This window comes from Rattus norvegicus, chromosome 8 (genome assembly GCF_036323735.1).
Source record: "Rattus norvegicus strain BN/NHsdMcwi chromosome 8, GRCr8, whole genome shotgun sequence".
Lineage (NCBI taxonomy): Eukaryota > Metazoa > Chordata > Mammalia > Rodentia > Muridae > Rattus > Rattus norvegicus.
In genome coordinates this window covers 84,455,760-84,527,365 of record NC_086026.1, presented here as the reverse complement: position 1 = coordinate 84,527,365, position 71,606 = coordinate 84,455,760, and the positions used below count along the sequence as shown (strand labels likewise).

Here is a 71,606-nt window from a genome sequence, read left to right as displayed (position 1 = left end):
CACACATACACACACCACACACACACTCACACATACACACACACTCACACATACACACACACTCACACATACACACACACTCATACATATACACACATACATGCACACTCTCACACACACATACACACACGCACACACACTCACACACACTCATACATACACACACATATACACACACACGCACACTCACACACTCACACATATACACACACACTCATACATACACACACTCATACATATACACACTCATACATACACACACTCACACACACACTCATACATACACACACATACATGTACACACACACATGCACACTCACACACACACTCACACACACACACACTTGACACAGCACTCCTGTGCTGCCTCTGTGAGTGGCTGAGTTCTGTTCAGTCAGCTGGCCTAGGCAGGGCCTGCTTTATATGAGGTCAGGCTTCTTGCTCTACAGTTTGGAGAGCCCTCTGACCCACATCCTATCACGGTCACCCGAGCTGTGGCAAGGCACTCTGAAACAGCAAGAGACAGCCACACCCTTGCTTGCATCATGTGCTCTAGGTCTCCCGAGTTCAGGGACCCACTTCAGAGGTAACAGGAAGCTCTGTGTGAATATTACCAGAGGACTCACACGAAGGTGGGAAGGCAGGGGAAGAAGTCTCTCTCTAGAGTCTTTAGTTCCTCCAGCCACACAGACCTCAGAGCTATGCCCTCTAACCCCTAAGGAATACCTCAGGAAGGAGAATGTCTAAACTTGGCTTTGGCTTCTTGGATTGTGCAGTTTGGAACGAACCTTGAGATTCACAGACAGACGGTGGCCTTGGATGTTCTCAACAGGAACCAGGAAACGCCTGATTAAAACAAATCCAAAAAGTCCATCTGTGCTCGGCTGAGGTAGAGCACACCTGAAATCCTAGCATTCACTGAGAGGCCAAGGTAGGAAAAGCCAGAATTGGAAGCCAACTCGGGCTGCATAGTTAAGTTCCATTAGTTTACACAGTGAGGCTGCCTCAAACAAAAACAGTACAAGCTAAAAGAAACCCCTAATCTGTCCCCACATCGCCTATGCTTGAGCCGCAGATACTCTGGGTTCTGTTAATACAGAGGCCAGGCTGAGAGGGTTGGGTGTTTCACACCGCTAGGAAGTGGGTGAGAAATGGCTGGGTATTCCAGTGTTGCTCTCTGAGCAGGCAGGGATGCTCCTCTGCCAGTTAGCAGCGGGCTGTGGATTAGGAGTGGCAGAAAGGATGTCTTTAAATAGATTTCCTTTTCTGTTTGTTTGGTTTGAGGCTTGGTGATCGAGGTCACTCTGGGAGAAGCTTGGAACAGAGCAGAAGGCTTTGGGCTTCCATTTCGGCACCGTCTCCCTTCCACTTCGGCAAGGGGAGAGAACAAGGTTGGCTGGGCAGGGTAGAAAAAACAAGAATCAGAAGTGATGGGAGCAGTGACGTCAGCACCTGTAATGGTGTTAAAATGCATCTCGGGACTGACTGTGTAGGTCAGTGGTGGGGACACTTGCTCAGCATGTGCGAGGGAGGCCCGGGGCTCCATTTCGAGCACCATAAACCAAACCAATAGGAATGACAAAGCTATGGCTTAGTTGTCCCAGGAGTTCAGCACAACCCAACTTGACAAGGACTCTTTAATGCTCAGTGTTGGAAAACATGGGTCCTAATCTGTAGTTAAACGGGTTCTTGCTTTGTGAGCAAAAAGTGCTTATTCAAGGTCCTAGCTAGTTTAAGGTTAAGTCCTTCATCTGACATTTGGTTACTTGCTTGTTTGCTTTTGGTGTGTGTGGTGGGGCATTTAAGACAGTGTTTTGCCACGCATCCCAGCCTAGCCTTGAACTCACAGCCATCTCGATGCCTCGCTCTCCATTGTTAGGATACAGGGGTGTATCCTCATACCCAGATAGCCTTGGTGTTTTAAACAAACTGCTTGGCTTCCCAGGGCTCCGAAACTAACAAAGAGCTGAGCTCACCAGGGTAGGGTGCTGACTTGAACAGCTTCATGCTGAAGTGAGCAGATTTGAGGTTTGTGAGAAAATTGAGTGAGCCCATCCCATGTGTACAATTATAGGGAAGAAATGTAGTGTGTATGTGTGTGTGTGTGTGTGTGTGTGTGTGTGTGTGTGTGTGTACATGTAGGGCACTTATCTATAATACAGATGTAAACTTACATAAATTTGTTTATAATTTTGTTTTTAAAAGTGACTTAAGGAAAAATAAGAAAAAGTGGTGTGGTATATAGTTTCTTGGACTTAAACACTGAGGAGTACCTCTTGCTACTTTTCAACAGTGTGACTTTGAGCACCTGGGGAGTCCTCCACGAGCACCAGACAAGCCCTGACTGGGCTCCTTCAGGGCAGCGCAGGCTGCAGGAGAAGGAAGGGTGTGGATGGGTGGGTGGGGTGGATAATTTAGTCTCGGAACTCTACCTCACTGTTTATTGCTTCATTCTTTTGTACCTCGTCACTTAAATGTCTATAAAAACTGCATCTCCCTATAGAGAGTATACATCACACAGTGATGTCGCTTGCCCTAATGTGAGCAGAAGTTATCTCATCATTTTAAAGCCCTCCCTCTTTTTTTATTGGATATTTTATGTATTTACATTTCAAATGTTATCCCCTTTCCCGGGTTTCCCCTCCAGAAACTCACTATCCCATCCCCCCCACCCCCTGCTTCTATGAGGATGCTCTCCTCCCACCCACCCACTCCCCCACCCTGGCACTCCCCTACACTGGGGAATTGAACCTTCACGGGACCAAGGGAGTCTCCTCCTACTGATGCCAGACAATGCCGTCTTCTGCTACATATGTGGCTAGAGTCATGGGTCCCTTCATGTGTACTCTTTGGTTGGTGGTTTAGTTCTTGGGAGCTCTGGTGGGGTCTGGTTGGTTGACAATGTTGTTCTTCCTATGGATTGCAAACCCCTTCAGTTCCTTCAGTTCTTTCTGTAACTCCTCCTTTGGGGACCCTGTGCTCAGTCCAATGTGTTTGTCAGGCTCTAGCAAAGCCTCTCAGGAATCAGGATCAGATAAACCACTTAAACAATCCCATAACTCCTAAAGAAATAGAAGCAGTCATTAAAAGTCTCCCAATCAAAAAAAAAAAAAAAAAAAAAAAAAAACAACAACAACAAAAAACAAGGACCAGATGAGTTTAGTGCAGAATTCTATCAGACCTTCAAAGAAGACCTAATACGAGTACTCTTCAAACTATTCCACAAAATAGAAACAGAAGGAACACTACCCAATTTGCTCTATGAAGCCACAATTCCACTCATACCTAAACCACACAAAGAACCAACAAAGGAAACTTCAGACCAATTTCCCTTAGGAATATCGATGCAAAAATACTCAATAAAATTCTCACAAACCAAACACAAGAACACATCAAAATGATCATTCACCATGATCAAGTAGGCTTCATCTCAGGGATACAGGGATGGTTCAATATATGAAAATCCATCAACATAATCTGTATATAAACAAACTCAAAGAAAAAAACACATGATCATCTCATTAGATGCTGAAAAAACAAAATTCAACACCCCTTCATGCTAAAAGTCTTGGAAAGATCAGGAATTCAAGGCCCATACCTAAACATAGTAAAAGCCATATACAGCAAACCAATAGCTAACATCAAACTAAATGGAGAGAAACTTGAAGCAATCCCACTAAAATCAGGGACTAGACAAGGCTGCCCACTCTCTCCCTACTTATTCAATATAGTTCTCGAAGTCCTAGTCAGAGCAATCAGACAATGAAAGGAGGTCAAAGGGATACAGATTGGAAAGGAGGAAGATGAAATGATAGTATACTTAAGTGACCCCAAAAATTCTCCCGTGAACTCCTAAGACTGATAAACAACTTCAGGAAAGAGACAGGGTATAAAGTTAACTCAAACAAACCAGTAGCCTAACTCTACTCAAAGGATAAGCAGACTGAGCAAGAAATTAGGGAAATGACACCCTTTGCAATAGTCACAAATAATATAAAATACTCGGTGTGACTCTAACCAAGAAAGTGAAAGATCTATATGATAAGACCTTCAAGTCTCTGAAAAAAGAAATGGAAAATCTCAAAAAAATGGAAAGACCTCCCATGCTCATGGATTGGCAGGATTAATATAGTAAAAATGGCCATCTTGCTGAAAGCAATCTACAGATCCAATGCAATTCCCATCAAAATTCTCACTCAATTCTTCATAGAGTTAGAAAGGACAATTTGCAAATTCATTTGGAATAACCAAAAACCCAGGATAGTGAAAACTATCCTCAACAATAAAAGAACTTCTGGGGGACTCACCATTCCTGACCTCAAGCTGAATTACAGAGCAATCGTGATAAAAAAAACTGTATGATATTGTTACAGAGACAGGCAGGTACATCAGTGGAACAGAATTGAAGACCCAAAAATTAACCCATACACCTATGGTCACTTGATCTTTGACAAAGGAGCTAAGACCATTCAGTGGAAAGTAGACAGCATTTTCAATGAATGGTGCTGGTTCAATTGGAGGTCAGCATGTAGAAGACAAACCGATCCATTATTATCTCCTTGTACAAAGCTCAAGTTCAAGTGGATCAGGGACCTCCACATAAAACCAGATATACTCAAACTAGTAGAAGAGAAAGTGGGGAAGAGCCTCAAACAGATGGGCACAGGGTAAATTTTCCTGAACAGAACAGAACATCAATGGCTTGTGCTGTAAGATCAAGAATTGACAAATGGGACCTTATGAAACTGCCAAGCTTCTATAAGGCAAAGGACACTGTTATTAGGACAAAATGGCAACCAACAGATGGGGAAAAGATCTTTACCAATCCTACATCTGGTAGAGGGCTAATATCCAACATATTCAAAGAATTCAAGAAGTTAGACTCCAGAGAACCAAATAACCCTATTAAAAATGGGGTACAGAACTAAACAGAATTCTCAACTGAGGAATATCGAATGGCTGAGAAGCACCTAAAGAAATGTTCAACATCCTTAGTCATCAGGGAAATGCAAATCAAAACAACCCTGAGATTCCACCTCACACCAGTCAGGATGGCTAACATTAAAATCTCTGGCGACAGCAGATGCTGGCAAGGATGTGGAGAAAGAGGAACACTCCTCCATTGTTGGTGGGATTGCAGACTGGTACAACCTCAGTGTGACTCTAACTTCATGAAATTCTTAGGCAAGTGGATGAAACTAGAAAATGTCATCCTGAGTGAGACAACCCAGTCACAAAAGAACACACATGGTATGCACTCATTGATAAGTGGATATTAGCCCAAAACTCAGAAAACCCAAGATACAATTCACAGACTATATGAAGCTCTAGAAGAAGGAAGTCTAAAATGTGGGTGCTCCAGACCTTCATAGAAGGGGAAACAAAATACTCACGGGAGGTAGAGAGGAAGAAAGAGGGACAGGATCAGGTATTAGAGGAGACGGGATGATATGGAGAAGTTCAGGAAATTGAACAGAGGTGTATAGCAATGGGTGATGGGGAACTGGGGGTAGCCACCAGCAAGTCCCAGATGCCAGGAAAGCAAGAGGCCCCCAGGACTCAACATGGATGAGATTAGCTGAAATGCCCAACAAAGGAGAGGGGGAACCTGTAGAGACCATATCCAGAGGTTAGGCAAGGCCCCTAGTTGGAGCATGGGGACACCCACTCATCTCCAAATGTTTAACCCAGTATGGCTCCTGACTAAAGGAAATACAGGGACAAAGAGTGGCGCAGAACCTGAAGGAAAGGCCATTCAGAGACTGCCCCACCTGGGGATCCATCCCATATATAGACCAAACCCAGACAATATTGTAGATGCCAAGAAGGGCTTGCTGACAGGAACCTGTTACAGCCCTCCCTCCTTTTGATCTCTGGTTCTTCAGAGGTTTGCTGACAACCATGTAGTCACGTGCTGCCATCTAGTGGCCACCGTCTATATAACTAAGACACAGTTCTGGGAAAGATTCAGTAAGGGCCCAAGCCCGTCTAGTCATTTGACCTTGGGCACATGGTCATTTACAAAGTTTAAGACTACCCACTTGAGTTACACACACACACACACACACACACACACACACACACACACACACACACACACACACACACGCACGCACGCACACACTGAACTCATAATGTTTTAACTATGTTTGCTATCTTGGGCTTACTTCCTCTTATTGATTTTTATAACCAATTTTATAATGTCAATCATTTGTGTGCATGCTTCATTGTGATCAGTCCTTTTTTGTTTTTTTAGTTAGGAGCACAAATAGAAACTGTATGAAGAACTTTATGAGAAACCTTCAGGTTGGTCTGTAAGATTCCTGAACCTTTTTACACTCCTGTCAGTGACACAAATGAAAGATAAACTTCTTTAGGGACTCTCCAATGTTAGTTAAGGCCTTACTTATTTATTTTTTTGTTTATTCACTTGCGATGATCCTTCCTCCACATTCTGTTCTCCCAGGGCTATGTGACAGGCCTATGCCACAGGCTTGGGTTTAAAAAGAAAATGCTATCCTAACTGCCAGAAAGTGATGTTTTGTGATGGTTTTGATCTTCATTTCCCTAGCGACTTAATAAGTTAAGCATATTTTATGTGCTTGTCGGCCATTTGTGTGCCTTGTTATGAGAAATACCTACCCAGGTTGTCTGGCCACTTATTAGCTAATATTTGTATTTCTAAGTTATTTTCTATATATGTTGTGTGTCCCATGTTTCATCTGGGCAACCCTTAATTCCAATTGGCCAGGCCTCATGGCCATATTTTTATGACTTACTTATCCCATGGAGTCTTCTTCTCTCCCAACCTTCTCTCTCCCTCCTCCTTGTCATTTCCTCAGATCCCCAACCTGGGATGCAAAACTTCACTTGTCTCTCTTCTGTCCAGTTATAATCTGTAGGCATCTTAATTCATCAGTTGGGCATAACTTAGTAGCAAGATTACATAGCATCACTTTACGTGAGCATCTCCTCATCCCTGGGGGTCACTAGGGCCAGTTTTTAGCATTACAATGCACAGCAACACACCAAACTTCAACAATCCCAGGACTACCCTAGTATATGGCACCATTCATATTTAAGATGGGTACACACAGATATGCCCAGAGACTTGTATCCTAAGTTCTATTAAATTCACAATAAAGTTTACAGGTATTAACTGTAGGCATAAATTGTCTTGCAACCTACTTTTAATAAGGGTTCAACCTCTCCTCTAGCCTCCACGCAGCAGACGCAGTGGAAGAGAAAAGTTACTAGGATATGGGGGAGCGGGGAGTGGACCTGTTCAGCAATACTTCTTTGGGGGCGAGCTTGATCTTTCTTCTCAGCACTTCAGTCCCACAGCAAACACCACCTATGATTCAGCAGCTACAGTCCAGTCCTTTGAGCTTGCAGACATCTCGCACGGACTAGCAGCTATAGTTCAATCCTGAAGGAACCGCAAGGCTCGCCAACCAGCCTGAGGTGAGGCCTTGGAGGCTGCAAACTGTTGCAGGAACCTCATGAGCAGTTCTTTGGCAAGTATCTCTCAATGGCGGCGTTATCGCAGGTTGAGCTCAACAACGCTATGTAAAGTGAACCAATATGTGTGTATCGTTAACGAAGAATAGCGAGGCAGAGCAAATATACATACATACATACATACATACATACATACATACATACATACATACATTCATTCCTTCATCACAGGTTCTCTCACATGTTTGCTATATCAAAACATCCTTTCACCTGTGTTTGCTTCAGGAAAGCATTCTTTCCCGTGTCTGCTTTAGCAAGACATCCTTTCACCTGTGTGCCCCAGCAAAACATTATTTTGCATCACTAACGTTCCAAAGAAACTGGAAGTTTCCACTCCAATTAACAGTCACCAGTAGGTAGGAAGGTGTTTGATTTTGCTAAAGCTGAATTCTCAAAGCTCAGCTCCCAGCTATTCAGCCAAGCATTCATGTAGGAGCTGGTGTTTTGTCAATGTGGTGGTTGTTCATAATCTGTGAACACCAGCAAGCGAGGTTATTCTGTGTAGATGTATGTGTCTGTCCGGATTCCCAGCAGTGTCCTGGAAGTTTCCAAAAGCGTGTTATGAATGTCATAGCTGCCTTTTCCTTTTCATTTTTAACCTAGCTTTATGGGTTTTCCATGTGGCCGGTGCCTCCGGCAGCTGCGATATTAAACTCTTACTTTTCACTGTTCTTGACAAGTGCCCCCAGGGCATCAGGGTGAGCTCTAAGTTGGGCCAAATAAATACAAATCCCGTGAATAGTGATCTCTGGGGAGTTTCCAGAGAGGTCAGATATGGCATTTCACAGAGATCTGCACTTTGGGAGAGACCCATAGCCTACTGCCCTTCCGCCATGGCTAGGACATTGGTTTTCACTGACTGGGAAGCTATTGGTTCTTAAGGCTACTGGAGAGCCAGGGTGGGGAAATTAGGTGGCTCATTACACATTAAAACATCACAGACCTGATTATTGAGCCAGTTCTCTTCATGCACTCGTGTATGTATATGATGGGTGCATGTGCATGTATAACAGTTGCATGTGAAGTTCAAAAAAAAAAAAAACAGCCTTGGGTGTCATGCCTTAGGTGCTGTCTCCCTTTTTCCGAGACTGGCTTAGAATTCTCTGATTAGGCATGACAGTCTGTCCAGGGAGTCAGAGGGACATCTTGTCTCTGCTTCCCTAGCACTGAGGAGATAAACACACACACCATCATGCCCAGCATGTAGACACTGCTCTGGGAATCAAGCTTGGGTTCTGTGTCTCCCTAGCCCTCTGGTTTTCTTAAACACTCACTACTCAGATGGTGGCAAACCCATGACTAATTCCTACGGCTGACTAAGCCGTTTCTGCCAGTGTCCTTGTTCGTTTTGTGGGAGACACACTTTGGGGAGATCTCTCCTTCTCCTGGTATACTCAGAGTCCCCTTCAAGCCATAGGTCAGTGGAGTCTGGCTTCGGAGAACAGAGGTTCTTCTGAAACTCTGCCACTTGTCCCTGGCTATCTTCCTCATTCAGAGACTGTCTGCTGGAACAGGTCACGAGTGTCTTCATGTGATCATGATGCCCAACAGTGTGTTGGGGAAGGGATTTCATATACTCTTTCCTGAGTTCACTTCTCGAGAGCATCATGGTTCTCTGTGGGTCTGGAGAGGGCTAACTGAGCATTGAGACTCTGACATCTTCTGGTCCATTCATTCTAGATGAAGTCTTATTGTCAGTGTCAGGTCTAAGACACAGCAAAGTGAAGGCGATGGCAGGTCTCTTGTAAAGAGTGACCTCACTCTTTGTCTCCGTCTGGGCAACACAACGTGCTGATCCATTAAAGGGTGCCATGTGGAGGTGTGTGGAGGAAGAGTATTCACCTGTGTGTCTGTGTGTGTGCATACATGTGTGTGTTATATAAGGGGTCAGACGGAAGCCCATATGGAGATGAGGGGTAGGAGGCTGTGCTGGACACTCACAGGGAGGAATGGGGAAATTCCAGCAGTCAAGATGCCTTAAGGGCGGGGCATTGGCGCCTGACAGTTTTGCAGGCGATGACAGCTGAAGGGTAGGTGGGTTAGTATTCCAGGCAGGAACCTTCAAAGGCTGAGGCAGGGAGAGCAGAGAGAACAAACTCGGAGTGGCTCAAGCTGGGGAGGTTAGGAGCAGGACAGTTCTTATAGTGCCCCTTGTGACCATCTTGATGTACCTGGTATAGGGTTTAGATAATGCAATGATTAGTATGGCAATCAATATGAATATAAGGAACATGAACTCTATCCTAAATGCCCTAGACAACCAAGGGCTTTTCTGCCAGCTTATTACCAAGATATATATATATATATAATATATATATATATATCTTGTATTTGTCTTATATATGTATAATACACATGTATATATGTATGTATGTGTGTATGTGTGTGTATATATGTGTATCTATATGTTGTATAACCTAATGTTGGTTGTTGTTTTGAAACAAGGCTTCTTCTGTGTAACCTAAGCTGACCTTGACTTCTTAACTATCCTCCTTCAACCTTCTTAGTCTAGGACAGCAGCTTGAGAAACCTGTGGGTCTCAACCAGTTTGAGGGGGTTGCACATCAGGTATCGTGCATATCACATATTTACATTAGGATTCACAGCAGTAGCAAAATGACAATTATGAAGTAGCAATGAGAGTGATTTTATAGTTGGGATCCTCACCACATGAGGAGATGTATTAAAGGGTGACCACATTAGCAAGGCTGAGGGCCACTGCTCAGAACCACAGGTGTGCTGTGTCCTGCCTTCCTTAGGGTGGCCAGTTCTTAAAGGCTCTTTCCTCAGAGTGCTGGTTAGGAAAGGGTGCCCTCCATCGCTTATAGCCAGAATTCTTGTCTTGGAGAGAGAACTTTTGAGGCCTTTCTCTTTCTCCTAAACAAAAATCTTTAAAAGGGAGGCCAAATGCAAAATTCTCCTACTTCACATTTCCTTACGGGTCTGGCTGATACCACAAACACTCTGTTTATGAACTCAGCAATCGCATTGGGATTAGAGGAGAAGGCTGAAGGTCGGGTGACTCCTTAAACACCCGGAAAGACAGAAGGGTGAGGCCTCCCTCCCTGCATGCGCTCAATGGCCCTGACCAGGGTGGAAACAGGAAGGCCCGCCACAGAAAAACTGGTCTCTGTTGTCGGAACTCACACTCAGTTCAGGGCCGCCAAAACTGAAGGGACTCGGGTCAACTCAAGCCTGGTGAGTGTGACTTTGGCAGGCCTCGTCCTTCTGCCCAATTCCCTCTGCCTCGGCAAAAAGTCAACACATAGCAGTCCTAAAGCAACCCCACGGCCCATCCCCTTATTTGGCTGCTTCCTCCTCCCGAGTTGACTATCAAGTTCCAGCTACCAAAGTTCTGAGGTCCAGCAATCAAAAGCCCCCATTGGCTCCCCTAATGAACACACCCAATTAAAGTCAAGCACCTCAGCCTAACATGGGGCTTCTCCTTGTACCTTTTAAACTCCACTCTCCTATGGACTGCATCTGTCTCCTCTCTAGAGGCAGTCCTTTGCTCTGGGACAAACACCCCTCCTCCCTCTCCCTTGTTCCCTTCCTTTTTCTCCCTCCTCCTCTATCTCCTGTCTTTGTCTCTTATTCCCTGCCCTCTGTCCCTCTGGGGCAAATAATCTCATTTGTGCTGAGAACTTGGTCTTGGGGTCCTAAGCCAATACCTTTTTTCAGGGAGCCCTGTAATGGAGGGAGAAAAATCAATTCCTGTAAGGTATTGTCTTCTAACCTCCGCAAGTTCTCTCTCTCTCTCTCTCTCTCTCTCTCTCTCTCTCTCTCTCTCTTTCCCTTCCGCACTCCCTCCCTCCCTCTCTCTCTCCCCCCTCTGTCTATCTTCTGTCTATCTCTATCTCTGTCTCTATCTCTGTCTCTCTCTCTCACAGACACACACACACACACACACACACACACACACACACACCACAATGTAACTTTAAAAAAAAAAGAAAGATAGGAGATACTGACCACTCCTGGAGGGTTTCTATTTTTCTTCTCACTTTTTTTTTTTTAATTTTTTTTATTTTTTTTTTATTTTTTTTATTTTTTTTATTTTTTTTTATATTTTTTTTTTAATTTTTTTTAAATCACTTTTTTTTTTTTTTTAAGACAGGGTCTCACTATGTAGCCCTGGCTGATCTAGAACTTTCCTCTGTAGAGCAGGCTGGTTTTGAACTCATAGGGATCTGCCTGTCTCGGGCTTCCCAAGTGCTGGAGCACATCCGATACTTACATTGCAATTCAAAACAGTAGCAAAGTTGCAGTTAGGAAGTAGCATTGGAAATAATGTTACGGCTGGGGGGATACAACATGAGGAACGGTATTAAAGGGTCACAACTTTTGGAAGGTCGAGGACAACTACTCTATGTGGGTCTTACTTCTAATCTCCATAACAATGCAGTGATGCAGGCAGGTCCATTTTACAGAGAGGAAATGAGACTGGGGGAGTCATTTGCCCAAGCTCACATCCATAGTGATCAAGTACAACAGGAAATCCAAACCCACTTTCCATTTCCCCTGAGTCCTTCCCCCGTTGTTACTGGTGTGTTGTCACTGTTGAGAGAGAGGTTTTTAATGTTTCCCAGGCTGGCCCCAAACTCTTAGGCTTAAGCCATCCTTCTGTTTCAGCCCCACCCCTCATTGCTGGGGTGACAGGTCCAGTCCCTATATCCACTTCTTATGTCTTGGTCATTATTAAATAAAAGACAGCTCTAAGCAGGGCATGCATGGTTCAGGGCTATATAGCAGTTCCCTGTCTCAAAATAAAATAAAAGTAAGACTCTAATTCTCCAGCCATCTAGCAGGCCCAGAGATACACACATTCATTTGATATAATCTTATTGTGGAAACCTGGAGGAACTTCAAGTGCCAGCCTCTCTCTAATCATTTTTACTTCTTTTGCAAGACCATCTGGTTGTTAGAAATGGCTCACCTGTAGAAACAGAAGGCCCTACTTTCATTTAAAAAGATATCCTCCTGCCAGGCAGGCAGTGGTGGCAAACTCCTTCAATCCCTGTCCTAGGGAAACAGAGGAAGACGAATGTCTGTGACTGTGAGGCCACCCTGGTCATATGTCCGGGGGTGAGCATGGGAAGAAGATATCTCTTGCTTCACTAAGCAACATCTGTTTTAAAAAGATTGTGTTTATTTCCCCAACTTCCCCCAGGGCTCAGGGAACATGGAGGAAGAGGGGGCAGAAACTTTGTAAGAGCCAGGGGTTGGGGAGGACTACTGTAGAGCCATATCTTCGGGACGCGATTGAAACACTGCACTCAAACTCACAGTAGCTGTGGTTGCCTAAGACCTGGACAATACCAAGCCAATCAACATTAGGGCATGGACAGGGGAGGGGCTTACAAGCCCCACCCCTAGCTGAGGACCTAGGGACCACTGAGGGCTACTGGAGGAGGAAGGATCAGTTTTCTTTAAGGCTTTGGCTCTTGGCAGGTTGGCCAGGTTCCAGTAGATGGCCCCACACCGGTGAGTATATGGGCAGCACAAATTAGACGCAGTGGGTTAGTAATAAAAATACATTTAAAATTTTGTTTTCTTAATCTTTAAGCGCAGCTCTGGCATGGATTCTTAGGCACGGGGTCCTCTCACCTTTGCTCTTCTTCCAGAGAAAATCCAGAGACCGCTCACTCAACACCGCAAGTGGAACGAAACGAAAGAAGGCAAAGGAGTGTCTAAATTTAAAGTGCTGGAAAATCCAACATTTTATTCACTACATTTCGGTGACTACACAAATGCGGAAACATCGTAACACTGGGAGCGTGATGACATCACCACTTGCTTTTTTTTTTTTTTTTGTCTTTTTCTTTTTCTTTAGCAAACACAGCAGATGATATTGCACGGCATAAAGTGAGAACAGTATCGAAGCTCAAAAAAGGAAAAGAAAAAAGGAAAAAAAAAAAAGGAAGAGGAAAGAAAGAAACGTTAACGCAGTACAAACCAGAAGAATGCCTAACACACGACACATTTTTGTCGCTACGCACGAAAAATACAGAAGAAGCATCGACAGAGAAAGACGGGGTATCGGCAAACGACCATACTGGGTACAATAATAATTTCATCTGATGTGTTGATGCAGTGTAGAAACTACCACCATTTTCTAATTGACAAAGAAAAGGATAGTAACGTTTGTCTCTTATCAGAAATCTTCTAAGCCCCTCATGGTTAGGTGTGTAGTTAATGAATCATGTATTTACCTTTTCGTTGATTTCTTTATTTGTTGCTACGGAAGAACTCCCCCTGCCCTTGGAAGGTTTTCTATCCTACAGATCTTTTCTTTAATTTTTTTTTTTTTACCTGATGATTGTCTTAGGCATCCTCCTTACATAACGAATCATCAAGCTAACTTGAACAGGGAAACTGAGTCACACTCTTACAATAGCTGAGCTCAAAAAATGTGCTGAAAACAGAAAGGGGGTGGGGAGGGACAGGTCTTAGTGAGTGACAGACGGGCTGGTTCTGACTGGACAGCAAAAGAGGAGGGGAAGGCATAGGACAACAACTAGCAAAACAAGTGGAAGGTGATGTTTTAAAGTTTATTATTACTTTTTTAAACTGTCAGTTGGTTCAGATGGCAAATCTAAAATGAGCCCACAATGATTATGTAATAAATGCAGAACATACTATATATATATTTTAAAAAAACCTTTCAACACTAACACAGAAGTAGAAAATGTGACCTTGTAAAGAATTCTGCTTTGAGCTTCATTGCCAATCGTTTCTCTCAAAGCCTTTCCTCAGCTCCCTGACTCGGCTCAGGGCAGACTTATTACCTTATTCCCATATATAATCAGTATAAAATTGTTCCTGTTGACCCAAAACCTACACCCCCCTCCCTTCTCCTTTCCCACCCCAAACATGCCTGTAAAAGTGTAGAAGGGCAAATGCCTGTGTTGAGAGGAATGGTGTATACATTGATGGGTCTATGCAGCTTAGGCCAGTAAAGCTGAGAGGTGGCTCCTGGAAGGTGGCCCTGGTCCTTGAGGGTCCTGTGTGTGCTGATCAAGAACCAGACCTGCCTGGCCAAGGCTCATGTCTGTTTGTGAGGTGGAGAGTGAGAAGACACACATTCAAATAGCTCTGGGATACACTATTTCTCCCCAAGACCATTAGAGTCCTTCCCATTTGGGTAAGGCAAGGATGGGGCAGCTATGGGGAGCAGAGGTGTGCTGTTCTTAAGCGTATTTCCAGGGTGATCATTGAGCTAAGTGAATTTCTTTTGCTTCTTGCCCGTGCTGCTGGGGACTGGTGGGAGCGTCCAGTCCCGTCTTTCTTTCAGAGAGAGCTTGGTGGATAGGCTGCCTTCCACCCGGAAGTGCAGAAACAAGGACGGTTGAGAAGTGTTTCCAGATTCAAGTTAGCTTGTCTCTTTGGGTTTTTAGACTTTGACTTCTACCCATGCTTGGGGAGTTAAAAAACAAACAAATAAAAGCAGTGGTGGAACAAAGTATCCCACAAACACAGGTGCAGTGAGACACTTGGGAAAAGGTCTTAACCAGTTTGAAATGTCAGGTCTTACCTGCAAAGTGATATTTTTTTTCCCTAAAAAAACCCCACATAATAATAAATGAAAGGAAAACCACAGGTAATGCCTTCTGTCTTCCTATCTTGGTACTCATTTGGCATGTACGAGTTTTTGAGGGGGAGCTGGCAGTGTTCGGAGCACATGCAGATGTGCCCACAAAGAACAAACTAAAGACAACACCCGGAAGGCAAAGCTCCTGCCTTCAGCTTAGCATCAAGAACAAAAGAGATAGTAACGTAAAGTGTTGGCCATTTCAACTGTACTATATACACTGTAAAAACTACACAGTCATAAATTAACAAAGTGATTAAATTAGTTCATATAAAATGTAATTAAATTAAAACAAATCACAGCACATTATAGAGAAAAATAGGAACCAGTTTCACAAAAGATTATATATATATATATATATATAATTTTTTTTACCCTGTAGAAACAAATTTTCTACAAAACACAAAACTTTCATAAGTAACCATCAAAATGAAAATCTTTGTTATTCCATTCTTGCATTTTTATACAACCCTTAACATTCCCAGAAATTAACTCTTCCTTGAGCAACTGAGGAGTTCAGGTAAGAAAACAAACCCCAAACCAAAGGGGGGGAGGAAGGGAACACCGGAACGCACAGCTACAAAATAAATAAGAATTATAAAGGTTTTTTTGTTTTCTTTAAAGTAACCTTAATAATTAACAAACTAGTAAGTTCTGCCTTATCACATAGATTCTCTATACAACATAACCCTAAAACTTTATTACTATGAGGTATTTGGAGGAATTGGTAAAAGTGATACACGGCCTGCCTGGGGAAGGGACTCCATGAAGGGATGGGGAGGGCCTCAGGACAGAAAAAGAGGAGGAGCTTTGGTTTATCAGCGAGAATTGGGGTGGGGGAAGTCATCCTTTGGTATCAAAGAAAGTTTCATTGCATGGTTGCACAGAAAAAGCACCACGGTGAATAATTATTCCTTTTTTTTTTTTTCATTAGTGGCCTTTCTAAGAGGCTGAGGTATTCAAAGAGTATAAGGTGAGAGAGGTTAACAGCGGTTTAACACTTTGGTTCAAGCAAGGCACTCGTCCTAGGAGTTCACAAACTTTGCAACGTGTTTGCCTAGAGATTTACAAGAAGTAGCAGTAATAAGAAGCAGCGTTCCTAACGCCGTTGTTATCGGTATCGTATTGTTATTAAGAATGAAGACAACTTTACACACTGAGTGACGAGGGAGGGAGAAGGTGGGGAAGGGAAAGGGTGGAGTTCCCTCTGCAGACCATGGCCGTGCATGAAAATATCTTTGGTATTCTTTGGTATATCAATGTGATTAAAATCACCAATGGAAATTGAGTGAGGTAGAGTCTTTGGTTCGCACTATAAATAGTAGATCTTTACACTTTTTTTTCTGTTTTTCTTTTTTCTTTTTTTTTTCCTTTTTTTTTTTAATTTTTTTTAAACACATGGAAGTAGCTATTTCTTACCTTCTTTGTTCACACTTTGCTTCTTTGTTCACACTATTTGGGAAATAGTTACCAAATTCATTGTAAAGCAAACCCACACCACCGTTGTAACCCAGAAGGCCAAGTGCATCCCCCAACAGCCTCTGGTATTTGAATGCGCCCTAAACAACCAGATAGAAAAAGGAGACGTGCTTTCTCTTTGTTTGCTGAATGCATAGTTTCATCCTGTATGTACAAAGGAGGGAGGACGGACCATAGGGGACATGTCCTTAGACTCTTTGGTTTAGCAAAGCTGCATTTAACCTGCAAAGATGGGTTCTTCACCTGGGTTAGCAACGGGAGTGGGGCGGGTCCAAATATAGCGAGCACTTTTATGTTGTTCTGGAAAAATAATTATGTCTTTCTGAGGGACTGAGGGGCATGGTGAGTGTCAAGTTCTGTCAGAACTTGTAGATCTCCCCATACATTTTCTTTGGTTTTTGGAATCAATTCCCAAGGTGCCCAGGGACTTAGTCCCCAGGACCCAGAATTCCTCTATCTGGACAGTTACTGAAATCTGAGTTTTACAATCTCTAGACTCCTCCAAACATTATTCTGGATGGCTTTCTGCTAAAGCTTCCAGTTATCTGAGGACCTGAATGACTTACGTCCAAAACCACTCTAATATATATATATATATGTGTGTGTGTGTGTGTGTGTGTGTGTGTGTGTGTGTGTATGTGTGTGTGTGTGTAAAAGTAAAATAAAAATAAAATAAAAAGGAAGAAACAAAGAGAAGTATTTGAAGCCTGACTGTGTGATGGGCATAGCGATAAGAAATAAACTCTTGGAGTGAATGGTTTGAAAGGACCGAGAAATGATAAATGACAAGTGACATGTGACCTACTCTGCAGGTCATGGCGGGAGCCATCAGTTAGCACTACATAAACAAGGACGGAAGTGTGTCCTCTGAATGCTGGTTCCAAAGCAAAGAAAGGGTCGCTCCTCTAGGGTGTGAGAAGGTATTGCTTATGGAAGGCGGAGTCTATCTGCTACTATTTCTAAGAAGCAAAAGTTTGGAGGAAGAATTGCTTTGCGGCTCTGCCTTGTGCCTCTGCTTATGAGAAAATATATCTCTAGGACCTGAAATTGTATAATGGGTGCAAATTTAACGCTGGTATGGAATTATCTTTGGTATCAGCAAGTAGGGTAACTGGTAATTTCTCAGAAATCTATCGTAGTGGACTTTTAAAATGTAGACTTTTTTTTTTTTTGAAGACTGCCTCCACAGGACCAATATGATTGGCTTGAAAAAATGCAAAATGGAGTTGGGTTAATCGTGAAAGGAACATGGTAAAAGCAAAGTCAAGACATGAGGCTGACTGAATCCTTTTTTTTTTTTTCTTTTTGACTTTTCTTGGAGTATTTAAAGTTGGTAAGATTGTGTGTAGACACAGCTGGGTTTCCCCTGAAATTTTAATTCCCTTGTTTTAAGTAAATAAGGCTATCCTTTGTCTTACATTATAAATGCACCTGTATTCCCCAGTTCCCTCCACTATGAAGAGAGAAGATATATTTCCGTTTTTCCCATTTGCTACTGAAAACTACAGCAAAACCCGAAGGGCAGTGATCTACTGGATCTCATGATTGAACTAGAATTGTGCCATATTCGGAAGGAAAATTTTTTAGGTTGGAATCTTGGGTGAACTTTTAAGAATACTAAGACTAAGCATGTCAAGATGTTCCCTTCGCTCACTCGACAGTGAGGAGGTAGGGGACGGGTGGTCCAATGGTCAGCTTAGGTTCCTGTCACTGGGTCCTGAGATTTGACCCCAAGAAGTGAGATTTTGTGTTATAAATCTTTAATTTTTTTTCATCTGGCATTGTAGGGAATCCCAGTGGAGAACTTACTATCAACATAGCTTTCAGCGTTCTCTCTCTACCGAGGTGCAATATCGACTGAGGGTCTCCCATTCCTGACTTCCCTGTTTAGCAGGTGTCTGTCCACATTCAGCTGAGTTCAGACAGAGTATTTCTGGGAGTCAAATGATCTCTAGAACCTTGTTTTCTTTTTCCTGCCTTGGTCTGTTCATCTCCAGTTAAATGATTTGGGAAAAAAAGTCAAGATTTAAAATTCTGATTGGGAAGCTTGGGACTCATTTTTCTCCTGTTCTCCATTAGAGAGTAGAAACCATGTGATAGAGTTAATTACCAGGTCTGTGGATAGCAAGAAGGAATGTAAGTAACATGCTTTGGAAGCTACGCTTAGTAAAACGAGTCCTTTAATTCTGAGAGAAAGAAGCATCTTAAAGTGAGGCTAGAACTCTGGCTTCTTCTATGTGGCTCTGCTATTCTGCTGTTTCTCAGTGGCATCCGCTGAGTTCCCGGCAGCTACACTGTAAAACCCCTGAAATTGCCAACAAGCCGGTTCAAGTGCTTTTTAGGATGGTTACAAAATATGGAATAACGGATGTGATTAATGTTGGGTCTGCTTGTTTCATCAGTGTTTGGGAAGAATTTTTAAAAGATATTTGGTGCCAAGTGCATAAAGTAAATTTAAGCAAAATTAATCTAAGTTTGTTTTTTTCAAACAGGGGAAATCACTTTGGACAATTTTCCTAATTTAGTTATATCTGCCATGTTAAGTTCAGTTTTGTAGTGTTTCTACAGGGACCTACTCTGAAAGGGTCCTCGCATCTTCTTGGCTGTGAGTAGATTATGCATTATGTCTTTTTTGTGTGTAAGTGGCATTTATGGGTCCTGTGTGCATCGAATCAAACTCTTTGTCATGGTGGTAACTGCTTCCCTGAAGCCACATTCTTCCTTGCCAGTTCTGAAAACTCCTATTTCAAACGCTTCAAGAGTCATAAATAATAGTCCTGAATCTACGTGGCATGTGGATTACAGCTAGATCAGTTCATACGTATAACTTTACATAGTATCTTGTGTAAAAATAGCTTTGGTTATTAAAATCATTGCAATAAAATACCTGTACTATAATACTGTGTCTTTGGTACCTAGGTGATTCTTTTTTTTTTTTAATGGATGGACTCTTGTTTCATTTTTTTTTTAAAAATATCTGAACATTTCTTAACAAACAAAGAGAGCGTACTGGTTTAGGTGCCATTCAAATTTTCTTTGCTGGGTTTGAATCTGCATTTAGGTTGTGGGCCTGGCAGGTTCAAACGCTAGGCTTAGATGAGAAAACTCACATCTCAGATCCAATGAACTTAGAAATCCCACACCAGCTTGGTCATGTCATATGGTGCAACCCTTCCTGAAGACCAGCCGTGCCTGAGTCCCTAAACACTGGTGTTGCTGTGTGTTTACGTGTGCACGCATGCACACACATACTCACACGTGATATTGAGACACTACACACCTTTGCAGTGTGGTGGAACAGATAAGAACGTCTGATCTTAAAAGATGTCCACTCGATGGCTCAAACATTACTGTGCTTAGAGCCACTGAGCAGCCGAGCACAGTGAGGTGCAGGGGTTGAAGGCGCGAGATCCGACGTTTTCTCCATCATCTTTCTTGCCGAGTCTTGCCCCGCTGAAGTATGTGTCTCTGAACAAAGTCAGAATGCAGGTGAGCTTTTTAGTCTTTGGTTTCTTTGGACTATAAATACCACTTGTTTTCCTTCAAATATTTCTAAGTATAAACCTGCTATCTTGAGGTCCTGGTCTTTAAAAACTTTTTTTTATTTAATTTAAAGCTTTTCCACCGAGGTTCTAGTCCGTGGTTCTTCCTTCATGCTTTGGTACAAGTGCTTGATGAAGACGAAGAGTTGCCTGAATTGGAGCTGCCCTCGTCCTGCCATTTGTCCAGACTCCTCCTTCTCGCATTCATGAAGAAGTTGCTGACAGTGCTCAGCTCCAACCCCAGCTGCTGGGAAATGGTGATTTGTAATTCTTTGGACGGACGCTTATTTTCCTTGAATATTGCATGTAGAGTCCGACGTTGGACGTCTGTGAAGACCAGCCTGGGCTTTTTGGGGGTGTTGCCTCTGTCCTTCCCGTGTTCTTGCTCTTTCCTTTTGCAGGCTGCAAAGAGATATGGAAGATGTTTAGAAAAATTCCCTGCCGGGGATTGGTCAGTCATTCCTCACAGCCTTCTTCCTGTCTGCTGACCCCTGACTTAAAGCACCGAGAATGGCTGGGAGGAAAACTTTTCAGCACAGAGGGCTGAAATACAGGTGGCACTTTGTGCACTGTGGGTGGGTCCTGGCTTTGACCAGTTTCTGCAGTCTGTCAGGTAGCTCCACCAAGCCTCCAGCTAAATGAGTTGTTTGTGTTTCTCTTCTAGAAGGACATTTAATTCTCTCTCTCCCTCTCTCTCTCTCTCTCTCTCCCTCTCTCTCTTTCCCTCCCTCCCTCTCTCTCTCTCTCTCTATATATATATATATATATATATATATATATGTGTGTGTGTGTGTGTGTGTGTGTGTGTGTGTGTGGTGTGCACATGAATGCAGGTGTCAATGGAGGTAAGGAGAGGTTATTAGATCTTTTGGATCTGTAGTTACAGACATTTGTGAACCACTTGAGTTGGTTCTAGGACCCAAACTTGGGTGCTCTGGAAGACCAGCAAGTGCTCTCAACCACTAAGCCATTTTTCTAGTTCCTAATTTGAACTTTAGGGTTTTTTTTAACTTTTAAAATTATATTTCTTTATTCGTGTGTGTCTGTGGTCTATGTGTATAACTCCATCATATTCTAACCTTACACTTCCCCCACAGAAGGTGTTTTCTAAAGCACCACCATCTTCTCCCAGCATGCACATCTCTGTCTCCCAGAAACCATGAGTAAAGACAGAAGCCAGTTGGCAGTGGGGAAGACCCAGAGTTCGACAGAGGCAACCGAGGAGTGGGATATGCTTCTCAGGAGGTGGAATCCAGAGAGCCTGATAACCTGGCTTAGGGGCCCGGGTGGAAAGAGTTCAGAATACTTTTAGGTTTCTTGTTAGATGATGGCACATGGAAAAAATAAATTTTTATGAGGGTGTAATTACTTGTATATAGGACAAAGTGCATTGGAAGTGCTGGGTTGGCATTCTGTTAAAGATCTCCGATAGGTAGTTGTCCAGAAGACAGCAGGATGTATGGAGCCTGGAGCTCAGGGGACAGGTCTGAGCTAGAAATACAGCCTTGGAAGTCATTAGGGCTCTGGATGATAAATTATACAACGCATACTTATAGAGAAGTAAATAACAGTATTGGGCGAAGCCTCAACTTATCTATCATTCAAAAGGCAGAGCTAGGGGAAATCTCTGCAGAGACGTCCATTTCCCAGCTAACCAGGGAGCACATTTGAAGGGCTTGAAGCAGGTCCTGGGTACTTGGCAGGATTCCGTGGACTGAAGCCACCCATAGCCATCAGTCTCCACCTGGCATCAGAGCAGAGAGACTCTCTCTTCCACAGGGGTCTTTGAAGGGAGGATTTACAGGCCAATGGCACCTGGAGAAACCTTACCAGACAGCCTCTTCTTCAAGATTCATATATCACACCTGTTTCTCAAATCCACTCAACCCCAAGTCCTTTGTGGTAGGGTGTGCATAGTCATAAATCATACAATACTCATATCGGGGAAATGTAGGTCACTATATTTTTCTGGTCAAGGTCTCAAGTGCTGTAGATACTGCAGGGTCAGAAAGCTGGGAGGTGAAACTCTATTGGAACAAGGACTTGGCTAGCCTCCTCCTCCAGACTCCCAGTTAGGGTGTCCTGAACAATGCAGGCTGGAAGGGGAGTGCAGACCCTATGGGGCTATTGGAGATGGTATTTCCATGCTACATTTGGAGAGAAACCTGAGTTGCCAAATACGAAGGCTGTGGTGTCAATAGAAGAGAGAACAGACAAGCTCATTTAGGCCATGAGGTGACCAGAGGAGAAGAGGAATAGCATGCAAAAACAAAGCCATACTTCTGGAAGCGTCCATAAGGTATAACTGTTAGAGTTCCTAAGAGACCAGACAAATGAGAGAAATGCTTTGGGATGTCTATGGGATACATTACCAGATAGAGGTGACCCACACCAAGATAGAAAAGCTCAAGCTAGAGGTCTGAGTCTCCACACATGTATGTGCGAGCTTGGGGATGCATGCACAAGGAATGGGGACCAGAGGCACTGCAGTGCAGGGAAGTGCTCACAGACAAAGGCACACACAAGATATACATAGGAGTGGGTCCATAGGAGGGAGGCAGAACTGGATTTGGGGATACTGCAGACACATGAAGCCCCAATGAGTCCCCTCCAGGAAGGAGGCAAGTCAACGTGCTTTCAGGATCCTGTGGCGAATTGTGAGAGATGCCTCAGCCAGATGAGTAGCTTCAATCTGCAAGGTGTGGGCATTCATAGTCCCATGCAGGAGGCAGAAGGATTGTGCACATCAGGAAGGAGGGAAGGAGAGAAAAGAGCCAGGTGCAGGTGGCAAGCATCTGTAATTACAGCAGGTAGGGGAATGGAGGCAGAAGGATGGTGAGCTCACAGTAGGGAAAGGGCAGAAGTATAATGTCTGGGAACTGGCTTTGCCTATAATATGCAAAGCAGAGCCAAATGTGCTTTGGAAACTGAGTCTTCAGGGTGTTAAAAGATTAACATGGGTTGGGGCTTTAGCTCAGTGGTAGAGCGCTTGCCTAGCATGCGCAAGGCCCTGAGTTCGGTCCCCAGCTCTGGAAAGAAAAAAAAAAAAAAGATACTCCGTGAACAGAGTTTTGAGGTCAAGTCAGTTTGGAAATGCTAATTGATGAAGCCTAGCTATTTAATTCAGATACCCCCTCCCCTCCCCGACCTTCGTACACAACTCATCCTGGAATGTGGGAATGTGCCCCAGCTCATGCTATCAGAGACTTTTAGGGTTTGCTTCCATTGGAGGAGTGTTTCTTAATGTGTGGTTGGCTGGCCTCAGGCTTGCCTTGTGAGCTGTCACTGACCTACAACAGGATCACTGTAGGAAACTAAGAGTGAGTAGGGAGAACTGTCAGAGATGCTGACATCGCTGGAATACCCATGCACGAGTATAGTCCTATCAGGACATTTTCCCCACATTACAGGACTACATGTCCAAGACACATGTAGATTAAAAATACACCAATAAACAAGCAGTGCTCAACTACCTAGATTTTAAGAAGCTTTGGCACTGGAACACACTTTAAAAGTGTGGTGCATAGTGATACCCTAGAACCGACTCTGAGCCAAGGATCTGAACATCACCTTGTCAAATTTCCTTCCACAATGACTCAAAGATCTTTCCAGCACTGAAAAGTGTTGACTGATGGGGCCGGAGAGATGGCTCAGCAATTAATGGCTCTTGCTGCTCTCCAAGGGGCTGGGAGTTTGGCTCCTAGCACTCACATCAGGTAGCTCATGGATGCCTCTAACTCTGGCTCCAGGTGATCTGACACCCTTTTTTGGCCCCTTTAGGCACTGTACTTGAGTGTACATACCTACATAAGACACACATGCATACACATAAATTAAGAATAAAATAAGTCCAAGTGTTGACTGAGAAGTGCCAGGAATCTGTCTGGGAAAGTGTGGGCATGGATATCATGGTCTGGGGGGAACATTTACAAGGATGAATAAGGATACAGATACAGACCATAGTCTGTAAAGAGAATTCTGTGCAAGTTCCTCGCTATTTTTGAGCTTGATGTCTTCAGTTACAGTGTGCTTCTTGTTTCCCAGGTTGGTAATAAATTGTAAGCAAGATTACATTCCTAGATGTGATTAAAACCATAAGTTCCTAAGAAGTATCGCAGAAGTTTGCAAATTAGAGGCTGGAGGTGAAACTTAGTGGCAAGCACAAAGCCCCGAGTTCAATTCCCATCACTGTACATTTTTTTTGCATATAAATTTACCAAGCTTCCCTTCCTTCTTAAGTCAGTATGCAAGTCAGACACTGGGTTCAAGTCTTTGCTGACTCTAACTTGTGTTCTGAGGTTGTCAGATCCTGGAGACCTCTTTAACTGAGCAAATATCAGCGGAAGGCCTCTGAGGACTCTGAAACCACCATTCAGGGCTGAAGCACCTCTTCTGGTTTCCAAAGTCTACTATGACCTTAATCAAATAGTATTTGAAGCAAACCTCCGTCTCTCTGTCTCAGTGTGTAGCTGCTGCACTGACTTCCATTGTACCACCTCTGATCTTTATGGGTTTTTATTTCTATTCTTATTGTTTGTTTGGGACAGTATTTGATTTCTCAAGCCAACTTGGACCGTGATGTGTAACAGAATGAGGGTCTGAGGACCCCTCAAGAATGGGGTTGTAGGCAAAAGTGCCATCACATCTCATTTAGACTGAACCAAGCTTCATGCAAGCTACCCCATCCCTCTACGTATTCTACATCCCCAGACTCCTTCACTGCTTTAGAAAAAGAGCAAATAAGACACGAGTTGTGTGATAGACTCCTGTAATCTATCCCAGGCCATAAGGATACAAAGGGAGATCCTGTCTCCCTCCAAGGGACAGATGACAAGAACAACAACAAAATGAAGGAGCGGTGGCTCTGTAATCAGCAAGTCCAGACTCAATCTCATTTAGATGGAGGCGGAAAAACAAATCCATGCCCCTCACAATTGCTCAAATCATCGATATAAGAGCTCAAAGCCATGACAAGCACCACAGACTCCACAAACGGTTTAATGCTGTAACTTCCGAGACCCCTGAATCACTAGAAAGAAATAGAGGCTAGAGAAATAGCTCAGCAGCTAAGGGCACATACTGCAGTGTAGAGGACTTGGGTTTGAGTCCCAGAGCCCAAGTCAGGTGGCTCGCACTATGTATAGCTTTAGGGCATCTGTCAAAATCCTTCCTGCCTCTGCAGGCAATTACACTCATATACACACGGGCATACACATAAACTTAATTAAAAATCATAAAGATACACCTTAAAATATGTGCATGCGCACATGTGTAACAGGAATATGTGTGTGCATGCTTTTGAAGCTGAGTTTCTAGTCTTCCATTACAGGTGTAGGAACAGTTGTTTGAATGCACTTGCTTGTGTTTCAAGTGTCTGTCTTAGGGCTGGCTGTTTCACACAGGTGGAATTGTGGCTGGAGAGAAGGTCTTTCTCAGTGTGTAAGTGCTGTGTGCTCAAAGGGGCCTAAGAGATCATGCCATGGGAAAAGCACTCATTCTGTCACAAGCTTGGTTTCTGCTGTGGAGCTAATCAAATCCTTATGCCAACCTGGGCCAGGTTCCTCAAGAAGTAAAAAGAAAAACAACTTCATGGCTTGACAATGCCAGCAACCACCATGATCTCTGAACAGACCTTAGCCTGTTAGCCTCTGTGGAAGTTATGGACAGCGTAAGCCAGGCCTGGAATTCCAGCACAGCACGTGGGAGGCTGGGGGATGGGGATGGTTGGGGGAGGCAAACCTGGGCTACATTACAAGATCCTGTCTCAACCCACTCCCCAACCCAAAAATGAAATGGACTCCTCAGAAAGCCTGGGTTGAACTGTATGATGGTCTCTTGGTTCAGCTGGGCAGACACTCCGTTCCACATCCGTTTGTCTCACTATGCTCGTAAGTCAATGTCAGTCCTTGGTCTTGTAAGCAGGGATGAGCATGAGGTGGGGGCAGACTAGGATGAGGCCCTTTTAGCCTCCATGTGGAAGAGGAGAGACGGGGAGCTGAGGGCATCATGTACACATACCCAAACACATTCACATAATCAAAAAATATTTTAGAAGCCCTTCGATCATTTGGAGCCCAGTAACTGGTATGGTTCTTGCAGTGATGATGTGTGTTCCACAAGCCAGTCGAGATATATAGCTGACTTGATGAACTACATGCTTAGTTTGCATTTTAACTCATGTATGCCTATTGTGAATTATAAAATTTATTGATCTGATTTATAATTAGCATCTATACATTTTATAGAATTCATAACAACTAAAAGTTATTAAAAACAAAACCAAAAACAAAACCAGAACTATAAAAACCAGTTTCCAGGGACAGGAGATGATGACTCAGCAGGTAAGATCTCTTGCTCTTGGGTACCTGAGTTTGGGTCCCCAGCACTCACATCGAAAGATGGGCGGGGCTGCATGGGCCTGTTACTCCAGTGCCTGTGTCTGGAGAATTGCTGGGGCTTACTGGTTGCCAGTCTAGCTCCAGGTCCAGTGAGAGACTATCTCAAGGGAATAAAGAGTGACAGAGAGGGATACTTGTGCACAGTCAAATTAAACTAATTTCCTATAGTTGATTTCAAATGAGTGAAGCATCTGCCTCGTTTGGATTTCTGGAAAGATTCTGTATAACCATACTATAAATTTCCATAATATGCCAATAATATACCCTGAAAAATGAACTTTACAGGGGTCTCCTGAAGCCCAAGAAGAAAGCTCTGCTCTACCTCAGTACTCAAGGATCTTGATACTATGACCTCCGCCACCCTGCATTCTCCTGACTGCCCACGCCCTGCCTGTCACTCGTACCACACTGCTCAGTTGTACCCAAACGCACCAACCACGTTCATGCTTCTACAGCTTCACCTAAGCTATTCCCTCCACTCAGAATGCCATGTCTTCCTTCTTTCCATACAAAGGATTCCTTACAGAGTAAGGCCAGGTTCCAGAGTTTCCTTTTCTCTATGCTTCCTCTGTCCCAGGGAAAAATTGTTGGTTCCCATGACAACAGAACAGCCCTGCCCCCATCACTCCACCCCCCATCCCACTCCCTATCCCCACCCCCAATTTAGTTCATTCCTCATCAATCTCTCCCAGTGGAGTGGAGACAATCTTCTTACATGGTTAACAAAAAGGCTAGACCACAGATCCTCCCTTACGCTCCCCCCAGCAAACTAGCATTCTTGTTATATAAATAGACTAAATGTGGGCCTGTAGAAATTAGAGATAATAAAGACTAAAATTTAATATCGAATTTCAAAAATACTGTTCCTGAATGGCTACTCTTGAAACAGGGCAACTCTATTGAGTAGATTATTTCTAAAGTGACATTAGAAATCAGCGGCGGCTGGAGAATTAGCCCAGTGGTTAAGAACACTTGTTGCTTTTTGCGGAGGACCTGAGTTTGAATTCCAGCACCCTCTCGATGACTTACAACTGTCTGTAACTCCAGTGTCCGTGAATTTGACACTCTCTCCTGGCCTCTGCAGGCACCAAGCACACATGTGGTGCATATACACGCATGCAGATAAAACATTCACACACATAAAGTAATAAAATAAAATCTAAAAAGGAATAAAGGAGAAAGACAGTCAGCTGAGTCCTTGGTGAAGGAAGCTGTGATTCCCTGAATCAGAAGGTGGTTCAAGGTCAGGCAGGGAACAGGTTGGAAAGATGGAGATGGAGAAGCAGAAGGTGCAGGGGAATTAAGTTTGTCTGAGACCCTGAAATGAGTAGAGTGACTGACCATGCCTCTCACAAGCAATTGGTGGGCAAGTGCAGGCTCTGTGCTCCAGAAGGTCAAGGTACACTGTGATCTTCCTTGCTAAATCTGGAGTATATCAATATATCCCTAGTTCAGGGTACAGGAGAAAATAATTGGAATTTTTTTCCTCCTAAGACAGGGTCTTGCGTAGGTCAGCCTGACCTCAATCTTGCTATGTATCTGAGAATGACTCTGAACTTCTGATCTTTCCGCCTCTGCCTCCCAAGTGCTAGAATCGCCATGCCTGGTTTATGCATGCTGGGGAGAAAGCTAGCACTCTTGTGTCTGAGTCATATCTTTAGTCCAAGAGTTGGATGTAAGGGTGTGAACAGCACAGATCTACCTCCCTTGTAGTGGGAAATCATAACAATAAATTCATGAAATGGCCCATAGAAAGGAGTCTTGGGAAAACCCAGTCTCTGGGGCTGAAGCACCCACATGGATAATGTGTTGGAAACACACAAAGATGTCATTTTGCTTCTTTTCTGGAGACTGCATGTTTCTGAACATCTTGCCATTTGGATCCCTCTGGCTACTGGTTCCCCACCTCCATAGGTGATGGCATCATGCTTTTCTCCTGGGCTCCAGGGCTAGCCTACACTCTGCAGTGCAAAAGGCTAGAAGAGCCTTTGGGAGTTCTTAGTGGTGCGTAGACACTGGAACCAACTGGGAAGCATTAGAAGCTGGTACCTGGGACCCAGATCTAGATGTGCAGTGTGCACAGCAGCCCCAGGTGATTCAGTCACATAGCTAGAGCTGAGGTATTGTGGGTCAGTATTCCTTAGACTTGCGCCATGTGAAGATTCTGCCTGAGCCGAATAAGGGGAACTGAGATTATAAATGCCACCCTGAATCAGGCGCTTCTGATGAGAGTGGACGTTAGGCTGCTCAGATCCATGGCGTTTGGTGCTGGGAATCGAACACAAGGTTTACCATGCTGACGACATTCTGTACCCCTGACCAACAGTGCGGCCCCTGGCTGTAAGGGTTTTGAGCACTAACTAATGGAGCCCCTCTCATTTTGCAAAGCACCTAATGAGGAGAGTTCAGGGAGACTGGAAAGCAGCTTGTTGGGTGGGTACACATTTCAGGACCAGAGGGAGGAAGAGAAGTTTTTGGTGTGCCCATCACTTAACAGATGAACAGGACAAACCTATGGTACAATGGTGAGCGGAGTCTCAGAGTTTAGTGTATGTTACAAACACTTTGGAGCTTGTTAAGATATGACTGATGAGCGTCTGTCTCAGCGCTTCTGATCCAGCGGGGTTTCTGAGAAGCTCCCGAGTGATTCGGGGACATGTATTTGAAGGAAGAGCTGGGAGTTATCCCTATCGAAAATTGGTTGAGCAGGTTTGTTTCCAGACATGCTACAGGACTAGCAAGTGTGTGTGTGTGTGTGTGTGTGTGTGTGTGTGTGTGTGTCTGTCTGTCTGTCTGTCTGTCTGTCTGTATATATGTCTGGGTCTCTGTGTATATCTCTCTGTATGTGTCGTCTGTCTGTGTCTCTGTGTTTTTATGTCTGTGTGCGTATCTCTGTGTATTTGTCTGTCTGTGCCTCTGTGTGTATATATGTCTGTGTGTGTATCTATGTGTGTCTGTGTGTATGTCTCTCTCTGCTCTGTGTGTATGTGTCTTTCTGTGTGTATTTGTGTGTGTGTGTGAAAGACAGAGGAGGAAGAGAGACAGGATGATAATTGATTATTGAATGTCAGGTTTCTGACTGTAGACTGAAGAAGGATATACAAATAGGGCATAAGGAAAGGCAAAAAAAAATCCATAGGATCATTTAACAATTGTGTGGGTGCAGGAATTGACACGCACACGCACACACACACACACACACACACACACACACACACACACAAAATGGCCCAAAGGGTAAAGGAGCTTGTCATCAAGCCTGAAAATATAGTTTCATCTTCAGGACCCACATGATAGAAGGAGAGAACTGATTACTGTAACTTTTCCTGACACCTACACATGCTGTATCACGTATGGATTCATATATATATATATATATATATGTATATGACTATAGACATGCCCACTAATATAAATGCAATATGAATATAAATACTAAGCATGTATAAATGTGTTTATTGTTTATGTTTATCTCTGTGTAAATATATGTATATAGTTCCCAGCTTTATCTGAGAGAATGGAGAAACAAAGCCATGCTAACAGTGCATACACAGATAGTACCCAGCTCTTCTTTGTCTCTAATGCCTTCCTTATCCACCAGGATAAGCCATGGCTCATCAAGGAAGGGGTAAACCCAAGGCTTAGGGCAGGGAGGGTACCAAACAAACTTGGAATATCACTGTATGGTGAAAAGTTTAAAAAATAGTAATACCATGTCACAGGACATAAGAGGGGCTCCCATTAGCCAAGTATGAGAAAACTTGAGCACCAAGATATTTAAAAGCAAGCAATATTTTGCAAATTGTTGATAAAAAAAAGGAATTGTGTGAGTTCACACCAATAGTAAATGGGAGAGAGAGAGAGAGAGAGAGAGAGAGAGAGAGAGAGAGAGAGAGCGCTGAGAACTGCCTGTCTGGCGTGCACAGTGCTGAGGGTGGAGTCAGAGCAGGCAAAGATAAACAGGTGCTAAATAGGGACTTTTGAGGAGAAGTAGAACATTTCCACTGCCTTTTAGTTGCAAGGAAGGGAGGAAATGCCCAGAGATTATACAGTGTAGAAATTAGACAACACTTTGGTTAAACAAAACTCACTCACCAGGTAAGGGAGGAACAGACAGTTGGGGGCCTCCAGATGTGATCCTCAGAGAAGGCACACTGCCACCCATGGCGCTTTCTGGGTAAGAGAGCAGAAGCTCAATGGAAACACGAGGAAACAACAGAAGCACACACAGGAGAACGAGCGCATTCTACAGGGGCTGGAAATAAAGAACACTTGACTGGAGTTCAATTTCTGGGACCCCCCACAGTGGGGGAGAGATTGAACTTCTGCATATAGTTCTCTGGCCTCCATATAGGTGCCCTGGCATGCTGGCACACACACACAAACACACATGCACGCACCCATAGACACATGCACACACGCCTTCAAACAAACGAATGAATAGACATAAAAAACAAATACAAATTTTAAAGAGAATAGCATTTTCTTCAAACATACCAGCTCTGTAAAAGAGAAAGGGTGGAAGAGGACTATTGCACTTAAAATTCGGAAGCACAATCGAGACAGAATTCTGGGTGGGAGAACCTTGCTCTAAGGATACCACTGAGTCACCTGGCAATGCTGAACAAGAAAATATCCCTGTGCTTAGGAAGACACTCAAGTATTTTGAGGTGAGGGGTGGGCCGCAGTGAGTGTACATGGCTTCAAAGAAAATAAACTCCCATGCGAAGAGAACAAACATAAAGCAAGTAAGTAAAACACTAGCCCTGGCCAGTGCTCACAGCAGAGGGAGTTCCCGATGGCCTTTGCCCTATTGATCCCTGAAGATTTTCATAATTTTAAATGAGTTCCAAATGAAAATGTAAACAGCTTTCTGCACTTCTGAATGGTATTTAACAACATGGAGGCATGTTTGATTGAACATGCTCTATCAACCTAATTGTGTAATAGAATAAAAACTTACAGTATAGCTTATACATGCACTTTAAATTTTATTGCATTATTTATTTATTTGTGTGTATGTGTGTGCCTATGTGTGTAAGTGTGTGTATGCATGTATGTGCATGTGTATATGTGTGCATGTGTATGTGCATGTATGTATGTGTGTATGCGTGTATGTGCATGTGTGTTTGCATGTGTGTGTGTGTGTGTGTGTGTGTGTGTGTGTGTGTGCAGATGGGGGCCAGAGGACAACTTGGGGAATTGATTTTCTGTGCCCACCACGAGGGTCCAGGAGGTTGAACTCAGGTCACCAGGCTCATGGCAAATATCTCACGTATATACGTGCCATTCAAAAGCTAGAAGGAAAGATTATGGGGTCCAGAGGTCAGGGGGGACTGGAGCAAAGCAGTATCTTCTGGACACGACAGGACCTCTGCACTTGTGAGTTCATGACCACTATGGTTACCAAGGGGGGCCTGCACAAGATCAACAAATGAGAATTCCAGTATGAGGTGGGAGAGGTTCCTAGGCCTCCACACTTAGCTGAGGAACTACTAATTGTTGATGGCTTCTGGGGGAGGGAGGGTTAGTTTTCTTTAAATATGGGGTCCTTCATTGGTTCAGTATGTTCCAGTGGATGGTTTCACACCCATGAGTGTGTGTGTGTGTGTGTGTGTGTGTGTGTGTATCTGTGTAAAATTTTAATCCCACAATTTATGCAACATAAACTGGACTTAGTGGGTTGATTTTTTTTTTTTTTTAAATAGAGGCCTCGTAGTCGGGAGAGCAGGAAGGTGGAGAGAATCTGGGAGGAGTTACAGGGAAGTGTGTGTGGGGTGGTTATGAGAAAAATACTGTTCATGAAACTCTCAAAGAATTAACAATATTATAGGGTCTTTTTTTCAAGCAAGTAGGAAATAAACCAATATTTAGAAAGGTGTCATCTCTTGGTCATAGAGTAATGAGCAATTTTGTTGTTTCCTTGCTATAACCTCATATTTTCAAAAGTCTCCATATAGGCATATAATACCATCTTTGAAAGAGGAAGCCAAATCTTTATTAAAATTCCAGCATTTATTAAACGCTGCAGGCGGCCAGGTCATTTAACGATAGCAAAATCAAGCAAAATCCCTGAATATGGTAAAATATTCAAGGATAGGGATGGTTGTCAGAGAGGACATGTGAATTATGATACTTCTAAAATATAAAACCATAAAACTTTATTTCCCTGAGTAGTTTATAGACCAATGTAAGTGTCTAAAAATAGGAGATTGATTAAATAAATTATAGCACAACTATAAAATAGGAGATTCATAAATGTTTTCTGGCATTAAGTGCTCTGAGAGCAAAGGCAGTGTGCGTGCTTCATTTGCTGTACTGCAGATTGTGACCATCCTGTCTCCACATAGATTTGGAATGAATGAATGAGTGAATGAATGCTACTCATAGTTTGGGCAGGAGGAATGATGGATCACTATGGCCTCTGCTATTTTTATGTGTTTTCAAATATTCCACTATGAATGTAATAACACAAAACATTTTTATTCAAAATTTTTATTTTTAATCATGTATCTTTTTACGTACCTGTGTGTGTGTGTGTGTGTGTGTGTGTGTGTGTGTGCATGTGGATGTGGATGCAGTGCCCATATAGGCCAGAAGAGGGCATTAGAGTCCCTGCAGCAGAGCTTCAGGTGACTGTGAGTCAGCTGGCATCAGTGCTGAAAGTTCAATCCCTCTGCAGGAGCAGTAGGGTCTTACCCTGTGAGCCATCTCGCCAGCCCCCGAGATACTTTTCAAACATGAACCACATTGAAGTTGGGACCACTTTCCGCCTCCCTAGAACATGGCCACCCTGTACTGATTCTCTACTCTGTCACTCAGCCCGCCACAATGGCACACTGCCGAATGTGGAAATAAGCATTTCTAGAGCAGCAACTGTTGGCCAAAAAATTAAAGCAAGAAGCACTCTCCATTTCCCCTAGGAAGCATTCTCCATTTTCCCTAGGAATTTTCAGTTTGGGAAATGAAAAGGCCTTTCTTTATTTACAACCTGGACCATCCACCCTACACACACACACACACACACACACACACACACACACACACACACACACACGTTTACATGCTTTTAAAGCCATAGGTTATCTTTGGAGAGTACAGAAGAATCGGGCCTTTCCCCAAGCTTCAGCCCCACCCCCTCAATCCCTATACAGATAACCAACCCTTTTGTGCGTGAATTTCCTTCCAACCTATTCCTGATGGAATGGTAATATTGAACAATATTGAATATTGAATATTGTATTGTTAAATTTAGTATAGAGTACTTGAAAACACATGAAAGTATCTTGACAAACTTAGTAACAGGAGAATGGTTTGGGAAGAGAACTTTGTGTGCCTACTGATCGCTTAACTTTTTAAAAATTATGCTCATACGACACATATTAAAAATAAATATTTATTAATTGGAAATGACTCTTCTTTCAGTTTGGGGGCTCATGGGACCACCACTTAAATAACTAGTGTGCTGGGTAGTTTTGTGAACTAGACACAAACTAGGACCATCTAGGAAAAAGAGTATCAGTTGGGAAAATTTCTCCACTAGATAAGCCTGTAGAAAGTTCTCTTGATTAACAATTGATGTGGGAGGGCCCAGACCATTGTGAGCGCCCACAGCCGGGTGATCCTGGGCTCTGTAAGGAAGTAGGCTAAGGAATCTGTAAGCAATTAGCAGCACATGTCCATGGTCTATTTCTGTTTCTGCCTCTGGTTCCTCCCTTTGATCTTTCATGATGGACTATAAGCCATTTTCTCCCCGAAGGTTTTTTGTTTGTTTGTTTGTGTCTTTGTTTTTTAATATAATCTGGGCTGGCCTGGAACTCACAGAGGTCCGACTGCCTCTGCCGCAAGGGTGCTGGGATTAAAGGCTTGTGCCATCCTGCCTGGTTTCCAAGTTGGTTTTGGTCAGTGTTTTATCATAGCAATCGAAAGCAAACTAAGACAACTAGATTAAAGAAAAGCAGGATTCTCTTTCTGATAAAACGACATGTGTTTCTAGAGTGCTGTTCCCACCACCACAGGCTGACCCATGACTCAACCAAGATGAGCTAACACTTGTCTGCTATGCACAGGCCCTGCGCTTAGTCTCCTCTCTCAGAATCATTGCAGACAGATTGGAGCCCTGTGCTTGGGGTTACTTTTGTTCCTCTAACACCAGGGATGGGTGTGTTCGACCCCTTACATTGGTTCTTTACGGGGTCTGGTGGCTCAAGGTATACCCAAGTGTTCAACTTCCCAAGACAGGGTCACAGCCTTTAGTCCCCACGCCCCCTCCCAGGATGCCTGCTTCATTTTATTTTTAAAGTAGCTTTTACGCCCCCCTGGTTTGCAGACCAACTCTCTGAGCTGCTACACAACTGTTCATCTGCTCCCCACCATCCCGGCATGCTTTCAAAAGCACGAATCTGGTCATTTCATTTCACAATTGGCCACAACTGCCTTTAGCCCCTGCTGCCAGAGGCCCTTTAGCCTGTACAGACACACGAGGTCTCTGCCAGTACTTTTAAGGTTCCTCTTTTGTGTCTGTGTACTTAGCCCAGCAGCCTGGTGCATGAGGGTCTCCAGCCGGTCAGTGTTTGTACGAATGAAGGAATAGGGCCATGCTGAAGGATTGGCTAAAGTCTTTCTCAGAACGTACAGATATAGAAACCTCCTGGGGAACCCTGTGAAAATACAGATTTAGATGCAGGAGGTCAGGGCTGAACCCAGGTTCCCAGTTGCTGCCGATGCTGCTGGCCTTTGAGCCTCACTCCGAGAAGAAAGGGTGCACTGAATCCTGATAGCTTTCAAGTTGGAAGGATGTGCATTCAGAAGTAGCTATTCCTACAGGAACCTTGAAATCTTAAGTGAACTTCAGAATGGAAAGGAATGCAAAGAAGTTACAGAGTTTATATACATACCCTGTGCACACTGAGCAATGCAAGGGACTATTCCAGAAATAAGAGAGAAGTAAATAAAATCCATTTGCTATTAAACTCCCAGTACCACCGACTTTTCCTTATTCTCTTGCTTCAGCCCTGGACTGCAGGGGTTACAGGTGTGCAGCACTGTAGTGAGCTGCATCTGGGGATCTCTCTCAACACATATCCTCTCCACCCCTCTCCACCAATCTGATTTTCTCCCCCAGAGGAACGTGGAGTGCATGGGGCTTTGCTCTCCATCACTAAAATCGAGCCTGGTGGATGCTTCTGTTGCTAAGCTGGGGAAGGAGAGGAGCCACCAGCTTTATAATAGTTCAGATCCAAGAAGTCTGCAGAGAACAAAAGATATGGGCAGCTCGTGCCTGTAGTCCTAGCGCTGGGGAGGTGAAGGAGATCAGAGGTTTAAGGCTAGCTTTGGTTACAAAGTGAGTCAGAGACAAAAAGATTTAGCTCTGTAGACCAGGCTGGCCTCAAACTCAGAGATCTGCCTACCTCTGCCTCCCAATTTGTGAAAAAGGAGTTTATATCATGTTCCATATATCTCTAAACACAGTTGTTTAGTCTTGCTTACTTTTGAGTTTTGCCTTATATAAGAGCATTCTGCTTCATAAAGTGCACTTACATTTGGGCCCTCAAGTTCTTTCACTTTTTGAATTAAAGGTTCCAGGGTCAGTCTTTTCATATATCCAAGAATGCTGTGGGTTTAGAGTTATACAAAATAATGGAGTTCCTAGTCACGTGTGGGCTCACAGCTCTATGACGATGGCAAATTTGTCATAGCAAAGATGTTAATTTACATTCCCTCAGTAGTATGTAAGTAATGTATATGTGTCCATGACAACCCACGCTATCCCCGTTAGCTTGTGTTATCGGAACACAGGCAATCAAATATTACACTATAGTACTTCTGTGCCAGGAGGCAATGTTCCTGGCGGCATGGACTGTTGCCTCCTGATCATCTGACTGGAGAGCAAGCCTGAGACATTGCCATCCAGACTGAGCCCCGCACCCCACACCTTGTCTAATCTTAATATAGGTGGACAGTATACTGAATGGAGATAGGAGATGAAGGTGCCCACGGGGCTTTGCCACAGTTACACAGTCATGATAGGAGGCAGTCAATAACAGAATGAGACCCGGAAGGGACTCAAAGGCCAAATCCTTCATTTACGTTTAAGGAGATAGAGGCTCAGAAAGGTTAACTTACTTGACAAGATCTAAGAACTAATTACTGCATGAACCTTTCTCGAGGGCACTTGATTCTTAATCCAGAGTTGCCCACTCCTAGTAATTTAGGACAGCATGATGTCATGTATGAATTTATCAAAGAATTAATACAAATGTTACATTAAAAAGACAGCATGACATGATTCATAATTACCTTAAATATTCAAATAATCTATTTATTTCTAAAGGTAATTGTTTAACTTAATTGACTGACGAATTTGATCATGTCCACTTCTTTGCTTATGGTGTGCACAGCAATAATATCCAGTGGGATGAACAGGAGGCAGAGACAACCTCAACTGTGGTTTCAATATGCACACTTATCTATACTAAAAGACATGGATCTCGTTAGGAAAATAACCCCCAATTATCTCATTGGTGAGTCTTATTATTGAACCACCTCCCTGGGAAATGTGAGGCATCTCCTTAAAAAGCTTGTGTGTGTGTGTGTGTGTGTGTGTGTGTGTGTGTGTGTGTGTAAAGCAAACTTTAAATCCATTTGACTCTCCTTTATGAACACTCCCAGTTAAGCCACCCTAAGGGGCTGGAGACTGTGAGACCGTGAGACTGTGAACAGCATCAGTGAACTTCTTTATAATGCAAAGACTACTTTACATTGGAATGCAGAAAACTAATTTGTAACAGATACTTAGTGCAGAAGACTCTGACCCACTCACTACAGGGAAAGGAAACTGGGGAAGGGACTACTTAGTGACAGTCCTTGTGGGAAGTGGCTCCCACAGCTTACAGGGGGAAATGCTGGTTTAGGTTGACCTTAGGAATTCTCTGCTACTGCTCGCCTGCTTGGCTGCCTTGTTATCTCTACTCTGAGGAGTGATTCTTTATTTTAAAATATTTCTCAGCACTGGAACTGGAACTGAGGTGGTTGTGTACTTGCCTCAAATGCTTGAATGCTCTGGATTTTATCTCCAGCGCTACAGGGTGGCAACCCCAGAACTCAGGAGGTGGAGGCAGGAGGATTAGAAGTTCAAGGTCACCCTTTGTTACAGAGTGACTTCAAGACCAGCCTGGAATGCATAAGACCCCGTGGGTTTTTGTTTGTTTGTTTGTTTGTTTGTTTGTTTGTTTTTGTAATGTTTACACTTGGTTTGATAATAAAAGCCTTCTGTGTGTCACCCCTCTTCAATCTGAGGATAAAGCTTACCGGGTTTTTATTACCTTGGGGTGAGGGCTTGGAGGCTTGAACACCTAGTGACTTTGCCCAAGAATGCTGACTGTACTGTACTGAGTTACTTCTTGTTCAAGTTTTCCTCCTGGCAGTCATTTTAATCAGCACTTCTCCTATTTAATGAGCTTGTAGTGCCATTACATAATCGCCCAGCTCACCAGATTAATGATGAAAAGAGGAACTGATTTTTCCAGCTGCATCATTTGAAGTAAACGTTAACTTTCTTTCTGAGTCCTTCCTCTAACAGCATTAGCGTGACAAATATGTCTTTCTCTAGCATAAGTAATTAGAATTTAATCACTTTAACTGCATCTTAATTACCCCAAATGAATTGAAAGGACATTTAATAGCAAAGATTAAATTGCCTTAATGAACGATTTTTGTGACTCCATCAATATTGGAATCACGGTAGCAGCTCCGGACCCACTCGTCGAGGCGCCTGCGGTAAGGGCCACTGCCACTAGGTGGCGTGCTTCGCACGCTCGTATATTTAACACCCCTCCCTCCAATTCTTCTGTTTAAGAAGGCAAGAGGAAAAGGAAATGAAAAGCACATAGTTTGCTGTGTTCTTCTGACAAACTGTCTTTGGGGCCATGAAATCATCATCAGATGTTAAAAGAAAGTAATGACTTCAGAAACTGTCCCTTCTTTTTACCTCATGACGTATGCGAAGGAAGAGGGGTGGCAGGCACTTGGGTATGTGACAGAAATCAAGTTGCTCTCGAACAATCACCAACATACAAGCAGAGCTTTTTGTCAATTCTCATTCTCTCTCTCTCTCTCTCTCTCTCTCTCTCTCTCTCTCTCTCTCTCTCTCTCGTGTGTGTGTGTGTGTGTGTGTGTGTGTGTGCGTGCAGTCTTAAATTTGAAGTAACAAACAAGTTTTGGAAGAACAGAGCCAAAGGCATATGAGAACATCAGCCTTGGAAGCACGGGTGGCCTTGGGCCTTTGGGCCTTCCTCCAGGCATGGGTGGGTCCCAGAGGGCCAGGCTTACCCGCAGAGCATATCTAATGAGATGGGCCTTGCCTATCGATAATTGTTTAAGTGAAAACGTGGGTAGAGAGACATGGGCTTCACATCTGTTACCACTCTGGCTGCTTCTTCTTCGGAGGGGATCAATTAAAAGAAATCTCCCTTGTACATCTGAGAAGAAAGAATTGTTTCAAGAGCTTTCCTTGAGAGCCTCGGAGAAAATATTTACTCTATCATGTCAAGGGCTTTTATGATGCACAGACCTTGCTGGATGGATGCTTAAGAGAATGAAGCTCACATTCTGGGTGTATAGATTGTGACCTGAAACTGGCGACAGAAGTTATTGGTGGAGGCTATGTCTGGCTAGAGCCTTTAACTTGGGGAAACTGAGTCCAGAGCACCAGTAAATTCCAGTGGAGTGACCAGAGATAAATTATTTAACCCACTACAGAAAGCATCAGACAAAGTCAAAGTAACTACTACACACCATATAGATTCCCAGACCTCCACGTTCATTAAGATCACCTGGGAGCCTGGGTCGCACCCCATTTGATTAAATCAAAATATCTGGGGTTGCAGCCAGACATTAGCTGTTTAGGTCTTTAAGCGATTTCCATGTGTAGTACGACTTATGAGCCATTGGATAGACAGGGAGAATTAAATGGGAGCGTCCACCACAGCATGGAATAAAGACAATGTAAGCAAACGACTTAAATTCTCCTCTTATTCATCCATATGGCAAGCCTGACAAATTGTCCTCTAGGGTTGGGCTCTGCTCTGCTGTTGTCATATTAAATCAGCACATTAAAAGGACAGAAAATGTTTTAGAAGCTGTTTGTTCCATTGTAACATCTTTGGGAAGAAAGGTCTGTAGATAACAGAACAGTGAGACCCTGATAAATAATTGTTTATTTGTATCAAATAGTCAGAGTGTCACCCTGTCATCTGTCACCTCGGGAAGAAAGTAAGCTTTATCAGAGTGAATATGCTTGTTTTTTTTTTAAATAAAAGCCTGTAAAATGGGTGGTATATGAATGTATGATTGTATACCAAACTCATCTACATTAGAAGTAAGATGTTCCTTCTTATCAGACTGTGAGGCTGCGTTTTCCATGTAGGAATAACGTGGCTCTCTTCTAAGGGTGCACACTCGTCCTGTTCAAATGTCCACACACAGAGAATGATTGGCGATGCATATGGGCTGATGCATATATACTTTTGTATATATTAGAAACGGATGCTATAGCAAGCACAGCTTCATGAGATCCTCTTTCTGTAGCTTCCTCACATTGGGGGCCATTCCATTTTATCAAACTGTGGAAATCTTAGTATTTAAGTGGGCTCTGAAATGAAGCTGGTGATTTCACTTTCCAGCCACTGGGGTTGAGTTACAAAAATGAACGTGTGGCTAAATACTCCAGTGTATGCAGTTTACTGAGAACACTGGGCATTACCGCTTCAAGGGCATGGCCGACACTAACTATGGAAGCTGAGGAGTGAGATGCCTGGGGACCTCCTTCTAAATTACCCACAGCCATTAGAGTTGAATATTTCCTTTTCTTTACAAGAAAACCAAGAATGGATTTTACCGGTATATAAGAACTGTTGTTTGAGAGAACTTTGGGGACCAGCGTGTTTGATTAGCTGAATTTGCCACGGATGTGGGAGATGACGACATCAAACAGCTAGTGTAACAACCTCCTTAAAGACCTCGTAGATTAGAGATGACTATAGATTTTCCCCAGCACGGATCAAAGGGACTGAATTGAACGTTTTAGCTTAATGATCCAACTCCTGTCACACCCACCGGGACGCAAAGTCCGATTTTATATGCTGGTGTGCACGTGCCGTGCCACGTAGGAACAAACCAATCAACACCTGATCTTCGAGGACGGTTTTGATCTTTTCGACGACCCGACAGAGACAGTGTTTATTCCAGGAGGGGCCTCCGGCTCTCCTAAATTTCGGAATATTCGCTATTAGTGTTTCTTTGCTATAGCATGAGATTCTCTGGCGTCTTAGCTGCCTTTTGGGGACAGAGTACAGGATTAGGCTACGAGGCAGCGGGGCTCTGTCCAGGGTCCTGACTCTGGGCCAGGGTTCCAAGCCTGCAGGGTCTGACAGCCCTTTCACTCACCCCATGGGAGGGAAAAACAAAGGCTTCTAAGCTTAAGGCCTGAGGGGTGCCCTCTGACTCACTCAGACCAGTTTGCTGGGAAGCAAGCAAAACAAAGGAACTGTTAATCTGTGCAGACTATTTTGGTCCCAGCCTCCGAGTTCAGATCGCCAGGGTCACCTCTGCACTTATCGCCCCTTTCAGGTAAAATGTCAGCGTAACTCGTGCATGGAATTGAAATATTTACCTTTTCTAGGTAGGTTGGGATTAGGGGTTGGATAGGTTAGAATTCAGGCTGTAATTGGTAGGGAAGGAATCCCATCTCCCTCGATGGAGTTTTTCTTAGGCATCCTCTTCCTCCTCCACAGCCTCTTCCTATCAAAACACTGCTTAGAAAATTTTAGGACAAGGATGCTCTAAAAACAAAGCCTCAGCCAGCCCAACATCTATCTCCTGTTCCCTCGCTAGGCGGCCACTAGGGGTCGTGAGCAGCGTCCTCTGCTCATCCGGGAGCAAAGCCAGTTCTTCTCGCCTCTGTCTGGCTTGCACAGGCAGAAAGCTTCAAAGATAGTCACGTTATAGGTTTTGGATGGCTTCGCTGCTACGACACAGCGGTACTGTCCGTTATATCGTCTGTGTCAGTTGTAAGCAGCTGGGTCTGGAATGACCGCAGTACCCCAGCTCCTGGGCATATGGGGATAGCACTCAGAATTGGGGAAGACAGGATAGGCAGGCAGCTTCTGAACATGCCATGGGGTTTGTTTTTGGTGGGTGTTCTCTCACAGCCACCAGGTCTAAGCAGGCTTAGCTGGCTACAAAAACTACTATCGTTAATTATCACCACAGGCACACTCAAACTCCTGCACCTCCTCTCCTTATGGGTTCACCAACGAAAAATACACAAAGCCAACTATTAACCCACGGAGGGGAGAGATAGATTCTGTGAGGAAAGATGCCTTTCAGAGCCTTCTGGTGACTGTCCCAAGTCCTTTTGACTTCATATCTGGTGTGTGTGTGTGTGTGTGTGTGTGTGTGTGTGTGTGTGTTCCAACTATCCTAATTCACTCTACCATTCATCCCTGGAGGCTTTGGGACTCTCGGCTGCCTCCTGATAACGGGTTATCCCTTAGCCTCGCTGGGAGAAAGCCATTCTAGGCCTTGACCCCAGCCTCCAAGGCGGACACGGTCGGTCGCGCCCTACGGGCCCTTTGTTCAAGCTGCAGCGGGCTAGTAGCAGCTGCACCTCGGGAGAGCCACAGCTCAGGGAGCCAGGAAATCTGTGTGATGGCACCACCTTCTCCTCCCACTCTGTAACCCAGGAGCCTTTCCAGCCTTGGCATCTCTTGTGCCCAGTCCTGGCCTCTTTCTCCCTCTCCACCCAGAATTCTTCAGGAGTTGAACAAATGCTGTTCCTAAGACCCAGCCTAGCATTCCTGCCTGGCTGTCGCTGCAGGGGCAGCACGGGACACTTGAAATGTCACCGGTCGGGATAAATATTAACACAAAAGCAAATGGACGTATGCAGAGCCAGTTATCAATCAACCAGGCCACAAGGCCACTCACAGCAAACATGGCCCAGGTTGGGTTGGGCAAGACTTTCTCAGGGCCACTTCCAGGTAGGATGCCCCCCCCCATCCGCCCTCAGCTTAGATCTTCCTCTAGCACAGAGGAGTAAATACCCGACCACAAGGGGGCGAAGTCCGGGGTGCCGCAGGGCAGGCTGTCTTCCTGCAGGGCTCTGGAGGTCTCTTCACCTCCCACAGGGTCGGCTTGCTCAGCACACAGCCTTGCCTGGGCTGAGGACCCGAGCGGTCACCACCTCCTGGGTGCACAGTGCTACAGTCACATTCACTGGTGGGTGTCTCTTGCAGTCTCTTTCCTTGCTGCCAGCTACTGCCGAAGGGCCGAAGCCTTCTGGAATATTTAATTGGAGTCTAATCTCCTCCTGTCTTGATAGACGCCCACGTCAGAGGCGGGGCACCCAGCTTGGTTTCCCCACCCCACTCGGGACCAGAAACGGTGTGCGCCTGGTCACGCTGCGTTTTAATGAGCAGCAGCAAGCATTACGTTGAGGCAACATATATTGATTTTTAAAAGGTAGTTAATTTGGTGAGAATTTCCTCCAGTCTTTCACCAGCGCTTGTAATTTATACACCAGAAGGCGCCTCCCCAAACACACTGCCACGTGCAGAAAGATTTTTGACCCTCCAGAGAAGCTGCAGTGGAACTCGGAGCACAGAGAGGCAAATGGAGAACCTCTCTTCCACTAAAGAGTAAAGGATTTCAGCAGGCTCTTGTTAGGGGGTTGAGAAAAGACGCTGATTTGCTCTTTGGTGTAGCAGCCAGCAAAGCTGCAATGGCTGGTCCTGCGGAGCAGGCACTAAGTTCCTGCAGTTGCCACACCAAAGCATCAGGCGGGTCAGTCCTAAGCTCCATCACTGAGGCCTGCTAGTCAACCATTTCAAGGCTCAGAGACCGACTTCTCTTAAGAAAGAAAGAAATCAATGAGCAGGGTTGGGTTTTCTTTGGAGGCTCCAAAATAGGCTGTGACTTTTACGGGAGAACGGGATGGCTCTGAGCTTCTGGAGTTAGCATGCCCTCCTCCCCCTGCAGGCTCAGTCCCAATCCTTCTCACTCCTTTATGTTAAACAGACCAAAAAGGGAAAAAAGAAAAGAAAAAGAAAAGAAAGAGGCAGTGCTCTGCGGTGTCTCAGGACATCCTGTGTGCTCTGGTTTCATGTCCACTGCAGCCTCCCATTTTCCACACAGTCTAGGAAAGGGCCACATGCCTGGAGCCCAGAATAACAGAGCTAGCCATCTGGACGTAGGTGTGTAGATAGTAGCCCTATGATGACCTTCTCCGTCCCACGAGCACTTGCTCAGCACCCAATTCGTGCCTTTGTTGTGCAGGTTCTAGGACTTGGTCTTCATTCGCCCAAGCAGTCAACCCCCCCACCCCGCCCAAATCCCTGGCTCAGTTCTCTTATCTGGAGGCCAGTGGGCCTTGCACAGGATAGATAGATTAGGTTTCCAGTACTAGACAACCATCTTGCTACAGGACCTATCGTATCAGTGTGTCCTGCTACGATGTGAGGAGAGATGACTTCAAGAGGGTGCTGTGGATGGTTCTGAAGGTGCGGCCGAAGGGAGAGCAGCAAGGTCAGCTGCCCTCAGGGGTGATGAAGCCAACACTACAAAGAGTGCTACCTAATGGAACCTGGAGGCTAAAGGATGGCATTCAGTCAGTCTAGGTCCCCTGTCTGAACTGAGGCCACACCAGATTCCTGGGGTCACTTGAGAATTGTACAGCAAAGGACTTAGCTATGCCAGAAATTCTGGGCGGTCAGAGGCTGAGGCAGAGCGGCATCCTTGACGGAAGGCCTCTAGAGTCCAGATCCGGGGAAACGCTAGGGTAGCCTCGCAGGCTAGGATCTGAGGCTAGTTCGCACCTACCTCTCCCCAGCTTCTCATTGGCAGGCACCGGGTGGGGGGAGGGGGGCTCGGCCTCATGCTTTGATTTTAGTCTGTGAAACGGCTCAGTGCTCTCGGCTCAGAGCGGATTGACTGTCTTTCATTCTCTAGGGACGAATTAATGGAGAACGATCAGTTAATTAACAAACCCTCATTCCAGCGTTTACCTTTCTCTTCACCAAGATTCAGACCTAGGCGCAGGGCTCAGATGAGGCTGTGTGTGTGGCTTGGGCTGGGGGTTTTGGGGTGGGAGGACGTGGATACTGGAGTCAATCAAGGCGACAACCTCCGCCCAGGTCTTGTGAACAAAGTCCGCCCCTAGGCTGCCCTCTTCTCGCGTCTTCAAGGGTCGCCGGGTGTTCCTGGATCCCTGATGCAGTTCCAGCTGAGCACAGCTGTCCACTAGGTCTCTTAGCCCACACAGGAGCCGGGCCTGGTGCCTGCACTTGGCAGCTGAGACTTTCAGTGCTCAAAAAACATCATACAGCTTGCTAGGGATTTTGAACTGCGAGGCCGGCTTGCTGATTCGAAGGACATTTACACATTCCCACCCAGTAGCAGCGCAGAGACTTAGATGGGGGAAAAAATCACGACGATGAAAAAAGCTAGTTGTCAGCCTAGGCTCAACCGGGAGTTTCCTGGGGACCTGGTCACTGTCCGCCTCTGTCCCTTTCCTTTCTACAGCCCGTTATGCACTCAACGCATATATGATAACCCTTCCAAAGCAGCCCCGCCGCCGTGACACTCATCGCCTGCAGGTTTGGAATCTGTGTACACACACCCTATTGAAGTGCGGCTCCCCTTACGCACGGCGCCAATAAAACCGGCCAAGAGTGGGTCGCCGCAGCCAGCTCAGCCAAATATTGACTGGCAGCTTGAGCAGCTCCGGCCCCGCGCGCGGTATATGCCTTGAACAACGGTAGCTAGTTTCTAGGCATTCTTTGTCCCTTCCTAAACCCTCTTGTGCTCCGCTGAGAACCATATGCCCAGTGTTCCGCCAGGTTCTAAGAGTCTCTACCTGCGGCTCAAAACCTTGCAGCTCTGTCTGCGAGCAAAAATGCAACCCCGAAGTCGCGGAGGCCGCCTTGTTCGGTCTTCGAAGCCTCCCTTAGCCCAATGCGCTGAGCCCTTGGAGAAGGAGAAGGAGGAGGTTGGCTACCTGAGCTGGCTCTTCCAGGTCTAGAGACACCTCTCTTGAAGAAAGGGGAGGCGGAGCGGGACGAAGCGCGCCCAGCCTTTCTCATTCCCTCCCACCTTCGGTCCCTTATCTGGCCCACGCGCCCATCGGCTCACCTGCTAAGCGGAGCGCCGACATGCGCTGGAACTCCGGCTCCTGCAGCCACTTCCACATCCTCCGGAAAGTCTCCCGACCGGACTTGAGTTTGCTCCAGGGCTTGGGGTTTCGCAGCAGGTCCGAAAGGGTCCCCTGGGAACGGCAGAGCACCCTCTGCGCGAAGATGGCCTGTGGGATGCTGTAACGTTTGAGCTCGGTGGTGATACGCTGAGCCACCTCTTTGGTATTGATCTCTTCCATCTGCCCTGAATTACTTCCATTGCTGACCTGCGCGCCGGTCACCGAAGGGTTGGGCTCCCGGGCTGTGCCCAGGAGCTGTCCGTGGCCCTGGGCATTCAGGTGGGCATGGGGATGGTGTGGAGGAAGGCCGTTGATGGGTACCATGCCGGCCGAGGTGGGCGTGAGGTGCTGCTCCCCGTGGCGACCGAGCATGGCAGGGTGGTGGGCTTCAAAGCCATTTGGGGTGAGCATCTTGTCGGTGGGCATAGCCGCGCCGGGATGAGCATAGTGGGGAAGTCCTTGCTGGGAGTTGTGAATGCTGCCCAGACCCGAGCCAGAGAGGGGCGAGAGGCTCTGGCCCATGCCAGCCACGTCCTTGTGGTAGGGGGTATAGAGGTTATTCATGGAGGCCAGCCCGCGCTCATCCCGCATAAGTGTGAAACTACCGCTCACGTTGCCCGCCAGGCGCTGGTGGTGATGTGGGTGGTGGTGGTGATGGTGGTGGTGATGGTGGTGAGGGAACTTGTCGGACACGGTGGAGATGGGCGGCAGCGGCTGCAGAGGGGTTAAGGTGGTGTAGGTGGTGGGCATGCTCATACCTGGGGGAGTTTCACAGGCCATGGTCATGGTGGGGTGCAGGGGGCCAGCCAAGCTGTGCTCAGGGGCGCGGTGGTGGTGGTGGTAATCGCTGCCTCCGCTGCCGCCGTCCAGCAGCGACGCCATGCCCATGGAACGCGGGTGAGCGGGAGGCAGGTGGCTGCCGCGGTGCCCCACGGAGCTGCGCGCGTGAGGGCTCCCGCCCAGCAGGTCAGCAGGGGCGGGCACCGGCTCATGGCTCACCCCGTGCAGCTCGCCGATCGCCTCCATGGTCAGCTGTGCGTTCATCGTGATGCGGGTGAGCGGGCTGCAACATCGATGTGGCCGGGCAGAGGCGGCGAGGGGCGCACAGAGTCCAGTCTTCACATCGGCTGCCTGCGACTGTGGCCTTTCTTCCTCTCACTGTGGGGATCTGTGTCTTTCGCTCTCTCTGTGTGTGTCTTGCCTTCTCTCTTGCTCCTACCTTCCCCTCTGCCTTTTCTTTTCTTTTTTTTCTTTTTTAATATTAATTTCCAAAAAGGATCCGTGCTGTTGGGAGAGCGCGGTGCCCCTAGCCCGCCCAGCCCGGCCCCCACTCGCCCCTCTCTTTCTTAGAATCCTGCTGCCCCCGGCTCCCTTGACGCGGCCCGTGTGCCTGCCGCGGCTGCTGTCTGCCTGTGCCGCCCGCCAGCTCGAGCCATGGCTCGGTTACTGTTGCAGACTGTGGCTGCGATTCGGTAGCCGCTGCCGCTGCCGCTGCCCACCCTCACGCCCGCCGGGCGCAGCGCGCATGCGCGCTGCCAGGCCCCGCCCCCTCAGTCCCAGAGCTCCGTGACGTCCTAGCACAAATGAACTAAGGGGGGGTGGGGGGGCCGAGTAGAGCTTTCTCAGCGGCGCCGAATGGCCCGGGATCGGTGAGCACGTGCACGGGACGCGCGCAGAGCGCGACCTGGAGCCGCCGCCACAGTCCTCGGAGATTTGCTACCTCCTGGTCTTCCTTACTTCCTCCCTCTCTCTTCCCAGCCCGACTCTCTTGCCTGCTTTCTGTCACCGTGGGCCAGCAAGGTTAGAGAACTAGAGCCCCTGGGTCGGAGTTGCTGGTTCCCGGTGCAGGTTATCGGCTGGGAGCTGGAGACTATGCCATGGCCTTTGCCCGTTCGCCCATTGGGCTTTATTCCCTGGAGAGTCTCTGGAGGCCAGTCCGTTCCCTGTACTTAAATGATTGTCCTACAGGGACTTGGGACGAGTATACCCTGAAGGCCTAGATCAGCGTGGGCGCCGTAGAACTGGTATCCATGACCCTCACAAGTACTCCTCGAACTACCTTTCACCCTCTGAGCCCGGGGCAGAGGAGCACCCAGGGATTAGTACTCTGTGAGGAGCGTTCAGATCGAGGCCACACCTCACCACCCAGACCTCAGAGAAGGTCTTTCACTATGTTCCCAAGTAAGATGGCTCTCCCACTTTGGATAAGTCTGGAGGATACTGAGGGAGACAGAAGCTCGTCCTAGTTAGGATTGGGGGCGGGGGCTGGTCTTTTAGTTACTACATAGCCTTTCTAGAAAAGAACCTAGAGGTTGCTTGCTGCTTGGAAGGAGTACCTAAGCAGGCAGAGTGCAGGCGGCCGAGCCAGTTTCCGAGCGGCTTGGACCGCAGGGACGCTTTCCTTTTCCTGGCGTCCCTGCAAGAAGCCTCCAGATTTGAAAATCAATTCAGCTTTGGGCATAATTGTGCCCCTGTCACAGTCACGCTCCAATCCGGAATTGAACCCGGGCCTTCAGCCTGGTGGGGACGCGTGGGGAGGCCCCCAGTGTGGGACACACACCCGGCCGCCACATGCCGCGGCTTTCTTTTATTTACAAAAGAAAGAAAGAAAAAAGTCCGTAACAAAAGGCAGAGCCTTGTCTGCTTAGGTGCTTTTATCCCTTGGAGAAAGGACAGATGTGCCCATTGTCAGGCCCTTGGCAGTTACGGCCGGGTCAGCGCCGAGCCTCAGCCTGGGGCTAGCGGTGTTCACAATAAGGATAGCCTCAGAGCGGGCTTTCAGGGCTCAGCTACTGAACAAAGTGTCTGAGGCCTGCTCTGCGCCAAACACAGAACCCACCGCCTGTGTTTCCTTGTAACGGTTTTCAGAGAGCCTAGGATTGAGTAGTGGTGGTGGGGGTCTATAAGAAAATTTGGTATGGTCAACCCAGGGCCTGAAATCTCATCAGTTAAGGTACAAACAGGCTCATCCCTTAGCCCAAGTGTCTACCTCCAACTGCACAAGACCCACAGTCAAGGAGTCAAGGTCAGTGGGTACACTAAGACTTCCTACAAGACTAATTCTGCTGGGTCTCAACATCATAAAGGGCTTCATCCTACCCAAAGAACTCCTATGGATCCCACTTCAAGTCAGCTTGGTCATGATCGTTTTAGGAATATGAACCCCCTCCCCACAGGAAAAGGTCATTGGGAGGAGAAATACATTGGCCAAAACCAAAATAAATAATACTAATTTAATTTATTTATCATCTCTTCAGACACATCCAAGCACAACATATTTCCTAGAAACCAAATCTACCTACCTTTCTTTCTTTCTTTCTCTCTTTCTTTCTTTCTTTCTTTCTTTCTTTCTTTCTTTCTTTCTTTCTTCTCTCTCCTTTCTTTTTTGAATTCCTTTCCAGTAACACAGGGTTCTTGAATCTCTTGTAAAACCAAAGAATGGGTTGAAACAATCTCAGCTCATCTGTTTCTGCCACCATGTTTTAATCCCATTGAAATGATTGATCTGCCCTTGTGGCCATCTCTTCTTGAAAGACTGTTCCTTTAAAAAAACAAAAGAAATTAGGACACCAATGGTTCATGGTGTCACCCCCTCCAGTAAATTAGAGATTTGATCTTGGGAGTTCTCCTTCATGGAGACTCCTGGCTGAGACCCTGGAGCCCATCTGAAGAGGGATGGGATCAGGGAGTTCAACTCTGCCAAAAGGGACTGTCCAAAGGGACCTTGTCAAACAGGTATCTTGTTTCATCTTTGGCTCCCAAAGAAGAAGTTGAGGAAGATCTTTTGGCCTTGCTCACCTCAGTGTTTGACATCACTCCCACCCCCAACAATCTCGGATTTGGTTTACAAATCTCTCTCCCTCCTCCTCCTCCTCCTCCTCCTCCTCCTCCTCCTCCTCCTCCTCCTCCTCCTCCTCCTCCTCCCAATTCTCCTAATACACCTTTTATTGAAGCACTGGTTTCCTGTAGTTGATGAGTTAGAAGTAAGGTGTTTTTCATCCCTCAGAAGCATTTTCTGTATGGTGAGTAGAAAGGACATTTTCCCCCCCTCTGGCCTCTGAGGGATTGTCACATGCTAGGGACTGGAGTTGCCTGCTGTTATCTGGTCTTCTCAGAGTGGTCAGCATAAAGTTTGGCCCCCTTAGGTCCCCCTTTCTCTCTCTTTCCACCTTTCTTCTCCCCCCCCTCCCAAACATCTTTCCTGTAGCCTAGAGTACTTGCCTCTCTTATAAGAACTAAAGTCTGGATTGAAGCAACTCTAAGGGAAGAGAGAATTAGAGTCTATAGAAGGATGCCTTGAAATGGACAGTGTGTGAGGCAGAAGGAAGGGTTACACTTAACTGCTTCAGTTCTAAACAAATGAAGGAGAATTATAGAAAAACAATGTAACAAATATTAAAGTACAAGTTTTAAAAGGGGTGAATGGCTCAACCAGATGCTCGGTGCAGTATTTTCAGGTTGGAACCCAGCTTTTGTGCTACTGGGGCCTTGGGCTGGGCAAAGGCTCCATCACTGGTGTTGAGTTTTGTAAATGTCCTAAGTGCCTGGGAGTGGGTAGGTACATGAAATTTGTCCTCAGCTAGATAGGCTGCAGTTTGCAGGGCAATGCCATCAGACTTGTAGAAAAAGGCCATTTTTGTAAATGCTGGAACATTTCTCACACAGTTCTCTATAAGAATGGTCCGTGTGGTTCAGAGTTAATGGCTTGGTTTTCTTTGTGAGCTGTAGAGGTGTAACTTATGGACCATTCAAAAGAAATGTTTCTGTGCTCTTTAGGGCATCAGGTGTTCGGACCCTATTTGGTGACTGGAGTCCTAGGTTTCAGAAAAATGTTCCTACCTAGGACTTCAGGTGAGAGACCTTTGGCTACAGTATTTGAAGCCTAAACGTTCCTGGAACTTGCAGAGTTTAGAAATTAAACTCCCAGGGAGGACATGTAGATGGCATCTGGCTACAGCAGAACCCTAGATAGAATAGGGTGAAAGATTTGGTTCTATGTGCTTCCTGGGGGGTTCTACATCGTGTTTCCATGTCTGGAGAAATTTATTCAGAAAATTGCTGTTGGCTTAGAATAGTCAAGAATTTTTAGACAACCTAAAGCCTGATGATTTATTATTAAAAACAATTAAAACAACACATTAATTCCCAGTCCCAAGCGATGTGGATGTGACTTCTCGTTCTGGTGGAGGAGGCAGAAACCGAGGCTCTAACACCTTCTTTGAAGCTTTCCCCCTATATTCAATATCCATATAGTTTTCATTCGTCTGCTCAGCTACACTCTTTTCTTTCCAAAAATTGTTTTGTGCATGAAAATGGTTTTAAACCTGCATTTTTCACACCATTTCTTTTGTCTCTTATCCCCTGAATCCCCGAAGAAGATGCCTGCGGAAGGGCGGTCTGCTCCCTCCAACACAACCTAACATGGAGTTCCTGGAACCGGCTTGGAGCCGCCTGGATGGCGGTCTGAAAACTGACCACTCCGAGAGCATCTCTGGTCACTTCCTGGGCAAGGAAGAAAACCGCTTGCTCTCCTGGGACTCTGGGTTAAGTAGCAACGGATTCTTTTGGGTTGAAACTCTTTCTGGAGGTCGCCTACTTGGGCAAAGGCTCTGCGCCTTCAAGTCAAGAACGTGGAAGGGGTGGCACAGTGGTTGTGGGACTGAGAGGTGCTGATGCCTAGGTGACAGGTGGCAGAGCCCACCTCTGCAGGTTAACCTGACTCCCTGGAAATTAGCTTTCTGTGGTGTGATCTTCTGTGAGTTTTCTCTCTTGGTCATAATGTTATACTAACGGGGGTGGGGAGGAATCCTGCCCAAGATTGCGAGGGAGCAAATGGGGGGAGACGACGAGTTCTGAAGATTTGGGATAGCAGTGAAAACTTCTTTTCCAGTCTTTTGGGAGTCTATGATGCAGTGGCTTCCGGATGGCAGAGAGTGCCAAAGCTGGGAACTGGAAAGGAAGGGGTGAGAGCGCGGCTCTCTGCTGCACCTTGGCGCCATTCGAAGCAACTCAAAGTAGGGAAAACTCAGAGGGGTGGATAGAAGGTCAAGTGGTACTAGCGATGCTCTCTAGTAAGTTATTCTTCTCCGACGTTGGAGATAATTAGAAGGCCCAAGTCACAAGCCACCGCCCATCCCGGAGACTCAGATTCGAGAGGCTCAGACCAGCCAACCCTACCCCAAGTCGGGCCTGACTTGGCACGCCCTCTTGGAGAACTCATTCGTCTCCTGGCAACGCCGACGACGCAGGCCCAGAACAGCTGCACTTGGGAAGGAGGAAAACTCTTTAAACAAATCATTTTGGTGTCTAATCAATTAGTGTTTGCGCAGTCAAGTACCATAGATTTAACAGAATAATCGTTACTGCCCTTGTCTTTATTTGACCCGCAGACACCTAGAAGATTTAAAAATAAAATGCAAGGTGTTCTGAGCATCTGCCCTGTTGCCTGAGCTTCATTCCTCGGGCTGCTCTGGCTGGTTTGGTTTTTGCTTTCTCCAAGGGGAGATTCTTCCCTTGGTATTTCACTTTCCATACTTCATCTCCCCACCACCCAATCCCTCTGTCCTGGCCTGCCTTCCTCAAATCAGCCAGCCACTTTATCCGCCTGTCCTCACCCTCGGTCTCTGACCCAGAGACCCTTGCGAAGTCCCTTTAACCTGAGTGCCATCCGAGCGTAGTATTATGGAGTGGACCAGAGTCCACTGCTCCACACCAACCTCCAGACCTTGGCCCTCATGTGCCTTTCAGAACCTATCTCAGATAAAAGGCTTCTTGTGCTTGATCTCTAGTTTCTATGGGGCTGGGGGGGGGCGTGTACGGGGTGTGTGTGTGTGTGTGTGTGTGTGTGTGTGTGTGTGTGTGTGTGCTGGGGTTGGGCAAGGATCTTACAGGTGGTAGGGGTTTTGCTCCCTAAATGCAACCAGTTGATTCTCTCTCTCTCTCTCTCTCTCTCTCTCTCTCTCTCTCTCTCTCTCTCCCTTTCTCCTTCTCCCTCTTTCTCCCTTCTTCCCTCCCTCCCCCTCTCTCTGTGTGTGTGTATGTATGTATGTATGTATGTATGTATGTATGTATGTATGTAGGACTAAAAGGAAAAGGAAGAATAAGAAAGCATGTTCACCTGGGTGTAAAGTGTGGTGTGTCAGTCGGTGTGACTGAAGAAGAGCCAACCCAGAGGACTGTCAAGGTGCAGGAAACTGTCTATCAGATGCAGGCTTCTCTGGACCTGGTCCATTCTACTGTCTATGAGTAAGTGTCTATGAGATGATGTCTCCAGTGCCCTGTCCCAGTTCCTGAGTGTTTTACAGATCTCACCTCCTTTCTCTCTCTCTCTCTCTCTCTCTCTCTCTCTCTCTCTCTCTCTCTCTCTCTCTCTTCCTCTCTCATATGTTGCTGGGTGGGTGTACTGTTTTTCCACCCAAGTCCCCATGCCTGAGATGAAGTCCCAGACAACTGAAGAGAGAAGGTCAGTAGGGCTGAGTCATAGAAGTGGGAATATGGACCTGCAGTAACTCGGAGGACACAAACACCTGCATCCTTTTCCTTCTTTTAATACTTTAGGGGAGTAGGGAAGTCAGCAATGAAGCTGATACACTTGGGTCGAGGTTTTGTTAATACTAAGCTGTAACCCTACTAGGAGAAGTAGAGGTAGGAGGTGAAACTGCAGGTGAACCTGCCTATCACTCCCTTGTCAGCTTCCCAACCCTCAGTTCCAGATGCTCCAAATATTGCATAGTATTTCCCACCCCTTTGGAACTGCCTGGAGGTGCCCTGGTTCCCAACATCACCTGAGAAACCTTCCTCTCAACAATGAATGATTATAATGTACTTGACTAATGCCCGCATTTTCCTGTTTAACATACATTAATCCAAGTAACAAAAAATCAATATTGCTAACAACACTGCAAACAAATTCTAGTCCATCTCACACAAAAACCTCCTCAGATTTTCAGTCACCTCCTATCACCTTCAAGTTTGTTAATCCGTGAGGCTACCTATAGCTCCTGACTACTGTGAAAGTCAACCCTAACTTTTCAATAGCAGATCTCTAAAATCCCACTCTCATCAACTCTTTTATTGTGGGTATATATGTGGAGAGGCTCAGATGACCTTCTAAACCCTAGCCACCTCTCTTCTGGAGCCATTTCAGGAACTCCAGTTCTCTTAAACCTGTCCCATTGAGCATCAGCAAATACCCTAAGGTCACCGGAAAATAATCTGGGTTTTGTTTTCTTTCCTGGACAAAACCCCATATGTGGCAGATTCCAGTATTTTCCCAGAGCAGGAGACCCACACACTTCGGCTCTTCTCCTCACGTTCTGTGCCTGTCCTAGCTGTTCTGAATCTAATGTTGGCTAGTGGTTCTTGTTGGGAGTTTATTGTAATTCTTTTTAAAAATTGGTGTTTGCCACTTGGAAGAAACAAACTAGAGGGGCCGGCTAATGAAGGAACTTAGGTTTGCAAAACACCATAAATAATTCATTATTGTATTTCAAGGGAAAAAATAGCTTTCTTAAATCATCCCCGTAATATAAATGGCAGACTTACAGTATGGTCCTGGTAAGTCTAAATTTTTAAAGGAGCAATATTCAAAGAGACATAGATGTCTGTATTAATTATTTATTCTCCAGTGCCTTCCTTCGTTTCTGACTTATTATTAATTAGGCGCCTCTAGTCTTTCACAGAGCGCTCCACTGAGCCGGTTACAGCTTTAAATATGAATTAAAAGCAAATCCAAGCTACTGTAATGCGAAAATTATTCCGTGTCTTGCATGGCAGAGATGAATAGCTGCGTGGATCAATACCGTGAAACTCGGCTCCCAACGACAAGGTTATTGATAGTTCGTAGTAATGACATTAATGATGGAAAAAAGGGAACAACCACCCACCCGCCTTGGAAACTTTTTAGCAATAAAAACGAGAAGGGGGCAGGAATTGGGTTTAAGTGTAAGAAGAAAATTATTTATGAAACCCGGATAAATGACTTCGGAACCTTGATGCATTTGAACCTAACGCTCTTGGCTTCTGGCGGCCCTGGCTCCAGCTGGGGAGACCGCGAAAACCCCAAGCCATGGAGGGCTGGGGGGGCCGGGTAAGCTTCAAAAGCCTCAGCCTCCGGTGTGCAGCCCCTCAGTCCGGTTCTCCGCTGGGAGAGCCCTCTGGAGGCGCCGAGGGCAGAAGATTCTGGAAGTGGGTGGAAGGAGACCGGCGCGCGAGGCCGGCCCGCAGTGTCCAGGAGGGGACAGGAGGCGGCACCTCTGCGGCCAGGACTTCAGCCTAGGTTTTTTCCCTGGGTTGGCTTGGCACCGGTTGCCGGAGCGGGGTCAAACGCTACAGCCTCCTGTGGGTCCAGGGCCTGCTGGACACTGCGATAGCGCGCAGCTCACCCGGGGCCGAGGGGTGGGAAAGCTGTTGGAGACCCTGCAGAGTGCTAGGCTGCGCACCCTTTGCCTCCCACCCCACCCAACTTGCTAGGCGCCGGGTTAACTGGGCCTTGGCCTGAGGCTGCTCTGCGACGCTGGGAACTCTAGGCATACAGAGCAGGAAGGCTCAGGTCTTCACCCACATCCGGTCCTCTGCGGCCACTGAGGCTGCCAGTGCTTGCGGCATCGACCCTTCTCCCTGTCCCCTAGCACTAGCCGAGGCCACAGCTAGGGACGACGCGTGCAGCGAGGATACGAAAGGTTACATCCTGCCTCTGCAGGGCTGCGAGAAAGGTCAGAGCCCAAGGGAAGGTTGCAGGCCATTGTGCCCCCTCCTCCTCCTGCTAGGCTCTCAGCCGTTCGGTCTCCTCCCCCAGCACGAGGACAGGCCTCTGAGGGCGGAGGTCGTGGTGACCCTGACAGCCAAGCGAAGGGCTGCCCAGCCGCTGCGGGTCGTTGAGGGCAGGCAGGCAAGCCTGACCGCGATTCTGGTGCGTCCTGGCTTAAGTGTTTTGGGTTAGAGTGGGAAGTTGGGATGTTTGCTCTGGCGCCGAAAGGGACAAGAGGACGTCCGGTGCTGGGGGAGTGGGTCGATCATAGTTTTCTTCAGAAATAGGGATTAAAAAAAAAAACTATTTGGTTTCTTAATACACTTTCCCTTCCTCCTTCTCGTCCTTTCCCCGTTTTCAACATCATCTTTCATTCTTCTCATCCCTACACCCTCTCTTCCAGTTTCTTCCTTGCCGCCCTTCTTCATCCTTCCCTCCTTTCTCTCTCCCCTACCTCCGGTGTTGTTTTCCTTGCCTCTAGCTTCCTTCACTCTTCCCCCTCCTCTTCTGGGGCTGCTACCGGCTTCTGCACCCCTGAACGTTCAAAGGAAAAGGTGCCAGTTCCTTTTGGCACCAATTCCAAGGAATCTCCTCCCCCTTTTGAAGGAGGGACAGGTGAGCAAAGGACCCACCTGCGCTTCAGGGGTCTCTTGCTGTTGCCAGACCCTCCCACCCCTCAAAGCTCCCCAGCTAGATTTTTCCTACTGCCAAGGTTCGTCTGGCTGGAGCTCGGGATCACCCTCATTTGGGAAGAGTTTCTAGGGCCTCCCAGTGTCATGCCGACTCCGGAGGACATCAACAAGACTTCTCCGTGCTTGTTTATATTTTACTTTATTTTATCAATTAAAGAGGAAAATCGAAATGAATTTCAGAGGCTATAACCTCTAAAATCACCAGCGAAGCCTTAGTTCTATTTCAGGACAAAAGGCTGGCGAAGGTAAAACCGGTCTCCGGATAGTGAGACCAACCCCAAACTTCAAGCTACCGAGAAAAAAATCTCCTTTGAAGTCCGCTATGAAGTTTGGGTTTCAGAGTAGCACCCCGCCCCCTTGGATCCACCGGCTCCATCCCCACAGGGTAAATAGGGAATGAGTCTTTTCAGAAGGGAAACGCAACAGACTGCAAAAGAAAAAAAAATCACTTGATTCTGGAAAAAAATCAATATCGAAATTAGATTTATTGTCTGCTTATGCGATTAAAAATGACAAAGTGTTGGCTTTTATTTTCATAAAAAGACAGAAGGCTGAACAAAATAATTTACTATTGAGTTCCTTTTGTTTCATTTGCCTGGCAACACCCCGAGCAGCCTAAGGCAGTTGGGAAGTGCGGTACCTCAGTCAGGAGCCTCCTGAGGGAGAGGTGAGGACTCCTGACTCTGGGAGTGATTGGTGCTGTGCTTGCCAGGGGAAGAAACTTCCCAGTCTCCAGTCTGAAGCAACTGAGTCCATCTGAGAACTTCTCAGCTATGCTATACCCCAAAGGACTACTGGCTGACCCCCACATGACTTCGACCCCAGGTCTTGTCTTGTTTCCCAAGGTAACTTTGAGTTCCGGTGATGATCTACTTTGCCTTTTCTGGACTCCACAGCCCTAAGCCAGCCACCCCTGTGGGAAGGACTGCTTGAAGTCACCCTCCCCTTGTCCCCACAAGTGGTTTGTTTGCTTGTTTTGGCTTTCAGAGCTTGTGCTGCTGGAATCAGCAAAATATTTGTTTTCCACATGAACTTAGGATATATATCTATCTATATCTATATCTATATCTATATATATCTCCCCTGTGAATATATTAGGGGAAATATACTACATCTGAGATGCTATGATTACATCAACAGCTGGGTTTGGGGGGTTTGTTTGTTTTTAAATCTACATAAAAACCACAAAAGAACCCACAATGTATCCTCTTCCACACTCCCAACATCTTCAATGATAGTGTCAGAATCCGTCGCAATTTCCCCGTGTCTCCCGCACTCCGTACTCCACGTTGGACATGCAGCGCCTACTTCTACATTTTTACTGCCTGGTTCTGGAACAACGTGGCTTCTCGACTGTGGTTTCACATACATTTAGCAGTATTGTTAGGAAAAAAACCTCAAAACTACCCAGCCAGGTCCCTTAGCACCTTTAAATGCACCTTCAGGTCTGGAGCTAGGCGACACATGCTGGGACACATTTAGAAAGTGAGGAAATTGCTTATTTTTATTGTTCTTGTTGTTGCTCTGGAAACTGGCCTAGAGGGTTTAGCTCCCGTACTTGCTGGAATGAAACCCCTGCCAGCCATCTCTTCCATGGACTCTCTAGGTGTCAGGGCTGAAGGAGAAGGGTGTGGATTGCTTGTTCCCTGGAACTCTGATAGGTTCTGCGGTCTGATCCACTTTGACTTGTTATCTGTTGAGTTGAGGTGAGGTGACTTTCTCCCAGGTGGTGGCAGTGAGGAGGTGAGGAATAGGTCCCTCACTAGGCCACAGAAGGAGATGGGCAGGCACCCTTTGGCAGGTCAAGTCTTTGGGTCTTCTGCTTGGACGCTGCAACAGGAATGCCAAGTCTGCGATTGTCTTTCTGGGGAACTCACTTGGCCTTTTCCACAGCCCTTCAGGGACCTCTTCTGCAGCCTCATTTTGGGACTAACTCTCTCCAGCAACTTGGAGCTGTGAGTTCCAGGGTCAAAGATCAGACATTCTCTGGGCACAGGCTCCTTCTTTACACAAGTGGACGCTATAGCTGTGGCTCCTGTCATGGAGGCTGGGTGTCCACTGCCAACCGGACTCGGGTCTCAGGGTGCTTTCCTCTCTCTGGCAGCTCTGTAATGCTGTAGAGTCTTGAAGGAGTTGGGGTGGGGGGTGTTGAAATTTAGGACACGATCTTCATACAGCAGAATCAAAAGGTATGGTTTAATATCTCTTCAGGTATTCCTGCCTTGGGTTAGTTTTGACCCAAAGCCTGAGGAGCAACCTTCCGTTGTCTCATTTTTCTTCCCCAGCCTGGCTAGAGCTGGAAAGAGCTTGCCAAATGAATATCCAGCCTTCCAAGTAAGCAAATCTGTTCCAAAGGGGCCCGACCTTTCTCCTGAATTGGAGCGAGACAGGCAGAGTAAAAAGCAGGTTTCTATGCAAGTCCACGTGGCTCCAATCAACAGCACATCCCCATCAATTCTTGTCGGTCAGGGCTGGATTTACTTGTTCCCAGCCTCAGCTCCGAGCCCAGAGCAGCCAGTAGTTAAAATTCTCTCTCCGACGAAAGCCATGGTCAATAGAATTCTGGGTATCAAATGAGCAATAATTTGCTGTGGCTACATGCTGGATAATGAAAGATGTTAGTGGGATCAATAAAAAAAATGAAAACACTTTTACTTACATCTTGAGTTACAGTTTTAGGAGAGGGAAAGAAGCAACCAGCCCAACGTTACTTCAGAGTCTTGTAAGTCCGTCCCCAGAGCCAAGAGGCTTCCTCATCATCTGACTGGCCCTCCCTGACCCCCGGGGCTTCTACTTTCTCCCTTGCTGACAAGAGAGTAGACTATTTGCATTAAATTAACTCCACAGGAACCAGTAATAACTTAACTGCCAGGGCTTCTCCCTACCCCCCCCAAAGGTAGAGATAAAATTAAAATAGTTTCCCGCCAGAACTAACGGTCCCCTAATTGGTTCTAGTTTGCTGAAAATGTATGCAACTGTCTCAAAGTGAATCTGCCTCTGGACAGTCTCTGAGTGCACACTGGTCCAGGATGGCTCTTGGGCAGGCCTCTTCCGTAAGACATCCAAGGGCAAGGCAACGTATTTCTTTTGGCTTCGTTTTGTTTTGTGAGGAAAGTCTAGACATTTCGGTTTTAAACCTGCTTGCCCCACAGACACTAATTGCTCGCATCTTTTTCATAGTCTCATTTGCTTTGTCCTGAAGTGGAGCCATAGGCTTTCAATTTATGTTGGATTTATTCGTCCCAACATGACTGCTTTCCTCACTATTCGATCTCAAACACACCTTTACTGTTTTGGTTGCTAAAGAACAGGTTATAGAAAGAAGAGAGAAACAGTCTCTATTTTTCAAAGATACCAAAACAAACAAACAAACAAACAAACACTGAGAGAATGACTCCATGCGTTCTACAAAAAGCAGGCACCACGAAGAAGCTTCCTGCCCGCTCTCAGCGCTGAGGTAGTATGAGAAGAATATTTGAGAAATGTATTTAACTCTGTCTGCAGGTTTAAATAACCTACGTTTCCCCCCAGTATTTAAAAAAAAAAATTAGAACACAAATTTAGCCACCACTGTAGAGAACGAGATAGTTATATCACGACATTTAGAGTATCAAGGTCAGTGGCCACGATTGTCTTTAAAAGGGTTGGGTAGATTCCAAGGGACAGAGGAGTAACCTGAGCCACGTGGAAACGTCAACTGGACGTGGGGGGAAGAACAGACAGATTCCAGTTGGGGGTGTTGCGCGAAGGAGTGGATCCCGCCCGTTCCGTTTGTACAAAACGCACAAAGCAGGTGCGCGGGGCCGCGGCGCGCAGCTCAGGAGGAGAACCGCGCGCAAAGCTCAGCCGCGCGCTCGCGTGCCCGCCACCCGCGTTTACACCCCGCTCCGAGGCCGGCTCTCCGCTCTCATTTGCTGCTTTAAACTCGCGGGGAGGACCTGTTACCCACGGTGGCGGGCAGGCGGGCTGGGAGGGGGGCTCCCCCTTTCTGCTTCCCGGGCGTGACGCGGGCTCTGCCCTCTGCCCCCGGCTCCCACGCTGTGTACGTGGCCACGAGCTCAGTCGAGGACTCGCGTGGCACACCTGGCCGCGCTGATTCCCCCTTCTCGGTCCACGGCTGCGTGGACCTGAGAGGCTGGCTTACCGCGAAGGGCGAGTCGGGGCGCATTAACGAATTTCACGGCAGGTTGCTTCTGACACGCGACAAGGTTTCAGCTTTGCCTCCTAGGAGCAAGGGAAACCTGAGTCAATTTGCATAATTTCAAATGAGGCATAATTTCAAATGAGAAACGAGGAAACAAACAGCCCAATTTTAAGTCTTCAATCCCTGCCCTCCCGTATAAATCACCCCTCGCCCTCCTGGTGCAGAACCGGAAAAAGTAAGCGCAGCCTGTCGCAGGTACCTTTCTTTGCGTTCGTTTTAAAGACCGGGACGCAGCCGCCGCCACTTTCTGCAAAGCCCAGAGCCGGGCAGCTCTCAGGCCTGAGGATTCCTGCAAGGTCGCTGGGGTTAGAGAAGCGGGCTAGAGAGCCCCACAGGCTTCTCCTCAGCACCCAGGGGCTGAGTCCCACTCAGAACCCCAAATCCCCCGCACTTCTTCCGCTCCAGCTTTGAGTCTGGGGAAAGATCAATTCCCTCCCTCGCGCGCTGGCTCGGTTCGCTGGCACACACAAGTCTGTAGCCGTAAACAAACAGCTAATTCAGGAACCCGAGAGCGAGGGAAAAGCCGGGAGAAAGGAGGTGACCCAGAACCCCAGCGCTGGTCTCGGCTCGTTTGGTGACGAGCCGCTCCTTTTGCTCAGGCCAGCCGGGCATTTGGGGACGCAACTTGCATTTGAATAGCTGCCTGGGCTTGTTATGGACCCGAGAAAGCTCTGAAAGGGAATCACTATGCAAATTGTCCCAGTTACAATCGAAAGGTTCGATCTCCCGGAGCCGCCTGACGGAAGTTGATGTCAGCTATCTGTGCATTAGGCTGGCGTTACCGCCTTCCCCGGCCTGCTCGCCGCCCCCGCTCCCGCCTGCCTAGAGGATTTTTTTTTTTTTGCTTATGTGTATATTTTTCTTAATAATTAAAAAAAAAGCATTAAAAAAAGAGGCTGAAGGTTGTTGTCTAGCTGGCTCAGTCCTGGGAGTCCCAAGGGCACCCCAGGGAGGACTGGCGGTGGGGCGACCCCCTTTTCTTTTTCCTTTTTCCCCCCTCTGCAGGTGTTAATGGTGTGTCTGAAATCAAACATTTGGAACCGTGTTGTGTTTTTTCTTCCTTCCTTCCTTCCTTTCTTCCTTTTTTATTTTTTTTTTAAAGAGCTTTGCAGGACCAGGAGGTGGAGGGGTGGTGGCGGCTGGGCAGCGTGTCTGCCTCCGCCAGTCTGCTTTATCCTACAATGCAGGCTGCAGATCAATACCCGCTCACTGTAATCCCAGTAATTGTAGGGCTCACAGCTTTTATTTTAAAGAAATAGGACACTAGGACGCAGGCGGCGGCGGAGGCCGCGGGGTGGGGTCCTGGTGCCTCCAGTAGTCTTTGGGATATCTATCAACCTGTCTGTCTGTCTGTCTATCTATCTATCTATCTATCTATCTATCTATCTATCTATCTATCTATCTATCCTACATATCTCTGGAAAACTACGGATTCCCGAGAGTTCTCCACAATAGCGTGGTGGCAGCACATGAGCCCCACCAGGGACTTGACAGGCCCACGAGGCTTCTTTCTGGGAAAGGAAAATTTGGAGATAGAGTCAGAGCAGACAGCTCAAGATCAAACCTTCTACAGACCTGGTCCCTGCAGGGTCTGGTCGGCCTGAACCTTTGGCCCTAGGAGGCGAGTCTGGGGTGCACATGTACCAGATCCTGTCTACAGAGGATTCATGACAGCAGCCTTTGGCCTAGAAATGGGGGACCAGAGGCTTATTCAATACTGGGCTGTGGGGAGCTTTTCGCTTGGCAGGCAGACAGGGGCGCTAGGACCCGGTGAAGCTGCCCTCCAGGCCGCGACCTCCTTCTGGAGCCGGGCAAGGCAGCGTGTGCACCGGCTGTGACCCACCTCGAGCCCCGAGGCCCTGCAGGCCGCTGGCCGCGTTGGCTGCCCACCCCCCCCCGGCAGGCAGAGCCTAAGCTAGGCCGCCCCGGCCTGAGCCCCTCCGCTGGCCGGTGCAGCTTCTGGCGCCCCCGAAAATGACCATCTGTCATTCAATTAAGGTTTCAGGGCAGCTGATGGGGGAGCGAGGGTCAGCGACCCCAGGACAAAACGGCCTGCTGCCTCGGATAGGAGAAGTTCAAATGTTAAACGAAGAACATTGTGTCCTGTCCTGGTCCCGGCCCCCACCAGGCCGCAGGTCCGGCCTGTGGACAGCAGCGAGGTGAAGGGCAGCGGTCATTAGACTTAGATTTCAGCTCTGGGCCGGGCCCCTTCTGTTGGGCTATTTCGACCAGAAAACCTTTAACCCTTTCCCGTCAGCTCTCCCCCTAGGGTAGGACAGATTGTGGAAGAGAAAGACAGATGTAGTCCTATAAAGAGATCTGTTCACTAATCCGTAGGAAGTGCAAACGACATACCTAGAAGAGAGACTAACATTCTCTAAAGTAGACCAAAACGAAGACTTTTCAGGGAGAAATGTATTCAATGACCATGGACCTGCCAGGTAGTGTGTGTGTGTGTGTGTGTGTGTGTGTGTGTGTGTGTGTGTGTGTGTGTGTGAGAGAGAGAGAGAGAGAGAGAGAGAGAGAGAGAGAGAGAGAGAATGTAAAAACTGCAGACTTCCTTTTGAATGATGCTTTTGAATGATGGGTAAGGGAAGATGAACTGCAGATAGCTAGATGGCCCCTTCTGGTGAACAGATCTCCTTCTAAGTATAAAGAACCAGTCTCCTTGGTTCTGTGTCAGTTGCCCTACTCATTCTAGACGTCCCCACAGTTGTATGAGATACAGAGGGGCTGGAGAGCCAGCTCAACACTTAAGAACACTTGCTGCTTTTGCAGAAGACCCCAGGCTCACAACTTCTATTAATTACAGTTCCAGGGGAATCTGATGCCTCCTACTGGCTTCGGTGGGCACCTACACTCACCTGTGCACACACCAGTACATAAAGAAAATTAAATTCTGTTTATTAAAAATGAGATAAAGAGGGGGTTGGAGAGATAGCTCATCAGTTAAGAGCACTGGCTGCTCTTCCAAAGTACCGAGGCTTAAATACCAGTACCCACGTGGCAGTTCTCAACTGTCTATAATTCCAGTTCCAGGGAATCAGATACCCTCAATAGATGAACATGGAGGCACGACACCAATAAATAAATACGTAGAAAAGAATGAAACAAATAATATAATTGTTACTAACCATAACAATAAAACACAGCAACCATCCAGCAATCACAGGCCTTTAGGGATTCACACTATTTCTCCAGGGGACTAGGGAGAAGCAGGCCCTTACTTAGCTGATTCAGTGGAAGATTATTTCTCTCAGTTACCAGCCAGGAAGCCTAAAATCAGCTCCGTTAGGAAGGTCCGTTGTAAGGTATAGAAAAGTCTCGGTCCTTCATCAGCCTGACTGGCAATGGCGGCTGTCTAGAACTTCAGCCTCCATGGCCCCATTCTCCACATGAAATCTAGCCCCTACTTTTTGGAAGTAACCATCAAGTAATCAATTAATCAATTGGGCATTCGGCATGGAAGTACCTTGGCAAATTTTTCATTAGGTAACAATGAATAATTCATGGCACTCCAGAAACATTGACTGTGGTAAATGATTTAAGGTAAGATGCTGCAACAAGTACCTTTAAATAAAATCAGAATAAAAAGTTCACCACAATCATAATCAAGTGTTCAGTCATCCTTCTATTGACCCACATAGCATCTTTCTTCAGGGACATTTGGAGTTATTTCTTTTCCCCCTTACAAACAGACCAGAACAAATTGATGAATTGAGCTTTCACTATGCTAATTTAGATATTATTAATATTTAATTAACATCTCTAATAGCCAGTCATAGAGGGCCTCCGATCTACTTTACAGCCTTAGTAATGTAAAGTAAATGCTTTTCCCATTAATAGTCTGATGCCACCTTAGGAACTTCCTCAGTAAAAAGGCTCTGTTTATCCCCAAAGCAGAGGGGTGCTAAGTACCCTTCACCAGGAAGAGGCTTATTCCTGCTTGAAGTGGGTCCTGGGAACAACGTCAGATTTGTACAAATTCTACCTTGTTTAGTGTTTGCATGATTCTGTTCTAAGAATAGGGCAGATCTTTCCATTGCACTTTTTAGGTAAGGTGATCATGTGAGGTTGTACTAGAATAAGACTACACATTTTAAATACACACACACACACACACACACACACACACACACACACACACACTCTTCTTTCTTTTTGACTACTGGTATATACATGTACCATACATGAGCATGATGCCCATGAAGGTCAGAGAGTGTTGTTAGATCCCATGGGGTTGGATTTATAGATACTTGCAAGTCGCCATGCATGTGTTGGGAATGAACCTCCATCTCCTTCAAGACCATTAAGTGGTCCTAAGCGCTAAGCCATGCATGCATTTTGTACGGTACTTGCTAAAGCAGATAATAGGTCATGTGGGACAAACTTCCCAGCATGGAATATACTAGTCTTTGCAGTGGAGAGTGGTATTGAGAAGAAATATGAACCTCAAAGACTCCACGTTGAGGGGCAGTGGCACTCACTAGCACCTCACCCGTGTGGCTCTCCAGTAAGTCTCTTTCCTGAGAGCCTCCGTTTTCTCCTTTAATCAGAGATGGTTGGGGCTGGAGAGATGGCTCAGTGGTTAAGAGCTCTTGACGATCTTCTAGAAGACTCAAGTTCAGTTCTCAGCACTCATGTTAGACAAGTCACAATGACCTGAAACTCTAGCTCCAGGGGATTCCATTCCCTTCTTCTGGCCTCCATTGGTACCTGTCCTCATGTGACACACATTCACACAGATGAGTAAGAAATGAATCTCACAGAATGCAGATAATTAATGTCTAGGCCACAGTGCTAAAGATAAAGACTGAATGGAAGGATACATTGTGTGGCATGGGGTAGACAATGGCTTAATTGGCGAATTATCTCCCAGAATTCATCTCTGCATCTATTCCCACTGCCTCTGAAATGTTGTCCTAGGGCTTCCCAGCAGCACGTTACAGCTCCAAATGGTGACTCATCAGCCCTTGATGAAGTTGAAACTCATCAAATGGTTTCTCTGCGGGGAAGACATGATGAACCAGGAGCCTTAAACAGACTGATAGAGCACGAAACCGAGTACTAGAATGTAGACATTGAAAAGCTTCTGACTATGTATATCCTTACAGGAACCCCTGTGTGGTTCGGGAAGATTCCAGAAACGGCACTGTATTTCCTAGGGGGTGGGAATCAAGTCAGAACTGAGGCCTCAAGAAGTCAGAAACCTCCCGGCTGATCTGGGTCTGGCAGGAGAACCTGGAGTTGTAGAGCCTGGAGTACCTGACCTAAGAAGAGAAAGAAACCTCAGGACAGGAGTGTTCAAAACCCTGGGAGGAGAATTTGATACAAAAGAGAATTGATTTATTGGATGTTGCAAAATAGTAACCCACAAAATGAGCGGTGGTGGTTGTAATGTATGCATCGGTGCTGACATAATATGTTTGTTTAGGTGGAGTAAATAACCCAATAAAATCACATCCTTCTGATTTGGGGCGAAAGTCATATTTCCCTTTTTGTTTTCTTTGGTTTCAGGAAAGTGGAAGGGAGAAAGGCCAGTGGGGAAGGGGGGAAGGACTGGCTGAAGGACTGGCTGGTGTAGAGCATACAGGAGATGTGGGCTGAAGACGGCAGTCTGCTCTTGGATGGCAGATTCTCTTCTCTCCTGTTCCTTTAAATGGCAGAGTCCCTAGTAGCCTAGGCTTGAACTGAATTTACTAGGTAGGAGTCACGGATGACCTCCCCCTTCTGATCTTCCTGTTGTACCTCTAGTCACTGGGATTATAGCCATGTGCCACTAAACCCAATTTTCATATACCACGGGAGATCTAGCACAGGGCCTCATGCAGGCTAGGGCAATCACTCCACCAACTAAGTTATATCCCTAGCCCTATTCACATCTAAACAATTACATAAAACCTGAATCCATTAATGGGATTTTCAAAAGTTTCATTAAAAAACATACTTATTTTATGTTATCTGTGTTTGTCTGCATGTATGTGTGTGTATCATATGTGCGCAGTACCCATGGAGGCCAGAAGAGGTAATGGATTCCCTGGGACTTAAGTTACAGACACTTAGGAACTTCCACATGTGTGCAGGGAACTTGCAGACTTCCAGGTCCTCTGCAAGAGTAACAAGGGGTTTTAACCATTGAGCCATCTTTGTAGTCCCTAGGTCTCTCCTCCAAACCCCCCAATCTCTCTCAGAAGTGTTCCACTAAAGCCCTGTCTGCCTGGAACTCATTAGTTGTGAATAGGGTAGCCTTGAACTCACAGAGATCACTGGCACTCACTCTTGCCCTTCATCTTACCTGATTTGCTTGTTTGATGTGGACAACCTTGTCCTGGCTATATCCCAGCGAAACGCAAAGAACATCCAAGAGCCTTGAAGAGGACTGGGATGTACCACAAACAGCCGAGTGTATCTCTCAGTGAGCCCACCCTCCACCCTTGCAGGCTTTGAAATACATTCCAAACACTCCATATCTGGCTACCCTTGCAGGGTATAATGGCATTTCTGAACACAGGTTCCCGTTGCTTAACTTTGATCAAGTCCAATTTGTTTCTATGTGTCAGTTGACACTGCTCATCAACTTAACAGGATTAAAGTCACCTAGGACACCGGCCTCAGGGCATGTCTGTGAGGGGGTGGTGTGTTTCTAGATTTGGTTAACCCAGGTGGGAAAACCTGCTCTAACTGTAGGCGTCCCGTCCCATGAACTGAGGTCCTGGACTGAACCCAGAGAAAGTGAGTTGAGGGCCAGAACCCATCTCTCTCTGCTTCCCAACCACAGATGCAATGTGACCGGCTGCCTGAAGTTCTTGCCATCATGGCTCCCCATGACCAAGTGTAGCCATGAATTATGAGCTGAGCTAAGTCCCTTTCTCTTAAGTCAGCATTTGTCAGCAGTGAGACAAATGACTAGTGACATGGTAAATTGACTGATTCCTTCTGTAATTTTATCATATTCAGGAATATATGATTCCTTACTACTTATATGAACTCTAAATTTGTCCTTTGATAGTTTTACACCTGTACATAATGCATCCTGGTTAATAACACAGTGTTACAATATAATATTAAAATACAATTCCATTACTTTTTATCCCTCTCCCACCAGTGCCGGTCTCTCCTGTTTCCTGTACATCTTTTTCCTATATTCATGAGATTTTGTCTCTTTGATGTCCCACTGAGTTTAACTGTGACATCTGTGTGAGCATGAGTTTGAAACCAGCCATTGAAGCCCGGTGTGCCCAGGAGTGGGCATACAACTGCATACTATGCCTCCCTTTCTCTTAGAATCTGTTGGCTGCCAATATGAAAATCTCTAAATTTTTATTCCTTGTCATTTTCCCCTTGATTTGTCTCTCATTAGAAATGGTTTTGGATTTGCTCATGTTTTTAGAATGAGGCTGATTTGCTATTGATCTTTGTAAGCCTCCAAATACCCCAGTAGGTCTTCAGTGTCATCATGCCTGAGCATTTGCATCTAGGAGTGCACATTCTTAAAGAAGACTCTGCTTTTGCTTTTGTCATCGCTGTTGGAGTCATATGAGATACCTGCATCTGTAAGTTCCGTTATCAACAAAATTTACTTTGTGGCAGTAAAGGGCACAACAACAAAAGTGTTTATAAAGGGAGAGCATTGGGTCAGATTGTGCTGAGTGAAGCCCTTCATTTCAAACCCAGAGCAAAACTGCCTATCCAGGCTGATGTGCTGCGATCTGAGGCAGGCCTGCACCCAGGGGAGGCTTAAAGTGATGGAGTCTGGAGCATGCACAGAAAGAATGGGACTTGGTCAGTAGAAAGGTCACCCAGAATGACCTTATGCAAAAGCCACTCTAGTAGGATTTCCTCTTGAGTTTGAATTTGTTTCACTTATTCTTGTCTCTCTTGAAGCGTACAACGTTGTTTTTCTCTGCGCCATGATTAACGCTCTTCATTTCAGATTTATTGACAGAAGCAGTAAAATCCCTAAATATCCAGAAAAATGTGTTGGCGCACCTCTTCCTCTTGTTCCTATTTCTGTTCCAGAGCGCTTGGCCGGCACTGCTGACTTCTGCTGAGTGGCTCCATTCTCGCTCTGCATGGACAGCATCTCCTGGCCTCTCTTGATTTAAAATGGAGGTGTGCTGCTAAAGTATGCAATTACACGAAAACCCCCACTTTATTGCTCGAGATAGGTGTTCCTTTCTCTTTGTGTTCTAGACTCAAGACTCCAGCTGGCATTATAGTCTAGAAATACACTAAGAGCAGAAGGAGTTATGGAACGAGATGGGCAACTTGATTAGAGGTAGGTATCTAGTTATTTAAGTTAGAAACCCAAATGTAACACATGTTGCCACTTAAATCTGTGTCAGAAAGTGAATCGTGTTCAATAGGATGAGAGTAAAATTCCAGTGATTTCTGTGGACAGTAAAGCACAACTCCTGGGAACTTTGATTCTCCAGAGGTCTGGGGTGAGGATGGGGTTTGGCAGGGAGAGCATTGATTTTGTCCTTGCACATGTTTAGAGTCTTAATTAGTATTGCTAGAGAATGCCACTCTGGAAGCTACAGGAGTCATTGTGTAGTGGCTTCCTGTTGAGTTCAAGCATGCACCAACAGTATTTTCAGCACCTGTGTGTTATCTAAGTCTCTTTTATTATTATTATTATTATTATTATTATTATTATTATTATTATTATTGTTGCTGCTGCTGTTGTTGTTGTTGAATTCAAGCATGTACAAGCAGTTAGTATTTTCAGCACCTGTGTTATCTAAATCTCTTTAATAATAATAATAATAATAATAATTTATTTATTTGAGAATTTGTGATTACCAATCAATAAACAAGTACAATGAAAAAAACAAACTCTTAAAAGTTAGGTTTTGTGCTGCAGAAGTTGGTAGAGTGCTTGCCTAGAATGCACAGAACCCTGGGGTTCAGGCTCCAGCATGGCTTGGTGGCTCATGACTGTAATCCCTGTGCTTGGGTAGCAAAGGCAGAGAGAGTCAACTCATCTCAAGCTCAAGACCAGCCTGAGCTACACGAAACTCTGTTTCTTTCCCAACCCACAAAATTATCTTTAGCATTCAAGCCAATAGTTTGACACATATTCACTTGTTTTTCTGAGTTCTCTGTCTTGTTTGAAATGTCAAAGGTCCCTAACTGGGTATTTAACATTAGAAAATTAATGATAGCCCTCTTTGTGACATGGGTGGCTGATATGTTTCAAAAGCATCCTCACCATAATGACAATACAAATCCAATACCCCTCCTCCCCATGGATATACTCTTGAATTGGAACAATATTGCAATTTTCAGAGATATTAGATGATACAGACCTTTAAAACACTTAAAAATTTAATAAAAACAAATGTAAGACATGTAATATTCCAGCTCTTAAGACTTCTGCAAAACAAGACTACATCTGATGCTGACACTATTGCTCTGCAGGATGAGTTACAGCCCGAGGCCCCATTGATGTAGATTTTACATTTCAGGGGAAGCAGATGCAGCTAGCCCACGTTCCACCGTTGCTTTATGCGTTTCTGTGGTCGAGGAAGGACAGAACCACTGCCTACTTGTTCATACTTATGCTAGGAAGTCCAGATATGGGATTAAAAACAATAGCTGTGACTACAACGGCAGGTGATTAGTGACTGGTGACTCGCTGTGTGGTTGTGTGCGTTGAGATATATTTGTTCAAAACCAATGCATGTGCCTGTTAAGAGGGACTAGTTTGGTACTTAAAGCCCATTAGTTGCTTTAGACAGAAGTGTAGAGTTGGGAAAGAGCTTGGCTCTGCAGGGTCTTGTGGGCCACAGTAGAGACCCATTTCCATTTGGTGGGAAGCTGGGTGGAGGATGGAGCTCACTTGGTAGAGTGCTTGCCTAGCATTCCTGAAGCCTTGGGTTTGAACCCAGCACTGTACAATAGTGGTGTTTATCTGTGACCTCAGCATAGGAAGATGGAAGCAGGAAGATCAGAAGTTCAGGGCTGTTCTCAGTCCTGTAGCCAGTTGGCCAGCCTGGACGACTGGAGATCTTATTTGTGTGCATATATGTCACACGCACACACACACACACACACACACACACACACACACATACACACGGGCATGTTCGAAAGACAGGGGGAGGGAGAAGGGAAATGGGAGAAGGGGGAGGGGAAGGGGAAAGGGAGAAGGATAAGGAGACCAGTGTACCAATGGCAGTCAGAGGACAAGTTGCAGGAGTCAGCTCTCTTCTTCCACCTTGTGAATCCTAGGAATTGATTTCGGGCTGCTAGGCTTGACAAGTGCCCTAACCAGCATGCAATCTCACCAGCCCATGATTTATGTTTTAAATGACTCCTCTGGCTGCTTTCTGTTCACTAAATAGTGGGGGTCAAGAGTGGGACTGGGTGGGGAGCTGTGAAGGAACTCTGCAGTTTTATGTGAAGGAGGACGGTTTGGACCAAGGTGGAAGAAAAGTTCAATAGATAAAAGATTTGGCTGAAGTGGCCAGATGGCTGGTGAGGTAAGGTTGTAGGAAAGGAGAAGACATAGGCAGAAAGGTGGTGGTGGGGAGAAGAAACAGAGGGCCCCCACTTTGTATTCTAGTTTCTTCCTAAGGGAATGTCAGCAGATGGAGACGCTTTCTTGGGTCACTTTAATGCTGTGAAATTTGCACCATGGATATATCGAACTATGAAATCATCGTGGGGCAGGCAGTATCTAGTTTATCTTGTCAAAGGAAGATACTATATTTATATAGGTCTATTTATTGTTTTAAAGGAGTTTGTTGAAGGGCTCTAACACGCCAGTTTGCTCCTACTGTTACAGGAGAGGGGCTTATTCTCTGACAAGAAGGGGAACACGCTTTTGTGAGGATAGGTTGCTCTTTATCGCTCACTTAAACAAAGTCTAACAAGGAGGCCATGGGGTGGTGGATGTCTTTGCTATAGTCACTGGGGATGCAGGCTCATATTAGCTTAGTGAAGGTTGTTTGTATGATATGTCCACAATAGAAACATGGGTATGAGGAGATATTTCTGATAGCAAAAGCATTTGCTGCACAAGCAGGAGTCTGAGTTCAAATCCCTAGGCCCTATGTAAAAAACAGGCTTGCCTGCAACTGCCTGAAATCTGTCACCACACTGTGGGGCACAGAGACGGGAGGATGGCTGGGGCTTGTTGAAGACCCTGACTTAAGAGAATAAGGCAAAGAGTGAA

The 71,606-nt window shown here is 46.0% G+C and overlaps 1 protein-coding gene and 1 long non-coding RNA gene across 4 annotated transcripts; both read right to left on the bottom strand.

The window, feature by feature from the left end:
- Positions 1-19,517: 19,517 nt before the first annotated feature.
- Onecut1 (one cut homeobox 1) lies at positions 19,518-47,300 on the bottom strand. Of its 2 annotated transcripts, XM_006243404.5 has the most exons (3): positions 45,720-47,300; positions 30,627-30,704; positions 19,609-20,535 (listed from the first exon to the last, which is right to left on the bottom strand). In XM_006243404.5, exons 1-3 carry the CDS (start codon positions 46,822-46,824, stop codon positions 20,243-20,245), a joined length of 1,476 nt encoding a protein of 491 aa, XP_006243466.1. In that variant the 5' UTR covers positions 46,825-47,300; the 3' UTR covers positions 19,609-20,242. The 2 variants fall into 2 exon arrangements, with proteins under 2 accessions (NP_073162.2, XP_006243466.1); NM_022671.3 differs by lacking the exon at positions 30,627-30,704 and having other exon boundaries at positions 19,518-20,535; positions 45,720-47,061.
- A 9,386-nt stretch (positions 47,301-56,686) lies between these two features.
- Positions 56,687-61,117, bottom strand: LOC102549203 (uncharacterized). Of its 2 annotated transcripts, XR_594027.4 has the most exons (3): positions 60,624-61,108; positions 60,365-60,444; positions 56,687-58,821 (listed from the first exon to the last, which is right to left on the bottom strand). It is a non-coding gene; the product is annotated as an uncharacterized LOC102549203 (long non-coding RNA). The 2 variants fall into 2 exon arrangements; XR_010054217.1 differs by having other exon boundaries at positions 56,687-60,444; positions 60,624-61,117.
- Between the last annotated feature and the right edge of the window lie 10,489 nt (positions 61,118-71,606).

Coding starts and splice junctions, on each gene's coding strand:
- Onecut1 (XM_006243404.5), bottom strand. CDS start 46,824: ATGAACGCACAGCTGACCATGGAGGCGATCGGCGAGCTGCACGGGGTG. Junction 30,705..45,719: donor GTCGGCGCTCCGCTTAGCAG/GTGAGCCGATGG, acceptor TCTCTTACCCAG/AAAGCGCCATGGGTGGCAGT. Junction 20,536..30,626: donor GTCTGTTCCTCCCTTACCTG/GTGAGTGAGTTT, acceptor ATCTCTTTGCAG/CCTGCAAAAGGAAAGAGCAA.